This window comes from Hibiscus syriacus, unplaced genomic scaffold, assembly GCF_006381635.1.
Source record: "Hibiscus syriacus cultivar Baekdansim isolate YM2019G1 unplaced genomic scaffold, ASM638163v2 tig00111582_pilon, whole genome shotgun sequence".
Taxonomy (NCBI): Eukaryota; Viridiplantae; Streptophyta; class Magnoliopsida; order Malvales; family Malvaceae; genus Hibiscus; species Hibiscus syriacus.
In genome coordinates this window covers 6,462,064-6,534,152 of record NW_024063126.1, presented here as the reverse complement: position 1 = coordinate 6,534,152, position 72,089 = coordinate 6,462,064, and the positions used below count along the sequence as shown (strand labels likewise).

General features: G+C 33.0%; 3 protein-coding genes across 3 annotated transcripts; 1 reads left to right on the top strand and 2 right to left on the bottom strand.

Annotated features, from left to right (window-relative positions):
- Nucleotides 1-26,250: 26,250 nt before the first annotated feature.
- Nucleotides 26,251-27,099, top strand: LOC120165400 (adhesive plaque matrix protein-like). The gene is made up of 2 exons (XM_039174930.1): nucleotides 26,251-26,470; nucleotides 26,603-27,099. Exons 1-2 carry the CDS (start codon nucleotides 26,251-26,253, stop codon nucleotides 27,097-27,099), a joined length of 717 nt encoding a protein of 238 aa, XP_039030861.1.
- Nucleotides 27,100-39,351: 12,252 nt separating this feature from the next.
- LOC120165500 (fumarate hydratase 1, mitochondrial-like) lies at nucleotides 39,352-45,401 on the bottom strand. Its single transcript, XM_039175005.1, has 18 exons — nucleotides 45,310-45,401; nucleotides 45,063-45,223; nucleotides 44,816-44,933; nucleotides 44,581-44,730; nucleotides 44,352-44,462; nucleotides 42,681-42,764; nucleotides 42,113-42,211; nucleotides 41,954-42,002; nucleotides 41,835-41,886; nucleotides 41,269-41,350; nucleotides 41,033-41,127; nucleotides 40,885-40,951; nucleotides 40,702-40,752; nucleotides 40,484-40,579; nucleotides 40,120-40,218; nucleotides 39,987-40,013; nucleotides 39,828-39,893; nucleotides 39,352-39,627 (listed from the first exon to the last, which is right to left on the bottom strand). The coding sequence occupies exons 2-18, from the start codon at nucleotides 45,215-45,217 to the stop codon at nucleotides 39,541-39,543; spliced, it is 1,488 nt and encodes a 495-aa protein (XP_039030936.1). The 5' UTR covers nucleotides 45,218-45,223; nucleotides 45,310-45,401; the 3' UTR covers nucleotides 39,352-39,540.
- Nucleotides 45,402-46,766: 1,365 nt separating this feature from the next.
- On the bottom strand, nucleotides 46,767-52,685 carry LOC120165499 (kinesin-like protein KIN-14I). Its single transcript, XM_039175004.1, has 21 exons — nucleotides 52,629-52,685; nucleotides 52,522-52,596; nucleotides 52,359-52,487; nucleotides 51,855-52,021; nucleotides 51,613-51,756; nucleotides 51,269-51,511; nucleotides 51,105-51,182; nucleotides 50,899-50,967; nucleotides 50,716-50,790; nucleotides 50,485-50,616; nucleotides 50,317-50,398; nucleotides 50,147-50,242; nucleotides 49,879-50,049; nucleotides 49,685-49,791; nucleotides 49,422-49,600; nucleotides 48,949-49,110; nucleotides 48,616-48,869; nucleotides 48,335-48,498; nucleotides 48,046-48,231; nucleotides 47,216-47,694; nucleotides 46,767-47,126 (listed from the first exon to the last, which is right to left on the bottom strand). The coding sequence occupies exons 3-21, from the start codon at nucleotides 52,474-52,476 to the stop codon at nucleotides 46,994-46,996; spliced, it is 3,039 nt and encodes a 1,012-aa protein (XP_039030935.1). The 5' UTR covers nucleotides 52,477-52,487; nucleotides 52,522-52,596; nucleotides 52,629-52,685; the 3' UTR covers nucleotides 46,767-46,993.
- Between the last annotated feature and the right edge of the window lie 19,404 nt (nucleotides 52,686-72,089).

The window sequence follows — 72,089 nt, the reverse complement described above, 5'->3', positions numbered from 1 at the left end:
TGATGCATGTGAAGCATATGAGAACAAGAGATGACATGATTTGTATGATACATGAATTCATGAGTAAAGGCATACGTGAATATAATTTTATGCATTATATGTCATGTGAACATAAGAGAATAAAGCATGTTATATGATATGAGGTTAGGTGATGAAACATAGCTGAAATATATATAATGATATAAGAATAAGACATGAATCAAATGATATATATGTTTATGTGAATCCATGCAAAGTGATACGAGCTATGTGATATATGAATATGAATTCATATGAAAAGTGACATGAAAGTAAACTACATGATTATATGCACATGTGATATGTGATTACAAGAGAAATAACATGAGTACATGAACATATGAAAACATAAGAATAATGCCCATGTTATATGACACGAGAGCTATAGGTATAGTTGGCATGCCAAGAGTAGAGGGTCTACGCGGTCCTTCGGGATAAATTCTACGTGGTCCTTCGGGACGTATATGTATTCTTTGGAGCATGTATGAGGTCTTTTGAGAAACTTACTTGATCCTTGGTATATGTACATGATTCTTAAGGAATTTATATGTGGTCCTTATGGACAATTTTATATGGCACTACGGTGCATTTTTACGCGGCACTTCGGTACAAATTCTACGTGGCACTTCAGTGCAATTTATACGAGCTGTTGTGACAGCATTTGTGCACAACCTCAGTGTACTCACATACCTTCAGTTTTCAACAGTGTACATGGGCTAATAAAGAAATTAAATAAATATACTGAATGTGATATGTATATGTGATTTGTTATATGGAATAAATTACAGGATTCATGTATTGGTTATATGAAAGGATATATGTTTTTAGTTATATGAACTGTATTACATGGATTATATGATGTTAAGTGTATTTCTTGATGAGATGATATATGATAAGTATATGATGATATGATAAAAGGTATTAATGATAATAATAATACGATAATGATAAGGAAGAAGATAATCATATATGTATATGTGTGAATTTGATATATGAATAGAAACATGATGGTATATATATGTGCAGGTATGCATTTTGTTTATATGAAAAAGAATATGGTTATAATATATGTTTATATGCCTCACTAAGTCATCGACTTAGCGTGTGATTGTTTTACACGTAGGTTTGGAAAGCGAAAAGAGAAGTAAAGAGGAACAAGACATGTCAGTTCTCCTTATCTAAGATCATATTAGAAATGTAAATCGAATTACATGTATTTTGTTAGAAAGAATTTAGTTGGCATGTACTAATATAAAAGATTTGAATCCGATATGTTTTAATCGGTTTTGTAAAATCATATGATTGAATTTTGTAATGTTTTAAAGGCATATATGTAAATGGAAAAATTTATACGAATGAAACCTCATTTTTTTACAAATTTATACATATTTTACGAAAGTACTGTAGCAGTACTGTAGCAGGGTATCGATTCCCTGTAGCAGGGGAATCAATTCCCCTCTTTAAATCTGGAAAATTTTAATATTCGGGCACTGTAGCAGGCACTGTTCATCATTGTTCATACGTTTCTTTTCATATCCTATTTTACTGTTCATAAATATATTTTTACCTCAAAATTTTATACCAAACACAATTGAACAATATATTATCCTATTTTCTTAAAATGAGTTCAAATATTTTGATATTTTGTACGAATATCGTTTTTAAAAGTCAATGTGACATTTTGGACTCGTATTCGGGTCGGATACGGGTTGGGGTGTTACATTTAATGGTATCAGAGCTACGATTTAGCCGATTCTAGGCTAAAAACGAAGTCAAAAGTGTTTTAAAAAGTATACATGCCAACATAAAGTGAAAAAAATTTTTGATCTGATAGTGTAAGAAGTATATTGTCTTGTAAATAAAGTTTAATTATTATGTTATATTAGATGTATGATTCTTATCAAAAGTTATATTAGATGTATGATTATAAGAGTTTCCAAAGTGAAGAATAAGGCAATAGACTGAAGGTAATAGCATTCACCTACCCTGTCCAGGCAGGGAGAAGAGCGAAAAACCTCAGGGCGTGCCTGTACAAGATTAGAGAATGTTTTTATGATGTTAAATGATATTATGATGTGTTTTTAATTTTCTACCTCTATAACTCATAGAATAAATGTATCGAAGAGAGTTAAGAGAACCCGAGTTCAAGGGTGAATTGGAGAAATGTTCCATTGTTATAGAAATTTGATTAAATGATAGGAAGATAATGTTAGAAAGTTTTCATTTCTCCAAAGTGGAGAAGTTAAATTGAGTAGTTTCGTTACTACGTGGGCAAGCTAGAGTATGGTGAATAAATGTTACCATAAGAATGTTAAAAGATCAAGTGAAGTGGTTATTTTTTGTAGAAGAGTTCAAGAATAAGTATATGGATGATCAATTCATAAGATAAAGGAAACTCGAATATATGAGCTTGAAGAAAGGGAATTATATATGCATAGGTATGAAAGTAAGTTTGATAAGTTAAGTAGAATTATTGTTGGGTTGATTCTGATTAAGAAGGATAACAGGGATACATGTGATTGGTTGTTTAAGGCTTGCATCTTAAATTAAAAGAGTGTTACTGGTTTTGAATTTGTTCTCGTTTAAAGAAATGGTTAATCGCGTTAAAGCTCTAGTAAGAACTCAAAATGAAAGGATAAAAAAATCACAACTGATTAAGAGAATTAGTGCTTCATAAAGTTAAACACCATCAAAGAAAGATAGAGATTTTGGTTTTCAACTTTAAACCAGATATGAATTAGTTGTATTCTCCGCTAGAGAATAAAGTCAATCAGTTCAGATGGATTGGAAATTATAGTATTAAAGGGGTTTTATCATTCTGAAATGAAATATTTTCTTTACAGTATGGACAAGATAAAGAAGGAAAAGTATAAATGATATGAAAGGAATGTAAAAGCATAAGGGAAAAAGGTAATGAAAGAATTAAAGTAATGAAGTGAAGATTATGATAGCATGAAAGATTTATTGAAGATGTTATATGTGAAAAGGAATATTAGAATTGTAGATAGTATTGTGTATAAGCAAGAGTGTGGATATGATAAGAGATTTGCATTATAGATGGAAAGAGTTAGCAATGGCTAGCAAAATTATGTGATGGAAATGTATTGGAATTATAAGATATTATTAGGTTATGATAACCAAATATGAAGTGAATTCGAATACAATGTATATTTTAATTATGTAATGTGATGTAGTGAAGGAGATAAGGATTTGAATGTTCAAGAGAATATAAAGAGTAATAGAAAAGTTTGAGAATGAGTATGTCTGTGAACAATTTATAAGATAAAGGAAGTTATAACGTTTGATTTTGAAACAGAGGAATAATAATGTATGTGCAACTGAATAATGTTAGAGGATCTCCACTATCCTAAAGTGGAAAAGTTAGATGAAGTAATTTAGTTGCTATGCGGTTGAGCTAAAATATGGTAAACCAATGTTATAATGGGAATAATAGAATATGCATTGAGGGGAATATTGTTTCGGAAGAGCTTAAAGAAATAGTACATCAAGTGATTATTTTATAAGATAAAAGACGTTGAAATGTTTAGTGTAAGCAAAGAAAATTTCATGGTGCACTAAAATGAATGTGGATTTGAAAAGTTAAGTAAACTATTGTTGAGATAATTCTGGTTGGAAAAAGGGTATATGATTAATTGATTGAGGCTGGTACCCTAGATTGAATAGTTGTTATTGACTAGATGTAAGAGGAAAGGTGATAGAGTAATAAGATTGGAAGAAAAAAAATAAAGTGAATTAATCAAGTATAATATGGATCTAGATATGGTTATGTATTTTAACCATATAGATATGATGAAGGTAATGAGAAAAATATTTATAAGTTTTAAAAAAGAGCTTTGAGGAAGAAAAAAAAATAATACAAGTACAAGAGATGGTAAAGAATGAGGTTCTGTATAAGTGAAGATGTTTTTCAAAGTTATAAAGATGTGATAAAGATCGATAATTAGAAATGAATATAAGTGAGATGAATAGAGTATAAAAACATTGGTGAAAGATATGAATTAGCTTTTGTAAGGGGATCTTGATTATAGAAAGATGGAGTTTAAAGGATCCGAAATGATAAAGATTATATGGAAGTGTAGATTATAAGTTTGATGGAGAAGTAAGAAAAAAATGTGCAAGGTAATGTGAAAGATTGTTTGATTCCGTAAAGTATATGTTTAATCACAATTGAAGAAGATGTAAGGTTATATTTTTGGTCAAACGATGATGGAATAAAAGTTTAGTGATTGATGAAAGGTAATTAAAATTTATAAGGAATTTGATTGATTTATGATGCTAAGTGATGAAAATGAATGTCACTGTCTATGTGATGATTAACATCATATGAATTTTAGACAGATAGAAGGAAAATGCATAATCGAAAGAGAGAAAAGACAGAAATGGATGAGGTTATTGTTTATATGATAAACGATAGTAGATGAATGAATAAGAAAAAAAATTAGTTGAAAAACTAAAAGAATGAAAAAATTAAATAAAGGAAACAACATGAGAACATTAGAAGATATGTTCTTATCAATGTGTGCAATGAAAATTCGAGGACGAATTTTCTTAAAAGGAGGGGAGATTTGTAACATCCCAAATTACGGGTTAGTGACTAAATTGTAAAATTTTGGAATTTGGTGATTAAAGTGGAAAAGTTGAATAGTTTAATGATTTATTTGGGGATATTTCCTAAAAGGTTTTAGTAATTATCCAAAGAATTAAAGGGTAAAATAGACATTTGACAAGAAAGATATTTTTTTCCATTTATATTAATGATTCACGTGGGGAGAGTAAGATGAAAACATTTCATCTTCTTCTTCATTTCTTCTTCACCAATCGTGGAAGACTATGCAAAGGTGGGTTTCTATTTTTTTTGATTATTTGTTAAATTAAGGTTGGGTTTTGATCATTAGATGATAACTAAGCTTAAGGAAAGCTTAAGTTATCTTAAAATCAAAAGATAAAGGAGTTAGAGAAGATTAAAGATTTGGAGTTTTTGAGTGAAATCTTGAAATAGGGTTGATAATTTGAATTTGAAGTTAAATTCGACTTGACATTAGCTTAATTAAGAGATATGAAGTGATAAAATTGAAATTAGAGCATGTTAAAAATTTGGTATGATTATTGAATTCTATATGGTGAATAGAATTTTGAGGTTTAAGATGAAATAAATGGATATAAATTAGTTTAAGTATGTATATTCGAGTTAAGAATAGAAAAGTGAATGAAATATGAAGAATTTAAGTTGTTATAGTGAATTTTCGTGCATGAACAGTGATTTTCTGGGCTAGAACAAAAATTCCAGATTGTGCAGGGGGTATAGATTCCCCCCGGGGGGTATCGATTCCCCCTAAATGAAAAATAGAATTTTGGTTCATTAAACCGGCTTAAGTTATCAACATAAAGTTTAAGGTTTAGGCTTCTGATAGTTGTTTTGAAATGTTATATTTATGTAGATATTGAGCCTAAACAAGTTCTGAAATAATCAAAGGATTAGGATTGAATCAAATCAAGGATAAGGTGAGTGCAATTTAATTGTACTTATGCTATCGAAAAACATTGGCTTGCGATGAGCCAGTGACGGAGTTACTATGGTAAGAAGTGACTCCTAAAATGTTATATGATTGATATGATTCTTATGAGTGCATTTTAATTTATAGGATTAAAAGGAATTGGACTTGTGATAAGTCTATTTCCAATAGTTATAGTATATAGAGTATTGATTCTAAGGTTGTGAATGACATGAAATGTATGTATACTTGATTATATGAACTGATATGTGCTTATATGTGCTATGTGATATATGTGATGCATGTGAAGCATATGAGAACAAGAGATGACATGATTTGTATTATATATGAATTCATGAGTAAAGGTATATGTTAATTTGTATGCATTATATGTCATGTGAACATAAGAGAATAAAACATGTTATATGATATGAGGTTAGGTGATGAAACATAGATGAAATATATATGATGATATATGAATAAGACATTAATCAAATGATATATATGTTTATGTGAATCCATGCAAAGTGATACGAGCTATGTGACATATAAATATGAATTCATATGAAAAGTAACATGAAAGTAAACTACGTGATTATATGCACATGTGATATGTGATAACAAGAGAAATAACATGAGTACGTGAACATATGAAACATAAGAATAATGCCCATGTTATATGACACGAAAGTTATAGGTATAGTTGGCATGCCAAGAGTAGAGGGTCTACGAGGTCCTTCGGGACAAATTCTACGTGGTCCTTTGGGACGTATATGTATTCTTTGGAGCATGTATGAGGTCTTTTGAGACACTTACTTGATCCTTGGTATATGTATATGATTCTTAAGGAATTTATATGTGGTACTTAAGGACAATCTTATATTGCACTACGGTGCATTTCTACGCAGCACTTCGGTGCAAATTCTACGTGGTACTTCGGTGCAATTTATACGAACTGTTGTGACAACATTTGTGCGCAACCTCAGTATACTCACATACCTTCAGTTCTCAACAGTGTATATGGGCTAATAAAGAAATTAAATAAATATACTGAATGTGATATGTATATGTGATTTGTTATATGGAATAAATTACAGGATTCATGTATTGTTTATATGAAATGATATATGTTTTTAGTTATATGAACTGTATTACATGGATTATATGATGTTAAGTGTATTTCTTGATGAGATGATATATGATAAGTATATGATGATATGATAAAAGGTATTAATGATAATAATACAATAATGATAAGGAAGAAGATAATCATATATGTACATGTGTGGATTTGACATATGAATAGAAATATGATGGTATATATGTGCAGGTATGCATTTTGTTTATATGAAAAAGTATATGGTTATAATATATGTTTATATGCCTCACTAAGTCATCGACTTAGCGTGTGATTGTTTTACACTTAGGTTTGGAAAGCGAAAAGAGAAGTAAAGAGGAACAAGACAAGTCAGTTCTCCTTATCTAAGATCAGATCAAAAATATAAATCGAATTACATGTATTTTGTTAGAAAGAATTTAGTTGGCATGTAATAATATAAAAGATTTGAATTCGATATGTTTTAATCGGTTTTGTAAAATCATATGATTGAATTTTGTAATGTTTTAAAGGCGTATATGTAAATGGAAATTTTATACGAATGAAACCTCATTTTTTTTTTACAAAATTATACGTATTTTATGGAAGTATTGTAGCAGTAATGTAACAGGGGAATCAGTTCCCCTCTTTGAATCTGGAAAATTTTAACATTCGTGCACTGTAGCAGGTATTGTTCATCACTGTTCATTACTGTTCATACCATATTTTACTGTTCATAAATACATTTTTACCTCAAAATTTTATACCAAACACAATTGAACAATATATTATCGTATTTTCTTAAAATGAGTTCAAATATTTTGATATTTTGTACGAATATGATTTTTAAAAGTCAATGTGACATTTTAGACTCGTATTCGGGTCAGATACGGGTTGGGGTGTTACAAAACAATCTCAAATAAGATCAATTTTGTTTCAAGAAAAATTATCTCAAACGAGGTTAAACTTTGTTTCGGGAGGAACAATCTCTAAGGTGACAGACAGTCTGCTCCTGCATGTTAAGGAGATCTAGTTGCCTTTGGAAGATTTGATCGTTCACTTCAGGATTTCAAATCTGTGGATGACATTGTTCCTTCGTGTTGAGGACGTTTAATCATCACCAAACTTTTATTTCATGAAAGATCAATATAAAAAATGATGCATTTATGAATGACTATCTTGAATATTTTTATGAATGTCAAGATGAAGTTTATTTCATGTATTTTATTTAATTTTTATTTTGATAAAAATGACCTTTTGAATTCGTTCTCATGAGAGGAGAAAATGATATTGAGAAAGGGAAAGTTAGATGATATCCTCGCGAGAGGAGAAAAATGGCCTTTGAGAGAAAATGAAATAAGGATTTCAGGAAAAACAACCGTAAGAATGACTAGATTGATGTTTTTGGACGAACAATTCTGAGAAAGAAGAAACAAGTTTCCCAATAGATATTATAAAAGCATCCTTAATAGAAGGGGAAAACCTTTTTTATTGCATTCGATAATGAATGTATGATGCAAATGTATAAATTCATGTGATGTGTATATTTATGTTGATGCATGTTTTCTTGATCTGTGATGAGAATGGTTGTATAAGCAGTCTTCATTCTATCTTTGATTCGGTTGTCTACACTCTTTATTTGCACCAGCGTGCATCCTTGCAATTCTTGATTCGTGTTAATTTCTTCTTGCCCAGTAAATTTTTGCCCCTAATAAAAATTGGCTTTCCCTGCCTGAATTTGTGTGGAAATCCAACAAAGTTTCCCTCATGATACTATCACCATCCCTGTCATATGGTTTGAAAAGAGAATCTATCATTTCAAGCTTCGGAGATTGTGTACGCACAATTTTTCTATAGCAGGAAATCAAAGACCACTGCCTGGAGTTGACCACCGTAGCAAATGATGAAATATCATACTGCCCCAGAGAACAATGAGACACATCTATGGCCAAGATGATGGTTCGAACCTTAGAGACAACTAGAATTAAAGGTGTTTGCTCAATTGCTAACATCGAATTCAATCCTCCAATCTTTGCATTGATTTTTAGAAACACATTTGTAAGTATTGATCATTGACCCTAGTTGGAGCCATACACTGTGTCACTATGCCAAACTCGGCAAGATTCATAAAGATCAGAAATTTTTTATCAAGTAAAACACAAAGGAGGAACTGTGGGGCTTCAGGAAGTTCAGATTGGGTTTCCCTTATCATTTCTTCAAATTCTTTCAACAAGATAGTAGTGTTTGCTCTGATTGGGCTCTTGATTCGTCTTGAATAGAGGATCTTTTTGAATCGAATCCCGAATGAGGTTATTTGCATCACATTATGTTTAGAAGTTAACGACATCTCATCGTTCAATGTTAGTTGGCTCCAGTAATTTCTTGTTGTTAAGATTTCATTGCTCATTTCGCGACAAGAAAACTTCGTCGCTTTTAACCTTGGTACAGGAGGAACACGACCTTCCACTTGAGTGAAATTTGAATTTAGAAACCCCATAGGATTGAATTATTGGTCCAGTGCCATAATTACTTGTTTGTAAAACATTCTACAATTTATTCATCATTTCTTGTGGCTTCTACCGATATTTTTTAACTAGGGAAACTCTTTGTATGATGTTTAAAGCTTTTGTATAGCATTGCAAGGTCATCAAAGAACCAAGCTCAGTAGGAATATACTTGGGACGTTTTGTCTTGTTAGCATTAATGCATGGGAAATCACCATAATAATGCAAATGTATGTTGTGATGATGTGCATGACAATCGTATATAGCGAGCTCCACTATCTCTGCTTCATCATTTTCATTCTTCATACATTTCTGTCTCATTGAAAATAAATGTCTGCTCAATTGAATGATCTTATCTTCCTGGAAGATATGGGCCTTCAAAAATGCCCTATCATTCTTCATTTCTTGCTCCAAAATTGATTCTAAGCTTGAGCTCTGTGTTTGAGAGCCACATGTCAACTACCAAGATCTACTCTGGAAAGATTGTCTTGTTTGAAAAAGTTTTCTTCTCCTTTTATTTTCAAATTTTTGAAAAAATATTAATTAAAAGAATTTTGAAAAATGTTTAATAAATTTTTTTAAAAAACATTGTCCCTTTCTAGGTTTCACAATTGAAACAAATCATAAAACAAGAATTCATTAGATATCAAAGAATTAATTACTCCCTTAATCCTTGAAACTTGTAACTCTTTGACAAGAGTCAGGATTAGGGATTGGTTTCAGGATGGCTTCCTATTTTCTAAGGTTTCAGCCATCAAGTATTTCTTCTTGTCCCTACTCTTTGAAACATTATTCATGCCCCTCACTTCTGACTTGGCATTTAATTGGGTGCAAACAAAATGTCGCAAATAGCATAATCAAATGTTATACCTTTTAGAACACTTATATTTCAGTTCTCTAAAGTCTTTCATTTATTCAAGCTTCATAGTCTCCTCTAGCCAAGACAATGCAGAAATATCGGTCTAAAAATAAAATTCCTAAGTGCTCATGTGAAATTGATTATAATAGATATTTCTCAACTCCCTTAGTCCATCTTCACTGAAACTCCTTATTTAGTAAATTTGATTTAATTTTCCATTGTTTGGCTAGCTGAATTATGCTTTATTATACATATATGTTTTATAATTGTCTTTATTTGGCTAACTGAATTATTCATGTTGTCACAAAGTCTTTGACTTGACAATCATAGTGGAGCAAACACTGAATTGTAAAACACCCAATCAATGTCATGGTTTGAATGTAATCTATTCATAAAGCCAAGCCTTTTGAGTTTCCTCTATAACCAATTGCTTTAGCGGAATAGCTCAGCTTTATTGTATACATATATAATTATATTATGGGTATACATATTCAATTTCTTAAGCTTGTCAGGAAGAACCTGTTATAATTCAGGTGTTATTGAAAGTAAAAAAAATCTCATCGTTAGAGTTCAATTTCCAAGCAACTGACCCAAACTAGATTCACCTACATGATTATTCCATCTGTGAAGATCATGATCATCATTGAACATCATCAACAGAAGTAAAAAACCAATTAGCTTTGCAATCTGATGTGTAAGATGCCCCATTTTGTTCACACCCTTGCATACCTGAATCTCAAGCCCTTAATTATCTCTTCAACCGAGGAGAAGGCTAGCTTGGTCCCTGTAAGAGAAGGGTATGTATTTTGGTATATTTTTTGGAGTAAGATTAAGGGTTCTTGTTTTACAAAGGTTCAATCTTGTCAATTGCCCATAGGCCATAACCTTAATTCTCAAGGGAGCTTTTTATTCAAATGATATTAAAAGAACTACGAGATTAAAACTTGTTCAATTATTTAACCTTATAAGGTAACATAAATTAAATCGTTAAAAGATTAAAAATATTTAAACAAATATTAAAGACATAACAAAAAACGAGTTCAAACAAAACAATGCTCTTAACGCAAGTGGTAGATGCAATGACTTCTTGATCAACATCATAATGCCTCATCATTCTTCGAATATCCATGCCCCTGAATCAATCAAATTCTGGACCTTGCACTTCACTGCCTTACAGTTCTCAATAGAATGCCCTAAACTTCCTATGTGATAGCTACACATGGCATCGACATCGTAGCCCTCAAGATATAGTGAATCTTTTGTCCTTTGGGAAGCTTATCAGGTGAAATAGTTAGCTGTGGAGCATGTATCATCACACGTCCATAGGTTTCCATAGATGAAGAGGCATGTTTTTTTTCCTTTTTCCTGATTGAGCCTAGCCAATTTCCCCATTTCGTTGCATTCTTTGTAAATTCTCTTGCAATTGTTCCTTCAATTTTTTGAGATTTGCTTCCATTACTTCACGTGATTAAGGCCACTTCCATTGAATTAATCCCCATGTTTTCATGAATGACGCATGTGAAAATGTTTAAATAAATGCAATGCAGAATGTAAATGCAAAAGGTATCGATTTCCAAAAGTAATCATCCTTAGAAAGAGTTCTATTCATCCAAAAGAGTTTTCATCATTACAAGAGAGATCAATTTACAAATTTTGTTTGACCCTTTTATTTAGCTCCATGATCTTAGTCATGATCCCAGCAACTTTCTCTCCATACTCAGAGGATAAACTAGTACGAAGTAGAATGACCTCAGCCTCCACGTGGAACAAAGTCTTTGGGAATATCACTAGACCATATATAGCCAGAGAAAATGTGTCTAATCTTTTATCTATATCTATGTGCTCGAGTTCACCTTCTGGAGACAATGCCAAGAAAAACACTCGTTTTCTCCCTTTTGTTGGGTATGTTTTACTATCCAATTTTTACCTTTACCAGTAATCTTCACAAGTTTTCTTTTGAAAGATAGGACTTTCAGAGGTCTGGAATAAATTCTATCCACCTGGAGGCTCTCGAAGTTGAATAGAGTTGTATACTCTTCTATTGTTGGCATCAAATCTTGTCTATTGAATGTGAAGCAGCTTTAAGCACGATTCCAGAATCGGACCAGTGCTTTAAGCAAAGGTTCCTCTATCTTTACATGAAGTAGGTAGGCTATGCCGCCATATTTCTTGTGAAACTTCTCCTTGGTAGCTACTCTCCCAAATTTCTATCAGCTCCTGTAGATCATTCTGCTTGAAATTGACATTAACATCTATGGACATCTGTGATACATAATCCCCTGGAAAATTGTCTCATTTTACTTTTTGTGTTTCTTCACACCAAACTCGGACAACCAGATTAGGTTTTTTCTTGATATGAAAACTTTTTTCCATCTTAATGATCGCTCTTATACTCTGACGATTACTTGGTTAATCAACACCTTTATTTTATTTATGATGATCATGCAATGTCAAACAATAAACAATCAAACATAGAAAATGTGTCAGTATAAAAGAATTCAAATATCAAGTAAATATTATTGAAAGGTAATTGGAACACCTTCCCACATGTTTTTCTACCCTTATTAGGTTAAATCCTACCCAAAACATGCTTTCTGCCCCCATGCTTTGTTCGAAAATAAAACCTAACCACATGTTTTTCTAGTTCACATGCATTATTCAGAAAGTAAAATAATACGAGTAAAGAAAAGAGGCTTAGTGTTATTTCACTTTTGTGTACACTTATTTGGGTACCTAACAACAAACAGAGTTTTGGAAAGAGTTTTATTGGGGGTTATTAAGGCTCAATATATGCGGTATTGGGTTCTAAGAAAAAAGGTACTCGAATTGTCCATGTTGGTGCCTCCTTAGGCTGCCAAACCCTCAATCATGGCCCATTACAGGCTCGTGTGGATCGAGTTCAATTCGAGAGGATAAATTCCCTTGTGTCCATGCAGAGAAACAATTTATCTGACGTAGACATAAGGTATATGAAACCCAAAGGTTATTTGCTAAAACCCATGCGGAGAAACAAATTATCTCACGTAGGCTAAGCTTTCACCTCAACTTAAAAGGGACAAAGCTCGTAAGTGAGCTTATGTTATGTAAATACACGTGTTGTGTGTGAGGAAAAACTCACAAACCTTTAAAAACACGACAAAAGACAACACTTTCACAAGTTCCAAAAATCTATTCAAATCTGAAGACCACTAAAATCAAAAATCAAATAGTTAAAAATAGAATAATGCATGATATGTTGAAACTCAAAATAAACAAAATGATCATAAATTACATACAATTTAAGTTTGTAATTCCCAAGAATAAAATAAATTTATAATAGTTTATGGACTGACTCTCTGAGTCGCCACGTTGTCATAACGTCTCCCTCAGGGATTCATTAAACTCAAAAATTTAATTCGGGAAAGGCGATGAAATATAAGTTTGAAACAATTTGATTTTGGAGTCGCGACCAACCTTTAAGTTAGGTAGGTTGAATACCTAAAATATCATTTTAATAAGTTCAAAAAAAACATTAAAAGATGAAAAAATGGTCTGCGTTTCACCAAAAATTTATTTTTAAGAGTTCAGGAATCGATTACGTGTGGGGAAGGGTGAGCACCCCCACAATGCCCAAGTTTTGGTACTTAAACAATTATATGATGTTTAAATATTGGGAATTACAAACTCGATTATATATTTAAATTTTTATCCTTCTATTTATTTGAATTTATTTAAAAGATGTCAATTTCAAAAAAAATAATACAATGTTGCTTTTGCAAATAAGGAAATAAAAAATTTGATGACAAATGAAAAATGCAGTGGGTACAAAAAAATTAAAGAGCCCAAAATATATTTTATAGAATAAATCTATTTATTTAATCCAAAAATTTATAATTATTTTTATAAGAGAAATCACATCATTTTGTACGAACAATCCTTGAAAATGCACTTCCTTTATAGTTAGGAGACTTTTTCATGGATTCCCCTCACAAAATGATGTTTTTTTAATTTTATGGATGATATAGTTTAAAAGAGAATAGTATTATATTAAATTTTTAGAAATATTCAGATAAAAGAATGCATTTTTTTGCGAACAATCCTCGGAAATACACTTCCTTTGTAGTTAGGAGACTTTTCCATAGATTCCCCTCACAAAAAGACATTACCTCACATTTTTCCTTATATCAAAGATATAAATAAAATAAAAAAATTAAAAAAAAAACGAGATGAAAAATAATAAAATAAAAAATGTAAAACAAAGAAGACTATCGAATACAAAAAAACCTTTTGTGCGAAAAATCTTCGAAAAACACTTTCCCTTGTAGTTGGGAGATGTCTTCATAGATCTCCCTCACAACAAACATTTCTTATTTACATATGTATAAAAAATGATGATTTATATAAAAAAAATAAAGTTTGAATAATAATATAGATGTGTGCATAAGAAGGCAGCGGTAATAAAGATAACTAAGTTCAATTTCGAATCTAAAATACGAGTCAAACATCGATAACCTACTAGCATAAACAAGGGACCAACATGCAAACTTTCTAAACCAACAACCAAGATTAAAATACCAACCAAATAAGAGGATAAATAAGGTTGAAAAGTAAATAATGAAAAGTTTAGGCATTAGATGTAACTATCCCACAGGCAAGATCAGTGACTAAAATAAAATGAAGTGTAAGATTAGATGCTTAAATGCAAATACTGAAAATTATATTCTTGAAATTAAGAGGGACTGAAATAAAAACGTAGTAAAATTAAAAGGCATAAAAATAAAATGCTAGAAAAATAAATAAAATAAAAAACATAAATAAATTGCATCAATTTAAAAGTTAGGGGTTGTTTTTTAACCGTTTAACTCTGACCATAAATAATGTGGATCGTCCCCCAGGGCGGGTCACCACAAGGTCGATGAATATTCAAATGTTATAAAATTAGCAGGTTAGTTTGTGCAATAAAATAAAATGTTAGTAAGAACAAATAAAATAAAAGTTAGAGTGTTGGTAAGTTAGAAAAGTTAGCGGTTAGTGGTTAGCAGAGTCCGCACCATAATAATGTGGATCGTACCCCAGATCGGGTCTCCACAAGGTCGAATTGAATATAAGAAACAATAAATAAATAAATAAATAAATAATTGTTAGAATGAAAGAAAATAAAAGTCAGTGGTTAATGCGCGATAAAATAAAAGTTAGTAGTTAATTCAAAATAATAAAATGCATAAATTAGTGACCAAAATAAAACAAAGTAAAATAAAGGGTTAGAATCACAATAAATAAAACAACAAATGCATAGTGACCCAGATGTAAAAATAAGGCAGAAGTGGAGGGACTTATGGGTGATTAGCCCCCTAAAATGACCAAGAGTGATAACATGCTAAGATTTGGGACTTATGGGTGATAACATGAAACCTCTCTTTGCCAATTTCCTCTCTTTGCCAACCCACTCTCGGAGACCAACACCAATGTCGGCCACCACTCAACCTCCGTTTAACCACTGTATTTCTATGTAATTCACCTCTCCGACCACTATTTAAGGATCTAAACCAACCCTAAGTTCTTAACCTTCTCCTATCTTCAATGAAACCTCAACCGAGAGCCACCCCAAACGCACACCAATACCGTAAATCAGTGAGAACCAACCCCAACCACCATTATTGGTGGTCGGACCTTAGACCTAAGAAAGCCCAAAAAAAGAAACCCAAAATAGCCCCCTGAACGCACACTGACACTCTAAATCGACACCCTAAACCGACTAACAAAACCTTAACCTCATCGTTTGAACCACCCTAAATCGACGACCAACCACCAAATAAGGCCAACATCCTCCCACATTTCACGTATTAATGCTAAAAAAATAGAAAGAAAATAAGCATGAAAAAAAAAGGAAAAAACGTGAAGGAGAGAGATTTTTTTATTTGTTGTTTTCTTAACTTACAAAACGGCGGGGGTTTCTTTACAAGCAAAGTTGAGTTTTTATACCCCTTAAAAGTTATAAATGGTACAATTGTGAATTTGGTCCCTGTACAAAATTAGGGTATTACACTTCTGTTTCCTTGCGTGAGGTTTTGAAGCCTATTGAACAACTCTCGATGGTAGTAAGCTAGAATGTATCATCTCTGTATCACCACTTTTATTTCATTCAATGTAGAGATATGACATTTATCATTTATCTTTTTTCTATAAGTCATTTTATCCGTCCATATTAGTGCATAATCCACAAATTCAATGGCGGCTAGTTTTAACTTCTTAAGCTTAGAGTAATTATAACACTCAAAGATGTGCTCAACTTTCTTTTCCCATACAAGGTATGCCTCATGATATATCTTGCCTTGAAAGGGTAGAATGGATATCTTGATGTTGCTAAGATAATCATCGATTTGTGGATGAAACCTCTGATGTCTCATGCTTTGATTTTTCGAGCCATGTTGTGAGACTTGTTCAAACTCTCATTCGTCGTCTAATTCTTCTTTGTGTTCCTCCTGATTGCTTACATCTCCTTGTTCTTGTCTTCGCCTTCTTTGATTTTGATCATCTTCAATACGATCTATTCGTTCATGGATTGGCTCCAATTGTTCCCTCAACATCCTTGCTAACTCAAGGACTATTGCTTGCATTTACAAGTTTAGTGCATCACCTTCTTTTGGGTCGTCACCTTCTCTTGAAATATGAGAATTATATCTAGAATTGCAAGACATGATTAATAATAAAATAAAATTAAACCTCACCAACACAAAACCTCACAAATTTCACTTAAAAGGAAAGTCACTCCACTCATGTTTCACTCGGGATGGCTTTTACCCTTGATGTGCTCTCTTTTCTTTTACCACTCTTGCTTGATTTCCAAGTCCTGTTAGAACTTCCTTAAGGCTTATAGGAATTCTTGTGGAATTCGGCTTAAACAAATGATTAAGAAGATATGTATATTTGTAGGAAATAATATGGCTACAAGAAAGAAAGGAAATTGTGAGAATGAGTAATAGAAATGAAAATGATGAAAGAAATGACGAATTGACTTCAAATCTCTTTTTTTAAGATGAAAGAATATTTCTCTCCCTTTTTAAGATTTTTTCTCTTTTTTTACTACATCGGAAAATAGAAAACTAAAACTTACTAGTTCGTCGTGGTTCTGATACCAAATTATATGAATTTGGTTGTGATATTATTGAATAATTTGTGATGTGTGTCCGACCGTGATTCTAGTAAGTGTTAGGAATCGCTTACTTTGAATCCTAAAATGAAACTTGTAATGATAAAGGGGTAGAATTAAAAACGATATTGTACAATAGAAATAAAAATGATGTTGTAGGATTGAAATAAAATTGATGTTGTAGGATTGATGAATGGATGGTGATGAAGTTGTAGTTTAAAGGAAATAGAATATTTTGGAGGTTATGATGATGTTGGCGTGGAACATGTAGGAATGAAGGAAGACGGAATGTGACCCTCTAGTTATAAGAACTAGGAACCAACAATATAATAAGAAGGATTGAAGGGGAAGAGGATGGAACATGATCCTCTAACTACATGGAGCTAGGAACCAACACTATAAAACAATGAAATGAATGAATGCCACAAGAACAAACTTAAAGTCGATAAATTTCTCAATAGAACTATAAAGAAAACAACTCACAAAGAGGTTTATAATTCAAAGGTTGTGTGTTTACAATGAAAGGAAAGGTGCCTATTTATAGTGTTCATAGGTTGAATATGAAAAGTCTTACAAAAAAGATATAATTGCTTCATCTTAATGATAATGAAAGCTCGTGAATGCATTGCTTCTTCTTTTCTCTCAAAGTGGACAAACATTCTGAGAGTCTATGATGAATTTCGACATTCTCTAAGCTAAATCTATACTCATATGCGTCCAAGGGAGAAGACTCATTCATTTTCATGGCTTGCTTTCTCATGTAGAATAAATGTAGACAACTTAGGATGCATGTGGAAATCCTATACGTCCAATATCCTTCTGAATCCTTCCAGGTTCTTGTCAATGGTGATCATATCACTAGATCTATTTCAAATCAACCAAGATTCAACCCTTTAAGAATAAGCTAATGAATATGGTGGGAATAAATGAGAAATGGTAACTGATCAAGTCAAACAAAAAGGTGAAGAGATTGAAGAGGTCTCTACAAAAGTATGACAAACAGGAAAATTGTGAAAATGAAACCTTAAAAAAGTGAATAACTGAGTTGGAGAGCATTAGGCTTGTAAATGAACTGAACGTTCAGCGAACCGTTCATGAACCGTGCGGCGATAAGTTCGTTTATGTGCGTTTATTTATTAAATGAATGAACATGAACAAGATTTTGTGTTCGTTTAATTAAATGAACGAACATGAACATAGGTCTCGTTTGTTCATTTACGTTCGTGAACGTTCGGTTATGGTCATTTATGTTCATTCATTTATGTTTAACCCAATCTTCTTAAATCAATTTTGGTGACCAATTTGTAAGTATCTTAAAAATATTAATTAATCTGATATTCTGATGACCAACTCCATAATTAACCCAATTTTATTTGGAGATTAAATCCAATATGTTAACCCGTGAGGCACCTCTCACCTATATTTATTTTCCCCCTTTTTTCCCAAACCCTAATGTTCACTGAAGAATGGAGTCGGTCGCTGAAAACTTCAAAATAAGTTATATTATAGTGCAATCTGAAGTTTACAGGTCTGTTTTTATCTCTTTCTTTGTTTTATTTGGCTTAATAGTTGATATGTAAAGTTATTGCGTGTATCTTCACATCTAAAACTCAAGAAAACATCATACTTCTTTCTAGAAATAGATGGGAAGATAAAGGTAACAATCAGAAGTATATGAACATCAGTAAAGAGAAAAATATAATAGAATTTGCCAGAAAACAAAACAAAGATTTCTATGCAATTTCTGAAAAAGAGTATAATAGCGGAAGTAATGGGTTTTCCAGGAAGAACCCATTAATAAGTAGAAAATACACTTTGACAATGAATTTTTGTTTTCATAGTTCTTGTGTGACCTTTAGTTGTGAAGTAGACTTTAGGTACGTTAAAATTTTGAATGGTGGTTTAGCAATAATATCAGTTACGATATGTAGCATCGAAGGGATTTTGGATCTATGTTATTGCCTTGTAGTCCAATTTGTACCGTTCGAAATCTTCATGCTGTTAAATTTTCTACTCTGCCAACGGAAAGGACCATTATTAACAAACCTCACTAAAGTCTGACATTGATGTCACAAAACTTTTAGCTGACGAATTTATTAGAATAACGTAGATTTGGTTGATTTGCATTGTCGACTATTTTTCATGAAATAACAATGGAAGGTAGGGTCTCCAACGTTTATGTGCGTGTTCATTTATGTTCGTGTTCGTTTATGTTCGTGTTCGTTTATTTATTAAATGAACGAACATGAACAAGTTATATTCCTTAATAAACAAACATGAACAAAAAAAAAATTTGTTCGTTTATGTTCGTGTTCGTTTATGTTCGTTTATTTATTAAATGAACGAACATGAACATACCTCCGTTCGTGTGCGTTCGGTTCGTTTACAGGCCTAGAGAACATTGTAGAAGAATACAATAAGACAAACTAGCTTCAAATAGTCCCTTACGATGAAGCACTATTTACAGGGTTAGTATTGTAGTAATAAAGAGAGTGTTACAAGAAGGTGAAAAAGCAAGGATCTTAGGAGTTGAAAGGTGAAAGGATATCCACATTTAATCAAATTTATAAAATTATAAAACTTAATAAAAAATATTGGTTTAAGAGATAGTTTTGCACCCGTAGTTGTTCTAAATTAACAATGTTGTTTTTCTTTTTTAAATGCATCAACTTAGTCTTTGAACTTCACGAGTTGAATTAAATGTATCTTTTAACAAATAAAAATCCTCATTATTGTAATGATACTTATGAGATAATTAATTATACTAATTCGGTAGTTCACTTTATTTATGTAACAATAGATAATATAGATTTGACGGTCCATTTATGAATGATAATGTTATAGAGGAACTTAATTTTTTTGGTCAATTTTAAGGGTGTAATTATTTTTTATAAAAATTTTGAGTGCTTATTTAATCTTTGGTAAACTATAGATTTGGTCACTTTTATTTGAGTCTTACATTTATGGTCACTAGATTCAAAAAATCATAAGTTTTGGTCACTTACGTTATCGTTTTATTAAGATTTGGCCACTGAGACGTTAGTTATCGTGAGTTGGATAACGTGACACATTAGTAAAAATATTTCATTTTTATTTTAACCCTGGAACTTTATATAAATTACTAATCATGGGTCTTTTTGTAAACCCAAAATAATTCAGGGATAAAATATCAATTTACCCCTTTTTTCATATGTTCTCTCCCCCTGCTTCATATCTAAACCACTCGGCTGTTGTGCTTCCCCTGCTTCATCTCTAAACCACTCGGTTGCTGGGCTCATTGACTTTTTTTAGATGAGTGGAATAATTACATCGAGCGTCTCAACTATAAGGATAATGAGATTTGGGATAATGACGAAAAAAATTTGCAGCTTCGCTATTTGGTCTCCTTCAGAAGACAAACTCTGTGCAGGACAGGTACTTACTTGGTGCTTAAGTTTCTCCCTTTAGTTCATTTATGAGCTAGGTGCATAAATCATTATAATTGGAACTGTAGTTAGAGGGATGATGTATTACAGACGAGCTTTGAAAGTTCAGGCTTTCCTTGACATGGCTACCCAAGACGGTACGCATATAACGTGTTCTCAGTAAAGCATTTGTCCTTCGATGAAAGCATTTATAATAAGATGGAATATGTGCTTGTTATGTGAGCAGAAATATTAGAAGGATACAAAGCGATCTTAACTCTGTCCGATGAAGATCAGAAAAGCCAGAGATCCCTGTATGCTCAGTTGGAGGCAGCGGCTGACCTAAAATTAACTTATGTTGCAACATGTCAAAACTATGGAAATCATAAACGGAGCAGAGATCGTTAGGCAACCGACATCCTGAACTTGATGGTTAAGTAAGTAACTTAGGTCTTTTTTGTGTGACATCTTTAACTCTCTCCCTTTCTAACTCCTTTTTTCTTATACAGTAATCCATCTCTTCGTGTGGCATATATCGACGATGTCGAAGAAAGGGATGGTACAGGAAGATATAAGAAAGCTTACTATTCTGTACTGGTTAAAGGTCTTGATAATCTTGACCAGAAAATCTATAGAATAAAGTTGCCTGGAAATGCAAAGTTAGGAGCAGAAAAACCTAAATATCAGAATCATGTTTTGGTTTTTACTCGCGGAGAAGCTCTTCAAACCATTGATATGAATCAGGCGAGGCCAAAAAGTTTTATAATCATCCAAGTGGTAATGATTTTTTTAAGTGAATGCGATGACATCTCGCTGCAATTCTTTTCCAGAATAATTACTTGGAAGAAGCATTCAAAATGCGTAATCTTTTGAAAGAATTTAACGAGGATCATGGAGTAAGACCACCTACAATATTAGGAGTTCGTGAGCATATCTTTGCAGGAAGGACCGACTGAACATCTGGTGGCTTTATCTTATGCCTTGAAATCTCCATGTTGCAGTGTCTCGTCTTTGGCTTGGTTCATGTCGAATAAAGAAACGAGCTTCGTCACCATTGGTCAAAGAGTTCTTGCTAGACCACTGAAGTATGTTCTGATCTCTTACAAGTTTATCAGCTGGGTTTTCTTATAAATTGTATTGTACAAGTAATGTCCATGTTGGTTAGCAAAAGAATGTTTATTGGTGTGTTTTAGGGTTCGTTTCCATTACGGTCACCCAGCCGTATTCAATAGAATCTTCCACATAACCCGTGGAGGCATCAACAAGGGATCTCGTGACATCTGGGGAAGAAAATATATGGAAAAAAAGGGTAAATTGATATTTTATCCTTGAATTATTTTGGGTTTACAAAAAACTCGTGATTAATAATTTATCTAAATTTCAAGGATTAAAAATTAAACCTTTTTACTAACGTGCCACGTCATTCAACTCATGGCATCTAACGTCTCAGTGACCAAATCTTAATAAAACGATAACGTAAGTGATCATAACTTATGTTTTTTTTAATCCAGTAATCATAAGTTTATAAAACTCAAACAAAAGTGACCCAATATATAGTTTACCCTTTAATCTTTAAGCAAAACAATTAAGAAACTAAACAATTAAGAAATGTTTTTAATTTTTGGATATTTTAATATTTTTCTATTTTAAAATTACTTGATTTCTTTGTTAAATATTAAATAATTAAAAAATTATGGATCGAACTAGATAAGAAATCAATTAAGTTCATCTGTTACGTTATCATTCACACGAAAAATTTTACATCAGTGTTGTGGACTACTACGTAAATATAATGAATTATCACATCAGTATAATTAACTCTCACATCAATACTACAATGATTAACAATAATTTTTATTGATTAAAGGATAATATTGATAAAATTTATAAAATTTGAGGGATAAATCAATGCAATTAAAAGGAATAGCTAACATTAGTCATTTGGAAACAACTAAAAAAATAAAATTATTCTTAAACCGTTGCTATAACTGAGGTGGTTCTCGTGACCAAGGATCCTTGGCCCAAAATATTGCTCTGGAAGGTGCATGATAAGATTATGACACAACTATAACAAATTCTTATAATATAATATAATATAATATAATATAATATAATATAATATAATATAATATAATATAATATAATATAATCTAATCTAATCTAATATAATATAATATAATATAATATAATATAATATAATATAATATAATATAATATAATATAATATAATATAATATAATATAATATAATATAATATAATATAATATAATATAATATAATATAATATAATATAATATAATATAATATAATATAATATAATATAATATAATATAATATAATATAATATAATATCTAAGTATTGGTTTTATTTCAATATTATTTTTGTGAAACATAAAGTATATTTGTAAGTTTGTTTAGCGGTCATGTCCTGGACCGTTTAAAAAGGTTCTCATGTTCAATTCTTTTTTCATCAAAAATTATATTTTATTTTGTTGATCAATAAAGTGATAACGCATAGTTAAATTAGTGCAAAATATATATATTTATTACATAAATAATAATATATAAAAAGTAAATTCTTATATAACTTTGTGCAATATTATCTTAATAGTACTTCCAATAAAAATGTAAAAATATTTTGCAAAATATATAATTTTACCATAAATAATATAAATTTTGACACTTTTATTTCGAAATTATTATTTTCTATATGATTTTTAGTTTTTTTAAATGACTGGTGATGATTATAAGAATTAGGGATGTAAAATCATGTAATCGTTCAAGTTTCAGGTCGAACCATATCAGGTCAGGTCAAGTTAGATATGAGTTATGTCAGATCAATTCAATGGTTCGACTTGGATCAGGTCAGGTGTAGGTTGACTTAGGTTCGGGTCATTTTCAGGTTGATTTTATATAAGATTCAATTCGAATTTGGGTCGGGTTATTTAAGGTCGAACCAATATCAGTTTAGATCAAAATGGTTCATATTCGAAACAATTAAATATCATGTTAACTCATGTTCGGATGGACTTCAGGTCAATTCCCGTTCAGATCAGATTACATTATTGACAGATAAAATTCAAGTCGGGTCATTTTCGGGTGAATTATTTTCCGCCTTTCACAAACGTCTAGGATTTGGAGTAAATTACAAAAAGTATATATAATTACGGTCCAATTTCAAATAAAAGTATAATTTTAAAGACTAAATTGAACAAACATGAAATTACAAACTGAAATTTAATAAACTAAACAACACGCAAGGATCAAACTGAAATAATTGTATAGTGTAAAGCTAAACTTAATATAAAAATGGACTAAATTGCATTCATTTACAAAGTTGGTGAACAGAAAATTATAGTATTTGGAGATTATGATATAATTTATAGGGCTTGAAATAAAGTTTATGATGTGATTTATATGGTTTGAAATAAAGTTTATGATGTGATTTATAGGGTTTGGAGTAAATTAAAAAAAATAGAAATAATTATGTGTTAATTTCAGATAAAAATATAATTTTTAGTATTTAATTGGAAAAAATGAAATTACAAACTGAAATTTAAATAAACTAAACAACACACATGAGTCAAATTGAAACAATTGTAAAATGTTAAGTTGAAATTAATATCAGAATGGACTAAATCGCATTCATTTGAAAAGTTGGTGAAAAAAGTTTATGGGGTTTGGAAATTATGATATAATTTATATGGTTTGAATGAAGTTTATGATATGATTTATAGGGTTTAGAGTAAATTACAAAAAATAGAAAAAACTATAGGCCAATTTCGAATAAAAAATAATTTTAAGGACTAATAAATACATGATACATGCATTAATAAATAATAAATTATACATACATACATAAAATTACAAACTAAAATTGAAATAAATTAGACAAAACCTATGAATCAAATTGAAACTATTATAAAATGTGAAGTTGAAATAAATATCAAATGTATTAAATTGCATTCATTTGAAAATTTGGTGTACAAAAGTTTATAGGGTTTGGAGATTATGAATATGAGCCGATTTTGAATAAAAATATAATTTTAAAGGACTAATAAATACATGATACATGCGTTAATAAATAATAAATTATACATACATACATAAATACATACATACATACGTACATACATATCATAGATTAATACATACATGAGACATGCATTAATAAATTATACATACATGCTTATTATACATTCGATCAAACATACATGCTGCATATATTAATAAATTATACACGTATAATCATGCATTAATAAATTATACACATATAAGCATGCATTAATAAATTATACACATCATACATACATATATGGTATATATATCATACATACATATCATAATTAAATTTATTAATCTAACAATCATAACTCATAATTTGTTTTAAATTGTGAATAGTTGTTTTTATTAACTTTATCAATCACAAGTTATTAATTTAATAAAACTTTTGAATATATTTATAGATTACAATTTATAAATATAAAAAGTAAACATATTAATTTAAATTGGTCTTTATGCCCAAATTTCTGATTTTGAGTTCTAAATCGAAGATATTCTTGTTGCATTCCAAGATATGTTTTCATTCCCAAGAGATTATCTTGTTTGAAAATATTTGTTTCCTCTTTTATTTTTTAAATGTGAAAAATTTGTTGAAAAACAAAATATGCCTTTTATTTTAAACTTACAATTGAAGCAAATTAGAAAACATGAGTTCATTAAATATCAAAAGATATGTTATTCTAATCTTTCAAAGTTATAGTTCTTTGACAGTGAGAAATTTTTAGTTGGTTTATTTTGTTGAGGGGTTTGTTGATTTGATGATCATGTACACTGGTTCAGTAAATATTTAATTTATTTATATTCATTTTGTTTTCAATTCAATGAACATAATAAAAATTATTTTAATAATGAAATTTTAGTTACAATTAAAGGGTTAAATGAGATATTTTCTATTAATTTAACGTGACACATATCACTTCTTTAATGATAGATAACGGCGTCGTGCCCAATTTGTAAAAAAATTTAAAGTTTGATGTATATTATATAACTTTTGAAAGTTTGGTATAAAAAAGATCATATTGATATAATTTAATGTTTATTTATGAAATTTACTTTATAAAAATAGTGGTAATAAGGATGTTTGACATCCATTCAAGAATTTTTCCTTATTTATTATGTAAAAGTAATATATAAAAAATAAGTTTTTTTAATAGTATAAAAAGTAAGTTCTCATATAACTTTGTGTAATATAATCTTAATAGTATTTGTAATAAAAATCATAAAAATACTTGTAAAATATATAATTTTACCACAAACAATATAAACTTAAACACATTTATTTTGGGTTTATTAATTTTTGATATGGTTTTAGATTATTTTTAAAAAAAAAAGTTGGTGATGATTATAATAATGGCATGAAGAGGTGTCCATGTACATTATATTTGGATTATTTAGGTAATTACAATACTTAAAATAATATTGTTTACATGGTGGCACCCAAGTCGACAAATAACGTTTGGATCGTGCATCCAACTTTTTAAAATAGTTTATTTTATTTGTAAACTATAATTATTATTATGTGTTGGTATCTTAAAACTATAATCTTAATCAATAATCATTATGTTCATTGTTTTCTGATTTCCCTATAAATAGCAACGGTGTCAGCCCCTATCCTTCATCCACTTTTCTTTCTTTCTTTGTTCCCTTAATAATCGTTACATTGAAATGGCTCTCTCACGTCTCTCCTTGGCATTCTCCTTACTTGTACTGTCATTTATAGCAATTGCTTCGGCAGGCGATTATGGTGATGCTGCTTCAGCTAAGTATGGTTTTGACGGAATACCGGCTGACAGTCCTCAGGCAAAGCCAGAAGAAGCTCAAAAGCCTCAATACGGTGCCAAACCAGATTCCTACCAGCACAAACCGGTATTCAAAGAGAAGCCTGGTCATGCTGATGATTCATCAAAGTATGGTTTTGATGGAATACCGACAAACAGCCCTAGAGCAAAGCCATAAGGAGAAAAAAAACCTACTTATGGCACAAATCAAGACACCTACAAGCCAAAACTAGAAGGAGAAAAGAAGTCTACTTATGGCACAAATCAAGACACCTACAAGCCAAAACCAGGAGGAGAAAAGAAGCCTACTTATGGCACAAATCAAGACACCTACAAGCCAAAACCAGAAGGAGAAGAGAAGCCTAATTATGGCACAAATCAAGACACCTACAAGCCAAAACCAGAAGGAGAAGAGAAGCCTACTTTTGGCACAAATCAAGACACCTACAAGCTAAAACCAGAAGGAGAAGAGAAGCCTAATTATGGCACAAATCAAGACACCTACAAGCCAAAACCAGAAGAGAAAGAAAAATCTGGTTACAACAGAAACTCATATGTTGTAAAACCAAAACCAGATAACTACAAGCAAGCAAAGCCAGACCAAAAGCCTAGGTATGGAAAAGGTGATGAAAAGCCTTCCTATGGAACAAAATCAGAAGCAATGAAAAACTCATACTTGTATCCTGACCCTTGCCCGCCTCTGTTAGGCCTTGAACCAGGTTGTTTATTGGGCTGACCTTTCTGTCCCATTTATATTATACCCAATTTGCTAGGCTTGAACCAAAACAGTTCATTATGACCCAAATTGAATCATTCTAGTTTGACCTGAACTGAACCAATCTAGTTTGACCCTAGCCAAGCCAGCCAAATTATTGACCAAGTCTAGCCGTTAATCGAGCCGATATGTTGCCCGTTAACTCATTAATCGTTGACTATTGACCTTGACTTTAATCGACATTAACTTTTTTCATTAACCTCTACCCTAATATTTTTTATGGTTTCAAGTATGTTGTTGCAGTGCGTTTTGCCAAATTTAAACCTAAAAACTTTGAATTAAGTTCATTAACTAGAATATATATATATATAACTTCAATATTTTAATATGTTAATTATATTTAAGATATTAAATTGATCTAAGATTATATTTTATTAATGTACTCATGTTTTATTTGATCAAGTATCGACTAGATCCATCCCCTCTCATTTAGTAGACCTGTACGGTTCTCAAATTTAGAATGTTACTCGTTTGTTCCCGTAAAATTTTCTAAGTAGAGTTCATATTTGATATTTTATCCGAGTAGAGTTCAGTTTTTTAGAGAGAAGCAGAGAGAATTTTGAGAGAGAAAAAAACTGTAAGAAGCAAAAATGAAGGAAAAAGTAAAAAAAAAAAAAGGGTTTTTATACCCTTATACATACTATGCCATTTTTATGACCTAATCCACGCGTCCAACCCACGTCGAGCTTGGATCCGTGTTTTTCTAAAGATTTTTGGGGAAATCATAAGTGAAATCCCTACAATTTTCCCAAAAGATTCAAGTTGATCGGCATTCGTCATAAGTAGTTATCGTTCAGCCACTGACCATCATCTATGGTAACCAAAGACAACCAACATTCATCGAGAGTTGCACCTCGGTCTCCAAAGTCCAAATCTGAACATCAATTTGTCAAAAAATGGTTTGACTATAACGAAATAGCCAAAAAAATGTTCAAATCTCACTTCTCTAATTCACCGCTATCCACCATTGGATCACCTCGAATTTCAAGTATGTTTTTCTGACTAATCTTCCCTCCCTTCTTACCATTCAAATTTGACAACAGAGCTCTCCAACCGTAAGTCAAAAATAAAATGCTCTTTCTTAGTGCTTTCTCTCTCTCACTTTTCTTATTTTCTTTTACAGGTTTGTTCGTCGGCCTCCTCAATCAGAGAAGCATGCAAGCAAATAGAATATGAAACAAGTAGAAGTATTTCTAAAAAAAATCTTTTATTTATTTCTTATTTTTGAAATGAACAATGATTGGGCGTTTTTCCCGAAATATCACATATACCCTATATATTTCCCTGTCAGACACCCTTCAGACTATTTTCTCGATCTAATACCATTTGCAGTAAAGCGCGCCCCCTACAATGTGCTTTACGTTGATCTGGCGCCACGTAGGCGTATAGCGCGGGGCAGGGGTCGCGCTTTACCTTTAAATCTGACACGCGTCAGAAAGGCGCGCCCCTTACGGCGCGCCTTAGGTTTAATTACCCACCTACCTCAGTCGTTCACACCCCCACCCCCTCCCTATAAATATCTCCATTCTCAATCACTTTTATCACATCAAATCCTCTTAACTTCTCTCAAATACTCTTATATTCTCTTATAACTGTTTAAGGTATATTTTATTATATTTAATATTTTGTTTTTAATTTATTTAAGTATTTAAATTTTTTAATATTTTATTTATTTAATTATTTTTGCAGATATAAAATGGAAGGCGGTCTACTTTGCTTGGATGAAAATCATATATCGCGACATTTTGCTGATACGGTAACATTTTAATGTTTTAATTTAATTTAAATTATTAGTAATAATTTCTTTATTTATTTAATGTATGATTATTAGTTTAAAAATTAATTTTTGTAATTATTTGTTTTTAGGAGAGTATCGTGTATTAGATCCTTTTATTAGGAACCTTAAGTTAGTGATACCTAGCCGTGTCTTGCCGTATTTAGTAGAGGCTGGATTCGGTCACATAGGTAAATATGAGGGTCACTGTAAGATAGAACCAGACCTTATTGCTGCCTTAGTGAAGCGGTGGAGGCCGGAGACCCACGCATTTCATCTTCCATGCGGAGAGTGCACGATTACACTTGAGAATGTTTCTATGCACCTGGAGCTTCCGGTGGATGGATATGTGATATCGGGGATGACGCACGGTTCATGGACTGCTTTGTGCCGGGAGTATCTAGGACGTGTCCCGAAAAGTTTTAACGGTGGTCAGATACCGTTAAATTGGTTAGATGCCAATTTTCAGGAGTTGAGCGAGGACGCCTCTGATGATGAAGTTAAAATGTATGCATGGGCATGCATATTGCAGTTGATAGGAGGGTTGCTGATGTTAGACAAATTGCGCAACCAAGTTCACTGTATGTGGTTGAGACATCTTGGCTACTTTTATCTGGTCAGATCACTTAGTTGGGGCTCAGCAGTTTTGGCTTTCCTGTACACGAAGATGTGTTGAGCCATTGACTACAGGAAAAATACTATCGGCGGATGTCTCCTGCTGCTGCAGTCTTGGGTATGGTATATATTGCCCTTTTTATGTCTCGTTGTCAAGAACTCATTCGTATTTCCGCTACTATTGAGGTAATTATAAAACTGATTTCGTATATTAATCATTTTATACAGTGTATAATAAATTTTTTTCCTTGAATAGGTGGTCTACTGATAGGAAAAATCATCAGGAGCTACCTAATGATTTAGAAAAAAAATTAAGGTGCTAATATATCAGAAGGTTGGCACACATGTATGCATTTTAATGTTTAAAAATCAATTTTAGATTATAGTTTTATAATTAGATTATTATTTTGATAAAAATTATATATATTTGTTTTAGTTTGAATGAGTGACATATTCTAATGATGATGTGAGGATGGTGATCCCACCTGAGTTGAGGGGCTCATCATATGTTTGGATGGCGATGGTCCCTTTGATCTGTTATGCAATCGTCGAGTGGCACTCCACTGATCGCGTGCTCCGGCAATTTGGTTATTTTCAACCAATTCCGGAAGCACCTCACAATATGTACGAGTTGCATAGCACAGATAGACGCGGCAAGACCGATACAAATTGGCTGGTGAGGCATCATAAGTGGGTCGTGTTATGGGATGATCGACATCGGCGTCTTCCCCGTAGAGAGCCCTTTTTTACTGACCTCTTGATGGCTGCTGACGGTTATTATGAGTGGTTCAACAATAACGGGAAACTGTTTCTACTTTCCAATGATGCACGAGGGTAGACCTTTCAGCGACGTCGATAGAGACATTCACTGACACAACACCATCATCCCCCAACTCGTGGACGTAAAGCAGGTGCTTTCGGTTCATCCTCAATTGTACCAGCAGGACCTTTACAGTAGCCACCGTCTACAGCAACTTACATACCATAGCCATATGTGATGCTGCCATCGTCATTCCCTTACCCGATGCCGCCGCCGCCGTCACCTGGTTTTATGACCCCGTCGCCGCCACCGTCACAGAGTTTTATGACCCCTCTTGGAGGATATTATGGGTCTATGTTTGTAGATCTAACTTGGGGTTCATATACCCATATTTTGGCGGGTTCAACCTCATCACCCATGGCCGCAGCACAGACGCCTCCTGTACAGTTTTCACACTCAGGGATGTTTGGGAGTTTTCTCAATTTTCGCAGGCCGGTGGGATAGTTAGACATACACCTCCAGGGTCCTTATTCTATGGAGGTGCTTCATCGTCATCAGCTCCTCATCAACCTAGTGTAGCTGCTCACGACAACGACGACAACGATGGTGATGATGATGACAGCGAGGAGTCATAACTAGTGATACGAAGAAATCCTTCTCGAGACCGACAGCCACCGCCCTGCGGAACACATTCGCGTCGCAAGCATCGATAGATTTTTTTTTATATTTGTATTTAGTTGTTTATTGGACTTTTTTATTGTACTTTTTTTATTATTTATCATTTAATACTTACTTTATTTCATTAATTTGGTTGGATTTATTTTGTTAAATTTGTTGGACTTTTTGTTAATGTATTTTGGTTAATTTTGTTTATTACCATTTAATATCAATTATTGTAATTTGTTTATCATTTACCATTTAATACTTATTGTAAGTTTGTTGTATTTAAAATTATATTCAAATACCAAATTGTTATAATCACATATAACGCCAAAGTCCAATCTCATATTCTTGTATCGTTTTTTAATATTCATCAGCGGTTATCGAATGACATTAACTTGAAGTAAATTCAAATTAAAGTACAAGAATTCTTATTTGATAAACAACTACATCAGTTCCTAATCAATTGTTACTTGATGACAACAAAAGTGAACATGTTTTTCTAGTGTGTCCTAGGTTTCTACAATGCCCACATCTTCTATCTTGTCTAGATCTTTCTCGAATATCCATATCACAATGAATTCGATTAGATTTTGGACGACCACGCTCCCTCAATAAAGTTGGATTTGGTAAAATCAGAATCCAATCCTGAACCTCATCAGGGTCTTTGTCATTACCTATGAGGGAACTCAAATTCGTATACCTTAAAAACTTCAGATAGTAGGTATACGGGATCCACAAAACAGTTATAGTTTGACGTGTATGCGAGCAAGCTGCTATCACATGAGAGCATGGATACTTCAGAGTTTGAAAAAACCCGCAGTCGCACGTTCTATCCCGTAGATTTACTCTTAACGACACAGCTTCAATCCCTTAAAGAGGTCACGACAACTCTGTGATACGAAACATTTCATGCCTTCTAGAGAAGCTTGTTACAGACATTCAATTTGATGCCGTAATTTTTTTTGTAAATCTGCAACTAATCTAGGGTGATAAACATAACTCGATCATTATGGTATACATAGGAGGTTTCGAAGTCCACAATTATCCCATGATTCAACCTTTGCACTAGCCTAAACTAGCTTGGAAGTTCATTGTAAGATGCATCCCATTAGCCATGAAGTTTGACAATGACATTTTGATTTTCCAACTAAGCTTTTTTTATAGGAGACAATGTGCTCATACTGCGATTGTATAGCTGAAATAAACACATCAACAACTATATGAGAGCTTGCTTTTACCATGGGCATGATGGCTTGGCATATCACTTCAGAGTCCAAGTTGGGATGATCTTGGTTGACCCCTCCAGCACAGCATGTGTGAGGACCGTTGTATACTGTTAGTTCCCATCTGTTGTTTTTCCTCTTCCTCTTCGATATGCGAACCATCCAATTGCATCCATTTTCACGTCGGGCACAGTAGCATACATATTTTTTTGTCGTGGACCGGTCGACTCTCGATTGAACATAATTACAGATATTGTAATTTTTATAGCCATTATCGCTTTTTCTTTGCTTGAAAACTCCATGCCAAAAGATAACTCACCATTATTTATTGATGAGTAATATCCATAGTTACCGAGATGAGGCATATCCACAAATTTTGGCTCGTACATTGCACCATAATCAGCTTCATACATGTGTGCTGGAGGGTCAGCTTGTGACACATTTGAGGGAACTTCATCTACATCATCATCGGAGTTGAATTACGATAATTTTGGGTGAATGAATAGTCCAGTCTTAGCATCATCCGCACCAGGCTCACGAAGCGGTTCTTCTGGTGGAGATGATGGTTCCTTCATGCTCTCTACATTTAGGTCGAATAACCTACTAGTTGCACGTCTTCCCCTTGAACTATAAGGCATATCGGCATTGAGATCGAAAAAGCTCGCAGTTGAATGCTTCCCCTGAAGCTTGAAGCCATCGTGTCAAATGGAAACTGCATAGATTGTTGTGTCGATGGCATCTCCATATTAAGGTCAAATAAATTTGCGGATGAATGTCCCCCATTGAAGTTGATTTGACGACACCATGATGCGGTTTTCCCATTATGACATTAAAATTATTACACATTATTGTAGTCGGGTTATCAACTTGTTCAGTCAACCCATAGTGGGAGCTTAATGACTGACCCCAAACATCAAGCACTTGAACAAACTTTGCATACATCTCAATATCGGCGTCTGAATAATTACTTTGAGAATCAGCCATCATTTCAACATCTTCATTGTTCGATAGTTCGAACGCTGTATAAGTTAATGGCAACAATGATGTTGGAAATCTGTACTGCAACAACGACATTCTTCTACTACTTCCAACATGAACCTTCCTCGAAATCTTCATTATCAGCTCCTCAAGAGTTATGTTTCTCTTGAATGATATTTTAACACGTTCATTTGATACGAAAACAATTCCGGTTTCATCTTCTAGAATTTCTCCATCATAATAAACAATAGCTGAAAGTCGTGCCATTCTTAGAGTTTAACAGTGCGACAATATTATATCTGCAAAAAACAACTGAAACAAACCTGCTTAAATAAATAATATATGAACGAAAATATAACACAATAAAATTTTTACACATAAATGTAAATAATTTAAATAATATAATTTTATATTATTACATGTACCACAAAAATATTTCGACGTATGCTCTCTTTTTCCCATTGAACTAGAACAGAAATTAATTGAAAATAATTAGTATAATATTTTTTCAAATAATCATAATAAACAATAAGTATAATAAAAAAATATTATAACAAAATTACCTTATAACAAAAGATCGAATGAACTTCTAAATCAAATATAAGAGGATTGTCGGGTGTTATTTACTGGTTGAAAGGATTGTTGTAGTAATTTCTTGGTTGAGAGGGAATTGTGAAAGAGTTTACGGGGAGAGGGCTATTTATAGCCGAGAGAGGATGCTTTAAAGCCTAGAAGTTCGGGTAAATTATGCATGTCTGTGTTAGATCGGGAAAAATAGTCTGAATAGTGACTAACAGGGAAATATATAGGGTATAGGTGATATATCAGGAAAAACGCCCAATGATCTGTTGTTATTGCCTTTCAATCTCTCTCTGATTGCTTCTCTCTAAAAATTACTCCCATATTTGATTTTGCAAGCATCCATTTTATAAAACTCAATGTTCGAGTTTACAAAAAAAGGGATTTAAATCTCTATAACATTATTTTTATCTTTAGGTTGATTTTTGGATGAGGAAACTCTCTAATGATGATAGAGTTTATTTTGAACACAAATGTTGACGAGGAATGCTGGTGAAGTTCTCAGAAGAGAGGGCCACAAGTGCGTAGGTGTGTGAAGGTAGGTCAATCGTTGACGCGTAGTCTTCATGCGCACCAGATGGTTCCAGTTGACTCTGAATTCTTCTATAAGGGTGATGTTGGAGACTTATTGGCTTCATAGGGTTTTGGTTTATTTTTTTAGGTTTGGGCTAATTAAGCTGTAGTTGGTTTAGGGCTAAGGTTTTTGTTGTGATTTGGGTCTAGTTGTGTTGGGTTTAGGTAAGTTATAATATGTGTAATGGTTTTAGATGGATTGTGTGCTGAGTTTTGTTGAACAGTTGAATGATTTTATAATGTGGATTATCAGGCCTTGACATAATTGTATGTTGAAAATCGAGCCAGGGATAACGCAACTAAAATTTAAATAACCTCCATCAATCTAGGATATCATGCATATTATACTAACTACGGTAAAATAAAGTTGTCAGATTACCTTAATCTATGTCGTGTTGTCTATGATTTTCCATTCGATCATTAAATGTGTTGTCTTTTTGAAAGATAATCACCCTTTATACGTATTTATACACAAGCGAATCAAGAATGATTAACAAAATGCTAGTTCATCGTTTTCTAAAAAATATGTTTTTGTGGTTTTTGGATTTTGACGGTTGAAGAAAATTAAACATTTACCCTAAGCATATTATATATATAAATATATGACTTAGTTAGGGTTAAAATTAATCCTTTGTTTGTATATCATACTTAATTTAAAACTCTTTTAAATTAAATAATAACATAATTATTATTTATCTAAAATGCTTTTAAATAAATAAAAAAATAAAGTAGGTCTCTTATCTAATAAGGAATTCAAATTCATCCAAATCCTAATAAAATATTATTTAATTATATTATTTATCTAATATTATTTCTAAATCAAATAAATAATAATAATAAACAAAATGCTATATCAAAAGAATATGAATTTAACTTATTTAAATTCGAATAATAAATAATCTTTTACAATATAATTTAAAATAATCTCATTATATTAAATTATCATTTATAGTAATAACCACGACTATTATTATTCATTCTTAGTGTGTGAAACTAAAGGTTCAATTAACGTTGGCAGTAGATAAAATCTCATTTGATCATACAAGTCATAAGTGGTATTTAGCAAGACATTATGACTACCCAAGTTAAATGAAAAGCTCATGATTCGAGACACCCTTAATGCAACTTATGCCATAATCATTTTATCTCACGATATCTTGATAGAGTATAAGGTATGGAAAATGTCAACCTTATATCACTCTATCTTCAGTTTCTCGATACTCAATTAAAGTGACTAAACAAATGATATTGATCTCTATCAATTCATTTGAGCACATCCATACATTTCTCAATCTCAATCATCGATGGTCCCTGAGATATCCCTCTTATGATAAGAGGGATAATTTCCATCTTAATCACTCACATCTCACTACATGAGTCATGTCATGTTCAAGCATAACCTTTATAGTTGTCTGATTAAAGACGATGTTTGGTTATGTCAAAACTTAACAATCATCATGTTGAGAATTGTAGTAATTTCAAGTCTAAGGGTTTAATGACATAACCGCTTGAAATTAATATATAACTTTAATCTATGTATTAATCTCAAAACGAGTCAATCCAATATTTGTTCTCGACAAATACATATGATTTTGGTTTGAATCTCATTCACATATTTATCTCATGAATATCTATCAAATTTCATATCAATCTTATTTTACTATTTTTCCCACAATAATGACTGATTAGGGATATTTAGAATAATTAACAATATTATTCAAGGATATTAATAATAAAATTTCACACTAATGATAATAATAAAAACCAATAATCAAAATATCATGTCAATACAATATGTTTAGGGAACTAATGCTAACACTCTATGATAAACAAAGAATAAATAAATAAATAAATAAATAAATAAGAAATTTATTTATTATTATTTAGGGAAAACTACTTAAGATACCACTGAATTTTACTCGTTAACTTGTTTATATCATTAAACTTTCAAATTTTCCAATTATAACATTGTATTGTAGTTTTACATTCAATTATTTTACTCCATTGTTAAGTCAGTAAGGAGACGATGGCATGGCTAATAGTTGTTGACGTGGCTCGTCACACCAAAACGGTATCATTTTGCTACGATTGTTTTGATACCTAAAACGATGTCATTTTAGACACTAAACTTTAGAGGTGTATAGATTTTGCTAATGAACTTTTAAACGATTTTTTATCATTGCACTTTTTGGCCGCCACCAACAACCAAGCACCACCCGCCATCGATCATATTTTGTGACAATATCAATACCAAAACATTTGTATTTCACTACTCTTTCTTTCCCTAAGATTGGTTTTTCACAAAATTCACTCAAAATCGACAAAAATCCATTTACAAGTTCAACATATTAATAGTTCGATCTCTTTCAATAACCGTTCGGTGAGGCTAATTTTGAGGTATGTTGTTCATCTTCGCAAAATAACGCTTTTCATCGTTTAGATTTTCGAAGAAACAGTCCAAATCTCGTATATCTAATAAAACTCCAAACATCCAAAATATGATAGATTTTTTTATCTAATTTACACGATTTTGAGTAGATTTCGTAAAAAAATAATTATATGAGAAGAATGATGAGTGAAATGAAAACATTTTAGTACTGTTTTTTCCGTGAAAGATGATCAAGGATGAGCAGCGATTGACTCTCAACGATGGCCAAAAGTGTAGAGCCAAAAAAGTAATTATAAATACTCATTTTCGTCCCGACTTTGATTAAAACTTTGAATTATAAATTTCAACGTTTTTTATTTTGTTTGATTTTCTAATCAATTTCTATTAAATAAATAACTAATATATTTATTTTATTTTCAGATTTTACAAATCATCAAGCCCATTTCAAAGCCCAATTGGATGCAATATATCAAAATACAAAAAGGAACCAATCAGGGGTACCCTTTCACCAGCTGTGTGGAACCTTCCCATTGGTCAAGACTTATCTTTTAAACCCTATTCTTTTAGGGATATAAACGGATTCCAAGAGAACCCTAAAAAAGAAAGAAAAAAATTGAGGGTTGGTCTCTAACTTTAGCAGCCTCAACTGTAGGTCGACCCTTGACAGCCCCATCGAACGATTACCTCCAGCTACCTTCCCAACCGTCGAACTGCCACCTCATCACCACCACACAATTGTTATCTTTTCCGTTGAACCATATCTACAAATCAACCTTCAAAGCCACAACTAGGGTTTCAAATATCGATCGCATTTTCGATTATTTCAAATTTACCGTGATTCAATACAACATTCGAATGAAAAATGAACTTGGAATAAATCGAGTCTATTTTGAGTAAAAATGGTATGTTTGTGTATTTTTTTTATTTTCAAATTTCTTTTAAATAAATGAATTTTATTTTTTTCACCTTTGATTAGCCAATTAGCGCAAAATTTTGTAGGTTTGCTCGAATGAGGTAGTAATCAATTATACCTTTTATTTTAGTTTAAATAATAGCAATGTGTATAATTTCTTTAATAGCATGTTTCATTATTTTATTTGATATCTTATAGCATGCATATTCGGTTTATATAATTTTGTTTATATGAATAAAGATGTTTCTATGAATAAAGAGGGAACATTATTGTATATAGAAGAAATAGATGGGATAGACTTCTCATTGGAGGATGTGCGAATTATGTGGTTTCTTCTCAAAATAGGGAATGTCCCCTAATAAATATTTTGAGATAAATTAATCAAATTTCAATCAAAGGATCATATTTTAAATTTTGACTCGAATCTACAAATTCCACTATTTCGACAACATATAAGCGTCTAGGTACTAATTTTGGACGTTGTGAGGTTTCTATCATTCTCCATGCTTAATCGACTATTAAACCCTTAAAAATGAATCTTTGGTAAACATAGACTAATTTTTATCTTTTAAATAATTTTTCTTAAAATTGTTTTAAAAGATGTTTTAAGGTTTTCGACTTACCTAACTCAAAGGTCGATGTCGAGTCCAAATTAAATTAATCAAAAATCCATTTTTTAATAAGTCATAAATTAGAGTTTTCTTTTGAAAAGAAACCTCGTTTTAGAAAAACATTATGATATTAATATTTTTAAAAGTTCAGTGGCAAAATCGAAACACCCTAAAATTCAATGTTTAAAGCGATATCGTTTTAGACATCTAAACAGTGACACCAAAATAACGTTGTTTTAGTGTGGTATGCCACGTCAATAATCGTTAGTCATGTCATCATTCTGGTAGTGGCTTAACAACGGAGTGACATAATTGAATGTAAAACTAAAGTTTAATGCTATAATTGATAATTAAAAATTCAGTGATATAAATGAGTCAACAAACAAACTTTAGTGGTATCTAAATGAGAAACATGGATCAAACAAGACGGATGAAGTATAACAAAATGGGTTAAAACAAATTGACAAAAACAAAAGGGATAAAAAAGAGGTCAGACAAAAATGGAATATTACAAGGGGTAAATGCTGAAATTGACAAAGATATCTTTTGTATGTTACTTATTGACGAGAAAGTAATAAGATTAAGTTAGAGTTAATATTAATATATATAATATATGCTCGAATTCAGGTTGATTGATGGTTCAAATTACTCATTTTTGGATTGAACTCTATGATTATCAAGTCAAATTTAATTTTCTTTTCCTCTTTTTAGTTTAACTCAAATAACTTTTGGATAACCCTAAGCGTTAATGCCATTGGCTTGATTACTGAATTTTGCATACTCCAAATGGAAGATTTGTTCCCCTTTTGGATTTTAGAGAAAATATGAAACGTGTACACCTGGACCAAGGGGACAGATAGGGACAATCACCCGTAAATATTTAAAAGTATCATATATTTTAGATTTTTTCTATATATTTTCTATTGAAAATATATTTTCGTGTCCTGAAATTTCATAAGTTAATCCCTTTCTAAAATTTTAGAAATCCGCCTTCTAACATAAAATCATTCCTCCTTTCCTAACTAAAGGGAGAAAGAAGAGAATTGGTATGGATCAGAAGTTATGGTGCCCTCTCTTTATTTTCAGTCTCCTCATAAAAATATGGTAGGCTTTCCCCTTATTACTCAATCCATGGCTATTTTTTTCACCACAGAAAATGCACAAACAATTCCAAGCCAATGGGAAAGCCTCAAAAATATTGTTTTCCATGACCAGAACCTGAAGCAAATCACAGTCGGATTCTATTTTCCTATCGGACTAATCAATAAAAAAAGATGGCTCAAAATTAAAATCTAAGTAATTGATGCTTAAGTCTCCTCTAGCATCAGTGGGATGGGCCAATCATTTTCTCAGGCACCACAAGATTGTCGAATTCTTCGCATGTGAGCACACCACTGCTCAATGCTGCTTCCTGCAAAAGATTAAACACAAACAAGTGCAGGAAATTTTTAACATTTCAGCCACCAAAGAAAAGGATTATGAAAAACGTTTATCGTCTCTGCTATGAGCATAACTTAAGTGAACTAAGGGCTCAATAGTTAAGATTGTTGTCGGTAACTACAACAAATATTATACCAAATAAGGTGACGAGTCATTGCTAACAAATCTCACCTTCAAAGTGCAGCCTTCCTTGTGTGCTTTCTTGGCGACTGCTGCAGCATTGTCGTAACCAATTTTCTGACAGCAAAGAAGTCATTAGAGATGTGTTCAACATGCAAAGACTTATTGTGGAACAACTGATCTTAGATAGAAGCAGGGATGAAAACTTACAGGGTTCAAGGATGTGATGATGAGAGACTGCAAGACCATTCAACACGGCATGCAACATATGATCATTAGCTTGGCAATCTATCATACGGTATCAAAATACACTTAAAATATCCGGGATGTAGCATTGACAGACCTCGTGCAGTAATTTTGAAATTCTTTCCCTATTAGCTTGAATTCCCTTGACGCAGTTCTTCTCAAACGATGCAGATGCATCACCTAGCAATCTTAACGACTATAGCAAAGAACGACGATCAAGAGTGAATAAAATGAACAACTCGGAGAAATTTCAAGGCATGTCAAGCATATAATTGTCAAATCTCAAATTCTAAGAATATTTTCAATGCAAAAACTCACATAATTCATATGATTTAAAAAGTCTTAGGTAATAAAGAATTTGGCCTTTAAAGTTAGAGCAGAAAATTTACATATTCGGTTTTGGAGGTGTTGAAAGTATATTAATGAAAATTTCCAATAACTTCTGTAACAAAAACACATACGTGCAGGAGTGCAGCAGCAATCATTGGCTTGAACACATTCAATTCAAAGTGGCCATTTGATCCACCCACTGTGATAGCCACATGGTTACCCATTACCTGCAAGAAACTTTCCATCTTGTTAGAAACTGATAAAAGAAATAGACAGTTTAACCACAACAAAATAAATTCTCGAGAGACAATACCATCTAAATATGAAAATAATAGCAACATAGATTTACCTGGGCACAGACCATAGTAAGAGCCTCACACTGGGTAGGATTCACCTTCCCCTGAAACATGATGAGTTCTGTCAAACAAATGAGATTATATGGGAAGAGAAATAGTCAACGAGTACATAGAATACAAAGAAAAAGGGAATTTTCTGATAAATGAATCCATAGAAATTGAGATAAGAATCTTACAGGCATAATACTGCTTCCTGGCTCATTTTCAGGAAGAATGAGCTCACCAAGGCCGCATCGGGGACCACTGAACAAGGAAAATGATAAAACCATCAGAATAATGCTAAACCAGGAAAAAAAACAAAGGTTATCCAAGCTGCAAACAAACCTTCCCAGTAAGCGTATGTCATTAGCAATCTTCATCAGGGATGTAGCTACAGTGTTTAGGGCTCCACTAGTTTCAACAAAAGCATCATGTGCAGCCTGATTAAAGAAAAATAAATATTCATGCATGTGTAACTATTTTGCATCACAAGTTAGGAGACATAAAGTGATAATCAATTCCTTCAAACTAAACCAAAATAGAAAATAAATAGCTTAATCAGAGAGAGTTAAGAGATTCACCAAATCTTCAAACTTATTTTCTGCTGTGACAAATGGCAAGTTTGTTTCCTCAGCTACAGAAGCAGCTATTTTTACATCAAACCTAGATCAATTTTAACATTGGGCACTGTCAAATTCAGCATGAGACAATCTAAAGGTTCACATTTAGCAGTTATGATATAAATAATGCTCTCAGATAATGGTTCATTCTTCATAATAGTTTCATTTTTAAGGTTCACATTTGGCCAACTTGGTGATAACTACTTCATTCCATGACAACAGATGCAGAATCCATAATATGAAAATAATACATAGAAAGTGTCCACAGGTGCAACGGCTTAAACAAACTTTCAATAATCGATGAGTATCTCTGAGCATAAAGTATAAGAGATGAAACATGAATTATAACTTACAAGAAAAGTAAAATCATAAATGGCTAGGAACTTAATAAATCAGAGAGTAAAATCAAAGCAACCGGATAAAATAAATCACGAATATGGCATCAGAACAAATCAAATAAAATTGAGAAAGGGGAATAGACAAAATTACAAAATCAGAGAAGCATGCTTCAAGGATAACAAACATACCCTTTCTTTGTATTCAGTCCTGTCCCCACAGCAGTACCACCTTGTGCAAGCTGTCAAATAGCACCGTATATGTCAGTAGTCAGAATAGGTGAGAAGGAAAAAAACGGGATTGCATCCATGATACATGCGTGGAAGGGTGCACAAAACTCGATCAATTCCATACTTGACCTATAACAATAAAAAACCATATAATAATAATTAGTTGTCCCTCATTGTGGTCCCCTCGCTAAGCATAATTGATCCCAAAGAACATAAAAGAAACTGCAGAATGAGCTTACTTGTGTAGTGTAGCCACTAAACTCTTGACCAAGAGTCAAAGGTGTGGCATCTTGAGTGTGAGTGCGACCAATTTTGACGATATCTTTGAATTCAACAGACTAGTGAAAACAACACAAGAAAAATTTAACTAGGAAGTTTGAACTCAACCAAGATGAAAGTTCACTGGTATATGAGAAAACGTAAAACAAAATGACAGTGTTAAGGTTTAATGGGCCCAGTAGCATATATGTAGATTCCAAAGCAAAGTAGATAAAGAATAGATCATCTTAAGAGACCATAATATTACAGAATAAAAGACAATAGCATTGGCAAGAGACATGTTAAAATAACTAATCAAACAGTCAAAAAGGTAGAACTCAAATAAGAAAATATCAGCATCAACAATCGGGTAAGGCCAGGAAAATCCCCTTTCTGGCAGTAGATGCTGATGTCTTAATTAATGTGAATAAGGACATAGGGGAAACAATGGCATGTAAGGTATAGATCTCCATTTAAGAATAAAAGAAAAGAAAAGTGAGAATGAGAGAGATTTCACAAACCATAAACTAGAGGCCAAAGTCAACAGACCTGTGAATGTAGAGCAGAATGCAAAACTTTCAATTTGGGTATTAATCTTGAGTTTATTTCTGTAGCAGCTGCAATGTGCATTACCTGGAGAAAGAAAAAAATGTAGAATAAGTAAAGAGGCAGCTCAAAACTTACCATGGTAAGCCAAGGACGAATAAGTTGGTGTAAGTGAATTCTTTTTTTTTTATAGAAGTTGGAGGTCTCATTAAAAACTCCCTTCGTATTCGTTCACATACTAAGAAGTATATTAACGAACACTGGAAGGAAGAAAAGAGTACCTCAAAGTTTATTAATAATAATACCCAATACAAAAGATAACACCGGATTATCCTCCTATGGTGATATACACCATTACAACAAAACACCTTAACCTCATATAACCTCTTCCAAAATCACAGTTGAATCACCTATTTCTAATTACACCTCCATCAATAGGATTAAAACAGCGCAAGAGAACATAATAAAAAGAGAAGCAACACCTACAACCATATAAACTAAATCAAGCCACAATTAGAGAGACGAGATCTATTGGGATTCGTCTTCTTCAGGAGCCCAAGAGTTTGGCTTGAATGAAGACTCTATCTCATGCACCATGATCTTGAAGGAGTTGTCACCAACCTTCAATTCCAACGTCGCATCAATTCTCGCTCCAGCCTTTGCGAGGACTTGAATTTTTTCCCGATCAAAGGATAATGGTGATTGACAGCTTTCATCGATTGCTAGCAACTGACCCCAACTATCAGCAATGTTCTTGAAAGTATCTCAATTCCATGCGTGAAACGGAACACCCTCGCAGATTAACCATACTCGGCGACACTCCAAAACCAAACTCTCTGACCAAGCTTCTACTATGGAGAACCACTCTGCGAGAGTCTCTGATTTATCGTTCTTCACACTTCTCAATGAAGCAGAGTCTTCGAAAATCATTAATACCGCATTTCCAGCAGCTCTCATTAATGAGAAGCCAGTGAGGCCCTTCGCATGCATTTGTCTAGCGAGATGACCGATTTTGATAAAGTCTTTGTACCACCCCACTAGACAATTGCTCAACACCTGAAGTTTTTCTTCATCTATAACGCCTTCAACTTTATAATGATTCTTACTCGAATCATCTTCTATCTCGGACTTGCGGAGAACCCCTGTCGAAGACTTTCTCCAATAGGAATGACGAGGTTTGAATTTAACCAAAAAAACACCAATTTTGCTACCGTCGATGTAAGAGCCATTCATTTTTGAGGTCACTCTCCTTGCTTCTTTGATAGAAGCGAAGCGAATGAAACCAAAGCGAACTCCTTTTGAATTTCTTTTATTTGGAATAAAAGCATCAAGTACCCGATCGTGGGAGCAAAATAAAGATCCAAACCTCTTCCAATGGATCTTTTCTGGTAAATTTTCAACAAATAACATGTAGCATCCAGACTTGTCATTACTGAAGCCCTTTGTGATGGACTCCTTGGTTCCCTCGAGGACACCATCTACTGCAGATTTTCCATTGCAACACTCATTTTTACCAGACACATGAAAACTAGGAGATGCTACAGAAGCTGAATTTGGCATTGACAATAATGGAGGAACAGGATCACATCCATACTTGTCTAAACCATCAGAAGCTGTAAACATTAATCTAAAGAAGGAAGAAACCAATAAGGTATATGGGTAATTCTGGCTTACAGTCGGGAATGTGTCGTTAGAAGATTGAGATCGGTTCACATGATCATTTGGGTGCACATACTTTTCACCACGCTTATGCCCAAGGATCTCAGCTGCTCTATTAGCAATAACCTGAAAATTTCCAAAAGTCACAAAATAAGCTATAAAATTTACTATAAATGCTTTTCTCGGATGAGAAAGAATCATCATTTCATTCATGAAGTCAATCAAAAATCAAAGCTGCAACGACCTCATTGGCGTTCATGTTACTCTGGGTGCCACTACCAGTTTGCCAAACAACAAGTGGGAAGTGATCGTTGAGTTTCCCTTCGGCTACTTCATCAGCTGCTTGCATTATAGCTTTCCCAATGGTTGGATCAAGACCATACTCCATGTTAACCTAAATAAACAAAACTATTACAATATATGCAAAACACTTCAACATTGACAAATATTAGGATTCATTTATCAGATTAGACAAGAACCTTGGCGGCACATTTCTTGAGAACACCAAAGGCACGAATAATAGGTTCGGGCATTCGTTCACGCTCACCCCCTATATCAAAATTCTGCAAAGATCTCTGAGTCTGCGCTCCCCACAATCTATATAAACCATGGCAACATAAACCACAAGTATAACTACTACCCTCTTTTATCTAAAAAGTTCTACTAGTGGTGCGAATGAAAAAAAGAAAAAGAAAACAGTGATGAGAGGGAGAGACGAAGACGAACTTATAAGAGGGGACATTAATGGGGCCGAAAGTGTCTCGTTCCTCCCGAAACGACGTGGAGTAGTAACTCCAGCAGGTGGTGTAACGGAGAGAGGTGGCTAGCTGAGAAGTGGTAGATCCAGCTGACAGTCGCCGAGATACCATGTACATCGCCATTTCGTACTTCAAAAGGGAAAAAAAAACTTTATCCAGAGAAATAATAAAAACCCAACAAAGCAATTGAACGTAAAAGAAAAGAAAAACAATACCCGAGATCAAGAGTTTGGGAGTATGGGTAGTGGAGAATGACAGATACAGGGAACGGGTCAATGAAATCGGGGATGGAGGGTGACTTGTCGCCGGAGTTGTGGGGAATGTTTCTGGGTTTTTGGAAGGAAAACAAATCAAATCAAGCAATAAAGAAAGAACTGCTCTATGGGTAAGCTTGCTATCTTCGTCTTGGGCTTCCGTATGGGTCAAAGGTGGGCTATGGCGACTTTGTTTAATGGAGATTTTTCATCATCATTCCCTTTGACAATGGCTGTTATCCTTCACGGCAATCGATTATGACCTTAACATCCCAATTTACAATACAAAAGTCCTTCTAACTTTAAGATTTCAATCTTTATTAGGAGTTTAACTAGGGATGGACATGGGTCGGGTTTCGGTTAAATCGATCCGGCCCGAAAAATATATATCATCCATCTTATCCGAATCCGACCTGATTTTATGAGATAAAACCCGAATTCAATCCGATCTGACTCGAAATAATAAAAATTATTTTTTTTAATAAAAATAATGATTTAATTGAAAAAATAATATATATATGGGTATTATTATAATTATTCCTAAATATATAAGGTAAAATTAAATTTTTTTAGGTTGGGTCGGGTCGGGTATTTTTTACCCTAAACCCGAATTAAATTCAGGTCCTATGCCCATCCCTAAGTTTAACTGAACATAACGTTTAATATTTTTTTCATAAATATTTGAATAATAATCATTTATTAAATTAATTTAATGAGTATAAACAAATTTTTTATGTTCATTTAATAAATGAATGAACACGAACAAAGTCTATTTTGTTCTTTTATGTTTACGAATAAGTTCATTTATTTGTTCGTTTATAAACCCGTTTATTGACTCATTTATAAGTTTGCTTATTGACTCATTTGTAAGCTCATTTACTCGGTTCTCCTCTTTCTTTTATTTTCTTATATTTTAAATATTGGTGAGGGTAAAGACTAAATTGAACATAAAGTGAACTTTGAAGTTCAAATTGTGAAACTTAAGAAAATTAAGGACTAGTGGCATAATTTTATTAATTTTCTTTGGCTTGCAAATAAAAAGATAGAAATAGAGTGTTGGCCGCTGAATATTAACCAAAAGTTAAACGAACATGTTTACGAACACTAGACGAACGAATACTAACATCTTCAAAAATAAATAAATAAACACGATATTAAAAATTTAAACGAACACAAACACAATACTGAAAATTTAAACGAACATAAATACCTTAAAAACAAACGAACATAAATACCTTAAAAATCAAACAAACAAACTCGAAGACAACTTCATTCCTTCAAGCTTGAATCATGTACACCCTTAATCTTCATTTTACAACGTTGACTCATCTTATCGAATGTGTTCATGTCAGTTTCTGCAAATTGTAATATCTCAATATTGAAGAACAGGGGAAAAGCACAGTCTTTACACGCACAAGTCACAAAACCAAACAAGGCAGTATGCATTATTTACACAATTTGTCTTCAATAAACAAATACGCAACTTGAATTATTGCTGCATTTAACTATGCCACAAAAATTACAATGAAAGAAAAATTATCTGTATATTGAACACACATATCTCTCTCTCTCCCTCTAACAACAAATATAAGAGGAAAAAAAATCATAAATCACTCTGACGTGGGTATAATGGTGTATAAACTTGTTATTTTCTACTCCCGGCTTTGCGTTTCCCGTCGACAATGGCTGGCTGCCTCATGTTTCGATGCAAAGGTTGGCCGACTCCATTTGCTAGTTTCCTTGATGGTGATGGCCCTGCCATAGGATGTAGACTTTTGCTGCAAGGTAACGAACATTTTAGTAACATGTTGAAAACTTAAAATGATGGTGGAAGATATTCGATGTGGGAGTGTATGTATTGGATTACCTCATTTCAGGGTTTCTTGCTGATCTTGAAGTAGGTTTATTGATCCCATTGGTTATGTTGCTAAGTTTAGTTTGATTGAATTGCCAAAGCAAATCAGGCTCGGATGAGTCACTGGTTGCAGCATCAATATCATCTATGTCATCGGAACCAGCCATGTTGAACCCATTGGCCCCCGTGAACATATTATACGATTGTTCTGTGTAAACCTTTGAAGAATCGTGGGGATATTTCTGGTAAAAGATATCAGACAAGTTCCCATTTTCTGCTTCCCAGCATCCTAGGGGGTTTGCTACTCTGTTAATGGCATCTTGCTTGTTCACCATAATCTTATCCACCCACTCACTCGAGCCCAATTCTTTCTCATCGTCCCTAAAGTTTTGGGCAGGACTCGCAACGGGAGGCCAGGGAGATGAATTTGCTAATAGCTCATCAAGATCAAAGCTTTGCCTCTTTTGCCTCAATGTGGAGTTACTGAACACCTGCAAAAGCAGAATAAGTAATCAAAGTTTTAACCACTTGGTCTGCAGAAAAAAATAAGTTGTTTGTATGTTTGCGGAGAATGCATAACGACGATAAGAACAGTCAAGCTTTCCAGAGCATCTCGAACGTACGCAAAAGACATGTTGAAATGCTGAAATTAGTTGTAAAATTTGACAAGAAATTCCAATACAGATTTATAGAGAGAAGAAATCAAGCAGATTGCACATTTGAGTTAGTATTATGCCACTATTGCCACTTTCAGTTTCTAGACTGCATATTACTATGAAATTCTGAATTCAACAGACACATTTGAATATCCATCCTGATATAATGTGTAAAGCATTATGTACCTCAATGTTTCCCATGCTACCCACGGGTTCTCTGGCCACCAAGACATCTCCAACTCGCTGATTGGGATTAAAGGGTGAAAAATCGCTAGTCTTTGCTCGGTATTTTTTGGAGCTGCCAGATACAGAATGCTGACTTTGGTCCGTCTCTACCTCTTTCCTAGCCAAAGCTGCCTTAAGGCTAGCAATCTGGAAGATATTCCAACAGAAGTTACTAAAGGGCAGAGTATTGGATTTGCCAACTATCTTAAGATAACCATATCAACCAGTAGGTAAAGGCGAATATGATAACCTGTTCTTTGAGTTCTTTAACATCTGAAGTGTCTTTACTCACTCGAGCAGCACCAAGTTCAACAGTTGCTACACGCTCTGCAAATTTGAGAGTACTTATAGTTTCACCTATGGCATCAGGTTCAGGACTTATGTGAACGAACATTAGTGTCTTGGCTTGCCCTCCTGAAAATACAATTCCAGCCCAATATAATCAAAACTTCTTGGAAAAAAAAAATCAATGCAACAATTTAGCTCCTAAATATAGCTGAAACAGAAAACTTCTTGACGATTTAAACTTGCCAAGTGAATCTTGAAGAAGTTGAGTGAGCTTGCTGTTTCGATAAGGAACATGTGGATTCTTTTGGGCAAGAGAAGCAATCACATCTCCTAAAGCTGATAGAGATTTGTTTATGTGCTGTGCCTCTTTTAGTCGATCTCCTGTCACCTCAGATTTGTCTACTCTCTCACTTCCTGCAAGATCCACGAGATGCATACAGCCGCGGAGAATGGTGCCAGATGTTAAATCTCTTCCTTGAACATGGACAGTCAAGCAACTGCAAAGTGATTAAAAAAATCAGCTTCAGAATGAAGAGATATTTCAGGATCAAGTGGTGTAAAGAAATAAGAAGTTACCTATGAGAACGGCTGCTACGGTCATTCAGGGCTGTTGCTCCAACTGCGCGATTCCTGTGTCCTAGGTTCATCAGATCAATAACATCGGATGTTGATGAAACAGCCATGAGGTTTGCATATGGTACATTGAGACCATTCTGGGAACTGTTCCGTATCTCTAATGTATTAATAGATTAAGGAAAACCCTAGATATAAAACTGAACGGCAAAACCTACCATTCAACCTACATTAAAGTGAGACTCAACAATCAACATCCATTTTCATATTAAAACCAATTTTAAATTTTTGGTCTTCCTTTTTTTCAGAGCATCAACCTACATTTTGATCAAGCTCTAGATTATTTAGAATGTAAGAAAGCTTTTTTCTGAATTACCGATCTGTTGGGACAAATTTTCATAGACACCAACCGATAAGAATGAATTAATTTTATAACCTCGAGGGAAGTAAAACCAAACGAATTGGAAAAAGGATATCTTTTGTTACTTCCATCTGTAACAAGGAGATCCCTAACTTGCTCATTGTAAATTTCAATCATTTGAACGGCAACATCATAGCGAAAGGTATCCTTTCTTTGTTCTGCTAGAAGAAACAAATCACCTAGCGCTCTATAATTCACCCCTTGATTTTTCTCTGTCAGGTCTTTAGGTCCAGTCTGGATGTGGAAACCACCAAATAAACCGGTAAGTTCAAAGGAAAATGTATATATATTTTAGTGAATAATCCAATCATGTCTTACCATAGTGTAGGTTTTCCCTGACCCTGTCTGGCCGTATGCAAATATGCAAACATTGTATCCATCAAGAACTGACCGAATCAGTGGCTGCATATCAGAGAAAACTTCCGCTGCAATGCAAGAAGATGCAACTTGGTAAAGAATGCTAAAATCGCAGAAACATTATCAATAAGCAATTAAACTCTTAGTGTAGCAACCTTGAGTTGCAGACTGCCCAAAGACTTTGTTGAAGGTAAAGGACTTGCATCCTTTACCATACTTTGACGGTGTGTTGATGATGATGTTTCCCTCTTCTATATGATCCACAGAGCTAAGATAGCTTGATCCAGACAAGAATGGTCTCACACGGCAATAAACGCGTATACTTCCTGGTCAGATAAAGTAGATAACCCCTTTGAATAAATTAGAGAGTCGTTACAAGGACAAGCACGATATTAAGAACTTATAAAAGTTAAGTGAATGTACCTTTAAGGTCTTGAACTTGGTTATATAGCTTGCGGTTTTCTTCTAGAACCCTGTGGTAACCAGAAGCAGCATGAGCCAGACCATGTATATGCGTACCTGCACAAATACCTTGCTTAGCACTTCAGTAAGCAAAAAAATACAAATAAACACTTTGAAGCAAGTCAGTGTACCAAGATTGTTTAATTCTTCATGAAATTTCATTTGTATGAACTGCATGCCAGCCTTTGTGGAATTAATAGCATGCTTCAGTTCCTGCAACATTTACATAGACATATAAGTGCTCTAGTCAAGTATAAAAACAGACAAGAAAGTAGAAGATACGGCACAATATCTCCCACCTGAATATCTCTTTGTTGCTGATTTAAGATCAGTTGCTGTTTCTGTGATCGACTTTTTTCTTCCTCCTCGTCAATGAAGTTCTTTTGAAAGCAGTCTTCTTTCTTGACCACTTTGATGTTCTTTTCCTCGATCTTATTCATTACAATAATGAAAATGGAGAAATGTGAGCTATCTGAGAAAAGTCATCTAGTGAGTAGTGACTTGTGAATTAGAAGAGGATTATTATTTACCCTTTTATCCCCAAGAGTTTGTTTCTGTAGAGGCTTTCTGAAATTAGGAGAGATGTCTTTTGAAGTCGTTTTCATCTTTCAATTTGGAGAAGAATCCATAAAAAAAAACAAAATGTTAGTAAAGATCAATAATTACATAGTTAACGACTTTTATTCGTCTGTAAAATTTGAAAAGTAACATACCATTTCAGATTGGCTTGCAATCCGATGCTCGAACTCCTCTACAACTTTACCGAGCACAGATTCAACCAGCTACAAACAACCAATGATGAACTGAATAACCATGATTTCTAATAAAAACATTTCATTATCCCAGTTTATATAAGCAAAGAAACACTGGACAAGTTTGATATGTTAAACAAGAGTGTAAAGAACCAATAAAAACTTACCACTGGAACTTCTTCAGGCTTTTTATCTAATAGAATGGCACGAACCAGCATACTTAACGAACCAGAACCAGAACCGGCCTGCTTGTGTAATAAGAAAAGCTATTCTCATTGTTCAATTGATAATATAAAATCAGCAAATACTTACACAGTTAAAGCTTACCAACCATTTTGTTAGTATCGATTTCATTGGAGTGACCGGCTGGTAGTTTCTCATTCATCGATGAGGTCCTCTGCAAGGAATTTGTAAAAGGGTCTGAATTTTTTCTTACAAATGACTTACCCAAAGTGGTGGTGGCAGGTTTTAAGTTTCCACCAAATTTCCACACTCCATTTCCACCCGAGAGCTTCCATTCGTTATAGGACTTGAGTGATAGAACACAATTCACCACCCTTGCAGATTTGCCTCCCTAAAGAATTTTAACCAAATTACAATTAAACACAATTCTTCACGAGCAAAAGAATCGGCAAAATAGATGAGAAAAAGAACAAAACTAATTGAAAAGCATACTTGTTCTAGATCGGATGCCTCAAAAGTTGGAAGCCCCAATTCTTGACCAGCTACCAAGAAATTCCTTACATTTTCAAAGTACTGAAATGCTGACAATGCAGCTCCATCAGGTATGAGAGCTGCATCACATGGACTTTCCACAACCTAAAACCAACCACCCCAAATGAAGCTAAACCATGATCAAAAGGAAAATCAATTGGAAAAATCAAATATAATAGTAATATTAATAACATCAAGTAAACCTTAGGCACAGCTCCAGGTTGAACTTTATTGAGAACATTGCAAAGGATTATTCCACTCCTCAAGCCAAGCCTAAATTCTACCTCCGATGGCTCCGCCGGTAAATCTTTAGCGGCCACGACACCGACCATCTTCCTTAGCCATCCTGCCGCTTCGGACCTCCTTGATGCTGTGCCATACAAGAGATCATCACATCCAGCTTATTTATTTCTTCTTTAATTTTTCAAAAAGTAAATTGTCCAAATTTCATTCATAAACATGCTACAATTCATCTAAAAATCCGGAAATGTAAGTGATCAACGATCAAAAGGATTTCTTTTTTCCATTTCAAGAAAAGGGTGGGGGATCAGATGAGAAAACTAGAAGAAAAACCAAATTTTTTAACATTTTCCATGAAATTACATCATTTTGATTAGTTAAAACTACAGAATCAAAAGAAGTACATGCTTCCAGCAGAAAAGATCATCATCATTCAAAAAAAATCTAAAAAACCAAAATTAAAGTACCAGCTTCCTCAGCTTTTCTAGATTCCAAATCAAGATCTTTGGAGCGATTGCCATGTTGTTGCAGTACATCCTCCACAACTGAAGCAACTGAAAATGACAACATTCCTTCTGCAGCCATTTCCTCAACCCCCCCCCCCGCAAAAAAAAGTATTTCAAAAACAATATGAAAAAAACAACCTCACAACTCCACCATCCAAAAAAATAAACCCAAATTCAAAAACTCTCCCAAATGAAAAAAGAAGAAGGAAAAACAAACAAACAAACAAATAAAGCTTTGTGGGTTTTATTTTTCCTGTGATATTTGTTATGTAAAAGTAGGAAATTTAAGGGTTTTTTTCTTCTTCTTTGCTATCTCTCCATAGAAAAGAAAGCTAACTCTGCTTTAAACTCTCAGCTTCTTTACAAACTTTTGTTTTTGCCCACAGCTGCTATTACTCCAAAGCTATGTCCGAACCTGAGAAAAAGGGGCCTAAATGGCGGTGTACTCAGGTGCCTCCCTCGGCGCGTGGATTTTAAAGCATGATTAAGGATAGGACAAGTATGATTAAGGTTGTAACTAAAATTTTTCAAATAGCGGGACTGCTAATTTCGGTTGGACTTGGCCAATGGCCCCCCTTTAAAATTATGAGTATCATATATATATTGAGTTTATATTTGATGTATATAGGTATGATCATGATTCACGTCGGGTTAGGTTGAATTTTTTACTATCCAAATTTAATACAAAAATTAGGGTTTTTATTCATATCTAAATTGATTCAGGTTTAGGAGGATTTTACCCAACTTGAAATACAAGCGATTTTAAACCAACAAGGGTTGGTTTAAGTGGTAAGCAGCTTGATATCGCCTAAGCAAGGTCTCGAGTTCGAGTCCTTGTGTAAGTAGAAAATCTTTGTTGGGAGACTAACCCACCAAAGCTAGGTGTGCGACACGTGTTGGTCCGGATTAATAGAGACGAAGTGTTGGGATATTCGATGAAGCTCAATTGATCAACTAAATGATTTGCCAAGAGGGGGTGAATTGACTTTTTGAGTATAGGGAGTGAGGAGTAAAAAGGATGAAATGATTTGCACAAAGATTTATAGTGGTTCGACTTCTTAACGAGGTCTACATCGACAACCAAGTCTACATCCACTACCTTAGCTCCTCACTAAGGACTTTCTAACAAATTCACTAATTTGTTCTTTATTTTTCAAGGACAAAGAGATAACATTTACAACTCCCTAGCTTTTAACAGACTAAGCTAGAACCAATCCCCTTTTACAAAAGAAAAAGAATTGTAAAAAAAGAAAACCTCTAAAACGTAGGTGTTTACAAGATTAAGCTCACTAAAACACTAATATTTACAAGAGAAAGGAAAATAAGAATGAAAAACTCTTCTCTTGTGTTTGATTGCTTGGATAGGTGTTCTAACCCTTCTTCAAGTGTCCTCAACTTGTTTTTATATGTTGGAATGAGCTTGTGGTCGTTTCTAGCCGTTGGGGATTATTTTTCTGTAAAATAAAACTACCCATGACATGGAGTATCGATACTCCTTTAATGAGTATCGGTACTTCCTTTATAACTTTTAAATCAACTAGTCGTTACTATCCGTTGGGCTTGACTAGTATCGATACTATGATCATGGTATCGATACTACTGTGTAAAGTAGTATCGGTACCCCTTTAGGTATCGATACCTATTTTACATTCTGGAATTTGAGTTGTTTGGAAAACACCTGGCAGTATCGATACTACCTAGAGAGTATCGATACTTCTCTTACCTTTGGTATCGGTACCACGTGAACATTATCGGCACTGTTCATGCAATATCAATACTGTAAGAACAATATCAGTACTATATACCTAGGAAATCAGTTTTGTGATCAAATTCTATTTTAATGGACTTTGAATTATTTTTGAAAACTTTTGAAAAACTTTGAACAAATTCAATTCAAGTCCAAAAACATTTTACCTTAGTTTGTTATATCAAACATTATAAAACATGGTTCAACAATCTCCCCTCTTTGATATAACAAAATATTTGAAAATTTGTTTTTAGTAAAACTCCCACTTAATAAAACATTTAATGAAAAAAGACATATTTTGGAAAATGTTAAAGCTCCTACTTTTTCATTCTTGAAATTGAATTTTTCAAACTCATAGTTCTCCCCCTTTTTGTTATATAAAAAAAATCAACTTTAAAGTTCAATAATAACAATGGAGAGTAAGTGATAAATTTTATCCAAAAAAATCATTTGAAAAATCAAAGCTCCCACTTAATAAATGCACTCCAAACAAAAAATTGACTTTAAAAGCTTGACATTTAAAAGACATTTAATTTCAACAAAGATGAACAAACATGTTAGTAACACATGAAATTCAATATATCCAAGTCTAATAAACTTTATGCGATACTAATTGTTGTATTTAAGTGCATATGCTTAAAGCTATCCAAAAATCTTATGCATTTGAAAAATTGATATCAATTATTAGATAGATATCATTTGCAATAAATTACATGCATAAACATTTAAATTTAGGTCAAAAATTAAAATTTGTAAAAATCAAAACATTAAAACCAATTTTGACCAAAATTCATTACGATGAACAAATATAAATCATTAAAACGTTAGAAAATGTTAATCGCAACATATTTCCAACACACATGAGAAAATTATTTAAAATCAAAACTCATGCATGCTTAAACTAAATGAGCAACCAAATATCCAAAAATTAATAGCATTAAGATTAGAGGTTACTCATTTCTTTTCAAGTGTGGCTAGAGCATTTGAGTATCTTCACTTTCATCACCATTGCTCATACACACCAACAAGAGACATTTAATTGTATTTTGGTATCCAAATTGATTTGGATCATTGTACGTTAGTTTCAATGCCCCTTGTTCCTTTAGGAACCCATACTTGTCTAATTTTTAAATTTTTCATTCTTTAAAGGACAAGTATGTTTCATATGACCATGAAAATGACAATATGAGTATTTTGTCATTTTAAACATAATGAGTTGTTTCTAGAAATTAATTATTTTTCTTTTGTTAAGCTTTCAAACCTAACTTTCAAATCAAAATTTTCTTTTTCTAAATCATTGATTTTGATTTTTGAAAGCTCTAAATCATTTTTTCAAAGTTTCATTTTGTTTTTCAAAATCAACTATAGCTTTCAAAATCAAATTATTTTCAACTTTAAAAATTTGAAATTAATTTCTTATATTTGGAATTCATGGTCTCAAATTCCAAATACAACTCATCATAGGCAACTTGTAACTCATTAAAAAAATAAAAAATTGATTCACTAGAGCTAGAAGTTACCATTGAATCTTCTTCGATGGTCATGAGGCATAGGTTGGCTACTTCATCTTCATCATTGGAGTCATCTTCATCACTCCAAGCCGCCACAAATGCCTTCTTCTTATTTGATCCCTTCTTCTTTAAGAGGGGACAATCATACTTGACATGCCCCATTCTTTGACATTCGAAGCACACCGGGGGACCCTTCTTTTTCCTTGATTAATGCTTCATTTCCTTAGAAGTCATGAATCTCTTGAATTTTTTGAAGAGTTTGGCCATCTCTTCTTCATCATCATCATCATCTTCATCCACCTCTTTACTTGAGTCTTGATTGCTCTCATTGGTGGATTTGAAGGCAATGCCTGCCTCATTCTTCTTGTTTTTTTCTTCATCTTCTTCTAATTCCTTCACCATCAACTCATGAGTGAGAAGAGATCCAATAAGCTCATCAAGAGTGAGAGACTTTAGGTTCTTAGCTTTGATAATCGTCGTCTTCTTCGATTGCCAAGACTTTAGAAGAAAGTATATCATTTTCCTCATAAGCTTCTCTTTAGGGATTACTTCTCCAAATCCTTTGAGACCATTGACAATCTTAGAAAATCTATTCGTCATAACTTTGATGTCTTCATTCAATTTCATCTTGAAATTCTCATATCTATGGATGAAAAGACTGATTTTGGTTCCCCTTACTTCATTGGTTCTTTCATGAGTGACTTGGAGCTTGTCCTAAATCTCCTTGGCATTAGAACAAGATGAGACTCTTCCATATTCATCCGGGCCTAATGCACATAATAGAATGTGCATAGCTTTAGCATTGAGTTGGAACTTCTTATTCTCTCCATCACTCCAATCATCCATCTCATCGGTTGGAATGAAGTATCCTTTATTGATTGAGTTCCAAGATCCTAGATCGTTAGCTTAAATGAATAACATCATCTTATTCTTCCAATAGGCATAATTTGCTCCATTGAAATAAGGTGGCTTTTTGACCGTTTGAGAATTTTCAATGTAGAAAGACCCGGAGGTCGAAGACATCTTCTTGTTGCGTTAGGAATTGATAGAGCTTCTTCTAGTATCGTCTCAAGGTTGTTTGACCTTCTAATGAGTCATGCTCTGATATCAATTGTTGGGATATTCGATGAAGCTCAATTGATTAACCGAATTATTTGTCAAGAGGGTGTGGATTGGATTTTTGAGTATATGGAGTAAGGAGTAAAAAGGATGAAACAATTTACACATAGATTTATAGTGGTTCGACTTCTTAACCAAGTCTACATCCACTACCTTAGCTCCTTACAAAGGATTTTCTAACAAATTCACTAATTTGTTCTTTTTTTTCAAAGACAGAGATATAACCTTTACAACTCTCTAGCTTTTAACATGCTAAGCTAGAACCAATCCCCTTTTACAAAAGAAAAAGAAATGTAAACAAGAAAACCTCTAAAAGGTAGGTGTTTACAAGATTAAGCTCACTAAAACACTAAATTTACAAGAGAAAGGAAAATAAGAATGAAAAACTCTTCTCTTGTGTTTGATTGCTTGGATATGTGTTCTAACCCTTCTTCAAGTGTCCTTAACTTGTTTTTATATATTGGAATGAGATTGTGGATGATTTGGAGTCGTTGGGGATTATTTTTCTACAAAATAAAACTACCCAGGATAGGGAGTATCAATACTACTTTAATGAGTATCGATGCTTCCTTTATAATTTTTAAATCAACTAAATGTTACTAGCCGTTGGGCTTGACCATTATCGATACTATGATCATGGTATCGATACTATTGTGTAAAGTAGTATCGGTATTCCTTTGGGTATCAATACCTATTTTGCATTCTGGAATTTGAGTTGTTTGGAAAACACTTGGTAGTATCGATACTACCTAAAGAGTATCGATACTTCTCTTACCTTTGGTATTGGTACCACGTGAACAGTATCTATACTGTTCATGCAGTACCAATACTGTAAGAATAATATTGGTACTATGTACCCAAAAAATCAGTTTTGTACTCAAATTCTACTTTAATGGGCTTTGAATTATTTTTGAAAACTTTTGAAAAACTTTGAACAAATTCAGTTCAAGTCCAAAAACATTTTTTCTTAATTTATTATATCAAAACATTATAAAACATGATTCAACACGAAGCCTTGAAACCGAGAAGGTAACAATTTAAGTAAAAACTTGTACATGACGTAACTCAACCTTATTCAACTATATATATAATTTTTATTTTTATTAAATAAAAAAAATTAATTAAAAAATAATAGAGAAGGGTATTACTTCATATATCATATATATAAAGGATAATTATAATATTATATCGGTTGAGTTGAATCAAATTCTTTTTACCCTATACACGAACTTGACTCAGCCTGAGCTCGTCTCTTAAAAAAACTCTACCCAATCTAACCCAACTCTAAATTTAGAAAGAAAATAACCCTAATAGATTTCACTAAAATTCGAATAAAATATTTTCTATAAATGTATAATCATGAATGTTATATATTATTGTGATGATTCATAATTCGTTATTTTATCAACAAAAATTATTAAAAACTAGAAGAATTTATGAACAATTCATAAATTCATATAATTTATTTCTTTTCAAACATAAATAATGAACCTCATTTTACATCTTTAAATTTATAGGGAATATTATTTTTCTTAGAGATTTTAAAATTAGAGATTTTAAAATCGAGCCGTTGCATTTACAGAATTTAAATACATTATTAAAAAATTAAAAAAAAATAAACATATATTATCTAATATTGACCTCATATTTAAAAAAATTAAAACTCTAATTAGTATACTTGACTAACATGGTGTTATCCACCAAATTAGTAACCATTAATCTTATAATTTCATATCTAAATAATTATATATTATAGTTATTGTAATGATTTAAAAACTATCTCACCCTTTTATCTTCTACTCTTAACATACTTCTTCAAATATATCATACCTTTATATTATTTTTTTCAAAAACACCATTCATTCTTTTTTTTTTCTCAAAAACACCATTCATTCTATTTTTTTCCTAATAAAAGTTAGGTTGTTTGAAAGGGACATTCAGCAAACATATATATATATATATATATATAATCCACTTGAATTTTTAACTAAAAAGGAAAATGTGAAGAAATTTATTTAGTTAAAGCCTTTCCATTAGAATAGATTTCAATATCTAAATTAAAAATATTGTGACCTTTATTGGCCATTCATTATATATCATAAACAAAAATCTCCTTTTAATTACCATTACCATTCATAAAAAAAGGAAACCCCATCCTCTTAAAAAGGATTCACAATTATTTCATAGATGTTATTGATAAATCTTTTTAAAATTTAATAGAGATATAAAATTCAATGAGATAATTATTTGACACATTGATAATATGATTTTTTTTTAAATTTAACAAGTAAGATTAAAAATTTGTTATATATAATATCTTTAATTGATATTTTAAAAATAAGAAATAAATAAAATATACTATTGTTTTTAACATTTTTCTCATACCTCTGCACATAGGATGGTAATAAAAACTCGTACTCAATATATTTTGACCTAATCTAATTCGATAGGATTGGAAATTTTAAATAAAATTTGGGGTTTAGTAGTATCATATTAGATTTTTTATAAGCTTAATTGAATCAAATCGATTTGGAGAGACTAACTCGTCTCGAAATAATTACAAAATTACTATCGTTATATATGTATATATTATAAGTTCATTTTTCCTAACAAAAAAAATATATATAAGATTTGCATATAAGGTACTAAAGTTATGGTATTAAATTAAACTTTACTTTAATTTTGTATTATTAAATTGAATAAATTAAAATTTAATTATCTATTATTTTAATAAAAAAATATGTAAAACATTAAAAAATCAAACAAAATCAAGTTAAAGTCTGATTTTTAATTAAATATTCAGGTCATATTTGGGACAACTACAAATATTTTAAAGTCAAATAGATTCAAGTTCAAATTTTATTATCATATTATCATATCATATTTGGATAAATCAAAATACACTCTAATTTGCCCTTTGTCATCCATGTTCACATACAAAAAATCAAATTATTTTACCTCGTCCAAATCCCCTCCACTATCTTTCCTCCGCTTATTGAATCCTGAAGTCTTTGGAGTTTCTCGAAGCCTCCAGAGTTACATATCCTTTATCTAGTTACTGTTCCTTGGCATGACTATTGGCAAGCCTAGGTGATCTACTAGTTGAATATACTATCGAATATATTTACCCTACCAACCTATAAATAGTCATCATTAACTTAGGTCTGACACCGATAATAAGGGCATGTATATAAATCACCATGCATGGCAAGAAATGGTGGCTCTCTCTCCTTTTCACTCGAATGTTCATCATCTTCCGTTTATCCATTCTACTTTTCTAATTCTACTTAAAGACCCTGAATTTGATAATGTTGATTCAAGTGAAAACGAGTCTGTTCCTTTTAAAGGAACAATTTTGAGGACTAAAAGTGGTAAATTTGCTTCATCCATCTCGGACCTTGTGTTTCTTGTACCACCTTCAATATCCTGGCTCCTATCTACAAGCGCTTGGACCATCATGTGATGTCTTCTTCCTCTCTTTCATTGATTTGTTTCTGTTTGTAAATTCTGCTAATTTTCATTTTTTATGGAACAGAAACAGAGCGCACGTGAAAGTGATTTTAAAAACATTTTGGTTAGCTAGAAATGAGAGGATAGTTGATTGGCTGCTTTACGAAAGCTCTTCCATTATATGTCTCTGTTGAAAACATTTTGATATTTCGATATAACAAATTAAGTTAAATGAATTTTAAGATTTTCCAAAATGATTTTCTAAGTATATTCGATATAATTATTCGAATATCAAAACATTACTCAAAATATTTCAAAAATCATTTTTAATCCTTACTTAAGTGTAAAATTAAGTTTTAATCTTAAAACAATTTCAAAATAATCTTTCAAAGTATTTCGAACCATTTCAAAGCCAAAAATTCCAGATTGCTCAGAGGGAACCGATTCCCCCCCAAGGGGGTACCGATTCCCCCCTGAATGGTTTGGCTCCGAGATTTCCAGAATGCTCGGAGGGAACCGATTCCCCCATAGGGGGTACCGATTCCCCCTGTTCAACGGTCGAAATATTTGAATTTTACACTTAGGGAACCGATTCCCTATGAGGGGGAACCGATTCCCCCCACGCTCCAAGCTGTTTTATTAATTGTTTTCACACTAAAACGGCTATATTATCTTCATTAATTATCTCCAATGTTCATAAGTGATTCAAGGTGTATTTAAACAAGTTCTGAAGCCCTTGATCAAAAAGAAATCATAGAGAAACAAGAGAGAAAGCATCAAACACCAAGTTTGTGCAAATCAAGCCAATTTTCCTTTCAATATTCATTTTGCTTTCAAGAACACCATTTGTGCTCATTTGTAATTATCTTTGAGTGTTCTTTTCTTGTTCTAGAATTGTGCAAACATCTTACCTTGTGAGGTTTTCCTTGTAAGTTTGTAAATTTGTAATCTTCTCTTTGGGAAAAGAGTGTTCTCAAGAATTGGGGTATATTCTTGAGGGTGTTGTAAGGTTATCTCTTTGGCCTCAAAAGAAAGAACAAATTAGTGAATTTGTTGGAAAATCCTTAGTGTGGATAGCTAAGGTAGTGGACGTAGACTTTGATTGAGAAAGTCGAACCACTCTAAATCGCTGTGCAAATCTTTTCAATTTTCTGCAAAAACTTCCACCGAATTTTTAATTGCCAATTCACCCCCCTCTTGGCTAATTCCGTCGATCGATTAACTCAACAATTGGTATCAGAGCCTAACTCATTTGAAGGTTTAATCGCCTCTTGAGTCGATTCGGGAAGAGTTATATCGATTATCAAAGTCATCAATGGCCTCCGCTTCAAACTTCGACTCCGGTCTCGATTCGATGCCTGTCAACAAGCCTCCTTTCTTCAATGGAGCTAACTATGCCTATTGGAAGAATAGAATGATGTAATTCATTCAAGCAAGTGACATGGGAGCATGGAATACTGTAGAAGAAAGATACATCAAACCTCTCACTCATCCAAGGTTGTGGAGTGAAGGAGAGACAAGAATGTTCCAGCTCAACTCCAAAGCCATCCATATCATTTTTTGTGCTCTTGGACCAGATGAATACGGAAGAGTTTCATCGTGTACAACCGCCAAAGAAATATGGGAAAAACTTCAAGTCACTCATGAAGGTACCAATGAGGTAAAGAAATCTAAAATTAGTATTCTAACGCATAGCTATGAAAATTTCAGGATGAAACCAAATGAAGATATCAAAGCTATGACGGATATATTTTCAACGATTGTCAATGGTCTCAAATCATATGGAGAGATCATTTCAAATGAAAATCTTGTGAGGAAGTTAGTCTACTCCCTCCCAAAATCGTGGCAATCAAAGAAGACGACAATCATCGAGTCTAAGGACTTAACGTCCTTAACTCTTGAAGAGCTAATTGGGTCACTCCTCACTCATGAAATGATGCTCGAAGATGAGGTGGACCTCGACAAAATTGACGAGACACCAAAGGAGAAGGAGAAGAAGAAAAACATTGGAGTTGCTCTCAAATCCACAAAAGATGAGAGTGATTCGAATAACGATGACGATGACGATGACGAGGAAATGTCATTGTTTGCCAAACGGTTCAGAAAAATGATGAGACCTTATCGAGGAAGAAAATTAAAACAAAATGAAGGCCTCAAAAATGAACCGAAAGAGAAGGACCCAATCATTTGCTACGAATGCAAAAAGCCAGGGCATGTTAAATATGATTGCCCACAATTGAAGAAAAAGGGTCAATCAAAGAATAAGTACAAGGCTCATGTGGCTATATGGAGCGATGAAGAAAGTTCCGATGAAGAGGAACAAGAAGTAGCTAACTTGTGCTTGATGGCATTTGGGGAAGATTCTAAGGTAACCTCTAACTCATCCGATTTTGATGATTTATCCTATGATGAGTTATTAGAGGAATATAATGGGTTGGCTTCGGATTATGAGAAATTATTTTTAAAATATAAAAATGATGTTTCAAAATTGAAAAATGAAAACAAACTCATATCCAAAACCAACAACGATCTTGAAAGTAAAATCAAAGACTTGCAAATCAAACTAGAAGAGTTTGAAAAGAAAAATTTAGATTTGCAAAATTTACTTTCAAAGATCAATGATGATCATCAAAAGAAAATTGATGATCTTAAAACTTCTTTTGATAAAGTTGGAACAAAACATTTTGAAAAAGGTGGAAATTCAAAATCCAACTTTGTTAGAAAAAGTTTTAGAAACTACAATCATAGAGGTCCCCAAAGAACCTCTAATGGAAAAATCGTTAGAAGTATGTGGGTTCCTAAAGAACTCATTACTACTAAAGATAAAAATATCCTACACAAATGGATACCTAAGGGGACTAGGATTTTGGAAACTAATGAATATGGACCCAAAAGAATTTGGGTACCAAAAATCAAAAATTAATCTATGTTTGTAGGGAAAGGAGCATTGCTACAAGGCACGGGAAACAAATTCAAATTCATGGTACCTTGATAGTGGATGCTCAAGACATATGACCGGAGACAAAAGCCGGTTCATTGAGCTTAACGCCAAAAATGGAGGAGAAGTGACTTTTGGAGACAATTCAAAAGGTCACATTGAAGGTATTGGTACAATAGGTAATACCTCTTCCATAAAAATTAAGAATGTTTTATATGTGAATGGATTAAAGCATAATCTATTGAGTATTAGTCAATTATGCGATAAAGGATTCAATGTCTTATTTGAAATTAATGGTTGTAAAGTCATTGACATTGCATCTAATCAGATTATGCTTGTTGGTCATAGAATAGGGAACATTTACATGGTGCATTTAGATTCTTTTGATATGACTAATTTATGCCTAGTTGCTAAAGATGAACATGATAGTTGGTTATGGCATAGGAGACTAGGACATGCTAGTATGAGTGTTTTGCAAAGGCTAATTCAAGGTGATTTAGTTCGAGGGTTGCCTAAGCTTAAATTTGATAATGATAAAATCTGTGATGCTTGTGCTAAAGGAAAACAAAAGCGTGTTTCTTTTAAATCCATTAATGACGTATCAACTAGTAGAGTATTGCAATTGATCCATGTAGATCTTTTTGGGCCAACTAGGACTACTAGCTTGGGTGGAAAACAATATGCATTTGTCTTGGTATATGACTATTCTAGATATACTTGGGTTCTATTTTTAAGTACTAAAGATGAAGCATTAGAACAGTTCATCACATTTTCAAAAATAATCCAAAATGAAAAGGGTTACTCTATAACTAGTGTTAGGAGTGATCATGACACTGAATTTGAAAATCTTGGATTTATTGAATTTTGTAATTCTAATGGTATTAGTCATAATTTTTCAGCACCTAGAACCCCTCAACAAAATGGAGTTGTTGAGAGGAAAAATCGAACTTTAGAAGAAATGGCTAGAACCATGCTTTGTGAAAATAATTTGCCAAAATATTTTTGGGCGGAAGCCACAAATACCGCTTGTTATGTTGTAAATCGAGTAATGATTAGGCCAATTTTAAAGAAAACTCCATATGAAATTTTCAAAAATAAAAAGCCTAACATTAGTTATTTTCATCCTTTTGGATGTAAATGTTTTGTTTTAAACAACGGTAAAGAAAACCTTGGCAAATTTGATGCTAAAAGTGATGAAGGAATTTTTCTGGGTTATTCATTAAATTCTAAAGCCTATCGTGTATTTAATAAAAGAACTTTAGTTGTAGAAGAGTCTATACATGTTGTTTTCGATGATAATCTCCTTCCGAGGAAAGATTCTTGTGTGAATGATGATGTAGGTGTTATAAATACAAATGACGTTAGACATGAAGTTGGAGAATCATCATCAAAGGAAGAAACGAAAAATGAGGAAACTCATGATCCTCTTGAGAATCCAACCATTGAAGAAAGGGAAGTATCTTATCCAAGAGAGTACAACTATGTTAAGGATGGTGAAATTATAGGTGATCCATCAAAAGGGGTAACAACTCGATCTTCTCTTAGAAATATTTGTAATTATTTTGCATTTATCTCATGCATAGAGCCTAAGAATATTAAAGAAGCATTAAATGATGAACATTAGATTATGGCTATACAAGAAGAGTTAAATCAATTTGAGAGAAGTAAAGTATGGACATTAGTTGAAAGGCCTAGTAATAAATCTACTGTAGGTACTAGATGGGTATTTAGGAATAAGCTTGATGAGAGTGGTAATATAGTGAGAAACAAGGCTAGACTTGTTGCTCAAGGGTATACTCAAGAAGAGGGCATAGACTATGATGAAACATACTCTCCCGTAGCTAGGATGGAAGCAATTAGAATGTTATTAGCATTTGCATGTTTTCATGAATTTAAATTATATCAAATGGATGTTAAAAGTGCATTTTTAAATGGTTTTATAAAAGAAGAAGTGTATGTGGAACAACCTCCAGGTTTTGAAGATTCAAAATTTCCAGATCATGTTCTTAAATTGACTAAAGCTCTTTATGGTTTAAAACAAGCTCCTAGAGCTTGGTATGAAAGATTGTCAAATTTTTTAATTGAAAAAGGTTTTTCAAAAGGAAAGGTTGACACTACATTGTTTTTAAAGCATAAAGGTAAAGATTTATTAGTAGTTCAAATTTATGTTGATGATATAATATTTGGTTCTACTAATGATGTTCTTTGCCAAGAATTTTCTAAGCTAATGCAAAGTGAGTTTGAGATGAGCATGATGGGGGAGCTCTCATTTTTCTTGGGACTCCAAATCAAGCAAAGAAAAGATGGCATCTTCATTAATCAAGCTAAGTACGTCAAAGATATGCTCAAGAAGTTTGGACTGGAAAATGGGAAACCTCATGACACTCCAATGAGCTCTTCAACAAAGCTTGACTTAGATGAAGGAGGTAAATGTGTAGATGTTAAATTATATAGGTCAATGATTGGCTCTTTGCTTTATCTAACTGCAAGTAGACTGGACATTATGTTTAGTGTTTGCTTATGTGCTAGATTTCAATCATGTCCTAAGGAATCACATTTACTAGCTGTTAAGAGAATCTTTAGATACCTTAAGGACACTCCTAGTTTAGGACTTTGGTATCCTAGAGACTCTAGCTTTAGCTTGCATGCCTTTTCTGATGCGGATTATGGAGGATGCAAATTAGATAGGGAAAGCACCTCCGGTACTTGTCAATTCCTTGGAAATATGCTGATTTCTTGGTTTTCAAAGAAGCAAAATTGTGTTGCATTATCTACCACTGAAGCGGAATACATTTCAGCCGGTAGTTGTTGTGCACAAGTTTTATGGATGAAACAACAACTTTTTGATTATGGAATTGAAGTAGGTACTATTCCTATCAAGTGTGACAATACTAGTGCTATTTGTCTCATTAAAAATCCCATCCAACACTCTAGAACTAAACACATTGAAATTAGACATCACTTCATTAGAGATCATGTCACTAAGGAAGATGTAGTTCTAGAATTTGTTGATACTTTGCATCAATTAGCGGATATTTTTACAAAACCCTTAGATAAGGAAAGGTTTTGGACACTTAGGAGAGAATTAGGTTTAACTGACCTATCTTCACTTAGTGTTTAAAATAATTCAGCACTTTTAATAAATACTGAAAAATGCTCATAATAGTAATTTTTGATTGCATTCATTGCTATTAGTTAGGGGGAGTTTATGATTCTTGATGAAAAATTAATTTTATGTTCAAATATCGATTAAAGATTAATTTAATTGTTTGAACATAATTATTTTTCAATATATGAGTTGCCTATACCACTAGAGAAAATTAATTTAGCATTTTGTGTGCTTAAAAATCGGATTTTAGCATTTTGGTGCAGAGGGAATCGATCCCCCCCATGAGGGAACCGATTCCCCCTTTGAATAGGAACCGATTCCCCCCACAGGGGAATCGATACCCCCCTGGGGTTCTGTTAAAATCGGGCCAGAACACCCAAAAACCCAAAACCCCAAAACCCTTCCGCCGTTCTCTCTCTCAATTTCTCAAATCTCCATTTTTGCCTCAAATCATTGATTTTAATCGGAAAACACTTCAAATATCATCTCCTAAACTTGCAATCATCATTAAAATCGTGCAAACAACATCTAAATCCCCTCAATCTTCATCTTTCAAGGTAAATTTTTCTAAACTCTCTATTTCATTGATTTTTGAACATAGGATTAGTTTTAATTAGTTCTAGGTTGAAATAGTGATCGGGCATTGATTGTTTAGTGATTAGAAACTAGATGTTACAACTAATTTCATCAAAAACACAAAAATTTTCCAAAAAATTTAAATTTTCGAATTTTTTTTTTTTAAAAAAATTGTTTTTCAAATGATTGTGTTTTGATTAAATTATGTTGTTGTTATGAAAACTATACATATATTGTTTCTCAAAACCATATTTTTCAAAAGTTTTTCAAAAACTTTGCCCATTAGGATTGATTTAGAGAACATTGAAATATTGAGGACTCAATTGAGTTTTGGGATTAATTAAATTGCATACATTTGTTTTTAAAATTGTAGGTTATCCAATCAATTCCGATTTCCTTCACCATGTCTAATCCTAAACGTTCTAGGTCTTCATCTAGTCATTCTAGTCGTCAACCAAATCCACCTCCAAATCCTCCTCCTATTCCTCAAAATCCTATTCCAAATCTTGATCCTAACTTGACTATCCAAAATTCTTGTTTCAATCAACCGGGTCCTAAAGATTATCGTTATTGGTTTTACCAATATTTTGACTCGTATAAGATTAGGGAAGAACGTATCCCATCTCTTCAAGCTATGGTTGCTATTAACTTTAAATATCTCCCTATCTTGCACAAATGGAAATTTGATAAACTTTTCGAACTTGAACCCGTTGTCTATCATCAACTTGTTCGTATCTTCTACTGTAATGCCGTTTGTATCAAAAATCATGACAAGACCAAAACCATAGGAGTACGTTCCTACCTCATAGGTCAATATTTCCATCTTGATCCGGATTACATAGCCAATGCCTTAGGCTTGGATAATGATGGTTTATCAAATGAAAAACAAGTTTTAGGCTCACGATATAAACGCAATGATAGTGCAAGTGTTCTAGATCTTCATGAGTGTTTTCTTCATCTCATGATCACTTGGTGGTTTCGACCATCCGGGGGTCGTTATTCTACTCTTAGAGCATTAGACCTATGGTGGTTGCATTGTTTTGAACACAACATAAAAATAAACCTTTCCGAGATTATCTTTGCTGAGATCGTTGAAACCGTTAACCTAGTGCCAAATAAGAAACTCTGTTCTTCACTAGTTTACGGTTGTATCCTTAGTAATCTCTTTTCTAAAGCCGAGCTTCGAGTTGGTCTAGATGCCGCTTTTCCTCTTAAGAAACAAATCAATCTTCTTTCTTTAACAAGAGCGGGATGGGTCAAAAATAAAGAAATCGGTGAATGGGTTCGATCTTCTGCAACTACTCCGGGAGCTAGTTCTTCACAAGCTCCACCCGAAGCTGACGAAGATCTTGAGCAATTAATGCGAGACATCGATGAAGCTGAAGATGAACATGAGCAGTCCGAGGAGCAACCCGAAGAGCAAGCACAACAATCGAATCAAATGCCTCCATATTTTCAATCTTTTATGGAGACATTTGATTACCGATATGCGACCATGGATTCGCGCTTTAATTCTATAGAGTCCCATTTATCCACAATGGGAGCTCAACAATTAGAAATTCTTAGGGAAATACGTGCAAATAATGAAGCAACCAACGGACGTATTAATGACCTCACTAACGAAATGGCCGCTATGCGAGCTCGTTTTCCTCCTCCTGATCCGGATATGTGATTAAATGTTTTACTTTCCAAACTTATTGATTTAACATTTTGAATATTTTGGAATGTTTGAATTTGTGGATTGTGAATTTGTTTGGATTTATGGATGGTTTGAACTTATATGTTTGGTGTGATTTATTTATTATTGCATCATTTACATCATTATTAGCAATATGACCAATTTTGCCATATCACATTATTTATGAATATTGATTACGGAACTAATGGCTAACGTTTCTCTTAATTGTGATCTTAGCAGCTTATGCATACATATACCTAATCAATTGGCTAAATGTTTTTCATGTTTCTTTGAATCTTTTTGATTTAACAAAAAGGGGGAGAAGTGTAAGTGTGTTTTAAAATGATAAATGTGTTTTAAAATGATAAATGGGAGAAGTGTTAAAGTAAGGGGGAGTAATTTCAAAACTTGATTTCAAAATCTTAAAATTACTAAAATGTTTTGTTATATCAAAAAGGGGGAAATTGTTGAAAACATTTTGATATTTCGATATAACAAATTAAGTTAAATGAATTTTAAGATTTTCCAAAATGATTTTCTAAGTATATTCGATATAATTATTCGAATATCAAAACATTACTCAAAATATTTCAAAAATCTTTTTTAATCCTTACTTAAGTGTAAAATTAAGTTTTAATCTTAAAACAATTTCAAAATAATCTTTCAAAGTATTTCGAACCATTTCAAAGCCAAAAATTCCAGATTGCTCAGAGGGAACCGATTCCCCCCCAAGGGGGTACCGATTCCCCCTGAATGGTTTGGCTCCGAGATTTCCAGAATACTCAGAGGGAACCGATTCCCCCATAGGGGGTATCGATTCCCCCCTGTTCAACGGTCGAAATATTTGAATTTTACACTTAGGGAACCGATTCCCTATGAGGGGGAACCGATTCCCCCCACGCTTCAAGTTGTTTTATTAATTGTTTTCACACTAAAACGGCTATATTATCTTCATTAATTATCCCCAACGTTCAGAAGTGATTTAAGGTGTATTTAAACAAGTTCTAAAGCCCTTGATCAACAAGAAATCATAGAGAAACAAGAGAGAAAGCATCAAACACCAAGTTTGTGCAAATCAAGCCAATTTTCCTTTCAATATTCATTTTGCTTTCAAGAACACCATTTGTGCTCATTTGTAATTATCTTTGAGTGTTCTTTTCTTGTTCTAGAATTGTGCAAACATCTTACCTTGTGAGGTTTTCCTTGTAAGTTTGCAAATTTGTAATCTTCTCTTTGGGAAAAGAGTGTTCTCAAGAATTGGGGTATATTCTTGAGGGTGTTGTAAGGTTATCTCTTTGGCCTCAAAAGAAAGAAAAAATTAGTGAATTTGTTGGAAAATCCTTAGTGTGGATAGCTAAGGTAGTGGATGTAGACTTTGATTGAGAAAGTCGAACCACTCTAAATCGCTGTGCAAATCTTTTCAATTTTCTGCAAAAGCTTCCACCGAATTTTTAATTGCCAATTCACCCCCTCTTGGCTAATTCCGTCGATCGATTAACTCAACAGTCTCAAGGTGGGTTTCATGTGCCCTTATCTTCTATTAATAGTTTTTTTTAGGCACAGTCTTAATTTCAAATATGATGTTATAAGACTTATCTTTGTTGTGGTTTTTTGGTTCGATGATAGGAATTTTGTGTTGGAAATGAAGAATTGGTGCAAATGTATGAACAAAGGCTCGGTGCTGCCGGCTATAACACCTTTAAGCTTGCAAGAACAAATAACCGAGGAGATGGTACATGCTTGTTTAACTCATTTTTTCCCATGACGTATACATTGTTTAAGAATTTTTAATGCAAATGGCGTAATTAATAGGGCGTTCTTATATGTTTTCTTTACTATAAGTAGATTAAGCTTAAATAGACTAAAAACCTTTAGAGAACCCCGTGTTCGGTACAAAAAATTGTGATGTTAGTTTTATGCAGCTTGCTATTCTTCAGTTTGGTGGTTCATGTCTAACTCATATGACCTTTAGTCTTTGAGCCTTCCATTTGGCTCATTTCCTATCGAAAGCGTTAACCGAAGAATAACCATTTTCTCACCTTTTGGGGGCCGAATTCGGCTCCTTTATAGTTCACATATTTTCTCATCTTTTCAGTTGCTAGCGATGGGGAAGACGATGGGGATATCTTTTAAGCTATTTATAATCCTTATATCGTGTACAGACCTTCCTGAAAGATTTAAATTCAATTTCTTCAGCACTTGATGTTTTGTTTTGATTCTAGTTATTTTTAAAAGTATTCACTAGTTACAAATAAAAGTCATGAGATTTTATATTTTCTTTTACTTCCACAGGTTTGTTGATTGTTGTACACAATGGGTACTTCAGGATTTTAAATTACAAGTAGCAGTCAATGAAACATATCAGAGAGAACATAAACTCAACCAAGCACCTGTCATACTCTGCGGGTAAGCGTAATGTTTAGTGTTGATGTTTGATGATTTCCTCAGAGCAGCACATTCTCATCTGTTTTGTATATTTTTATCCGTTCTTGTAGTGACTAGAACAGAAGCAAATGTGAGCATGTTTACAAGTTCCTAAGGTCCCAGGGATTTGAAACTTGAAAATGCTGCCATTGAGCGATCCAAAGCTGTGGACTCTGCTGTTCTGAGAAGATACAACATATGGAGGAGAGAATTTGAGAATGATAATTCAGATTCCACATTGCGCTTGATGAGGAATCAAATTATAATGGCACATGTTTATATAAGCATAGCAAAGATGAAAAATAAGCTTGGATTTGCAGCAAGAACTGCAGATCAAGCTCAAAGAGTCAGCATGCAGTTGGAGAGTCAACATGCCTATATGTTTCTAAACTTTGTCCAAATTTCTAAACTCATTTGAATCAAGGATTTTGTTTTCTGTTTTGTTTCTAATTTCTCATTATTCGGTATGCCTTTACTAATAGCTCCTAAGTTATTGAAGTATTACTCTCTGTTATTTTGATTGTCAGTGTTGTCATGCCTAGAGGTGAACTAATGTGTATAGTTTCAATGTGTATAGTTATGTTTTATACAACTACTCCTAATAGTGTGATTTGTGACGTTTTTAGATGAAAATTCCATTAATAATGGGCTTATTTACGACGTTTTTAATTACAAATGCCACTAAATACACAGTCAATAGCGGCGTTTGTAAAGAAAAATGTCACTAAATACACAGTCAATAGCGGCATTTGTAAAGAAAAATGCCGCTAAATACACAGACAATGGCGGCATTTGAAAGAAAAATGCCGCTAAATATAAAGTCAATAGCGGTGTTCGTTAAAAAATGTCGTTAAATACACAGTCAATAGCGGCGTTTGTACCGCTAAATACACAATCAATAGCGGCGTTTGTATATACAAACGCCGCTAAATACACATTCAATAGCGACAAACGCCGCTATATGTCTTAACCTATTACGACATTTTTTAAAAAAACGCCGCTAACAATAACGACGCTCATTGTAGCGGCACTTCTTGCGGCGTTTTTGCAAGCGCCGGGAAAGTTTTTAGCGTTACTTATAAACACCGCTATAGGGTTAAAAAAACGTCGCTAATGACCCATTTTGTTGTAGTGTACCTG

Coding starts and splice junctions, on each gene's coding strand:
- LOC120165400 (XM_039174930.1), top strand. CDS start 26,251: ATGGCTCTCTCACGTCTCTCCTTGGCATTCTCCTTACTTGTACTGTCA. Junction 26,471..26,602: donor GGTATTCAAAGAGAAGCCTG/GTCATGCTGATG, acceptor AACTAGAAGGAG/AAAAGAAGTCTACTTATGGC.
- LOC120165500 (XM_039175005.1), bottom strand. CDS start 45,217: ATGGCGATGTACATGGTATCTCGGCGACTGTCAGCTGGATCTACCACT. Junction 41,351..41,834: donor GGACTGAATACAAAGAAAGG/GTATGTTTGTTA, acceptor AAATTGATCTAG/GTTTGATGTAAAAATAGCTG. Junction 40,952..41,032: donor GACATACGCTTACTGGGAAG/GTTTGTTTGCAG, acceptor TTCCTTGTTCAG/TGGTCCCCGATGCGGCCTTG.
- LOC120165499 (XM_039175004.1), bottom strand. CDS start 52,476: ATGGCTGCAGAAGGAATGTTGTCATTTTCAGTTGCTTCAGTTGTGGAG. Junction 50,050..50,146: donor CCAAGTTCAAGACCTTAAAG/GTACATTCACTT, acceptor TTATCTGACCAG/GAAGTATACGCGTTTATTGC. Junction 48,499..48,615: donor ACTTCTTCAAGATTCACTTG/GCAAGTTTAAAT, acceptor TTGTATTTTCAG/GAGGGCAAGCCAAGACACTA.